This window comes from Poromitra crassiceps (genome assembly GCF_964638095.1).
Source record: "Poromitra crassiceps genome assembly, chromosome: 1".
In the NCBI taxonomy this organism is placed as follows: domain Eukaryota; kingdom Metazoa; phylum Chordata; class Actinopteri; order Beryciformes; family Melamphaidae; genus Poromitra; species Poromitra crassiceps.
Genome location: NC_139623.1, coordinates 51,973,326 through 52,045,414, shown reverse-complemented (window position 1 = coordinate 52,045,414; position 72,089 = coordinate 51,973,326). Strand labels below are relative to the sequence as shown.

Here is a 72,089-nt window from a genome sequence, read left to right as displayed (position 1 = left end):
CTCCGCTCAAACAGTACTTCACGGGGCGGCTGCGTGTCAATTGACGTGCCCTTAATATGCAAAGCGTGCAGCTCTAAGCAGTATAACCTATCGGAGGAATGTTTTTGTTTAGATGGCTGGAGGATTCAACTTGTCTTCTCGTGTTTTTTTCTGCTTGTAGATGTAAAAATAAACGCTTTCTAATGAAGAAAAATCAAGCATTTGTTGTGTTAATGGTTTAATGGGGCACAGACAGTCAAATAGCGCATTTTAATCTTCTCGGTTAACCGACCAATTGTCGGCTAATGAGGGGTCGGTTGTCGGTCAAGAAAAATTCAGATTTTCGACATCCCTAGTTAGAATGCTCCAGAGACAGTCTGTACTTCAGACCGTTAACATTTAGACAGAGGACGTTGTCATCTTCCAAAGCAAAAAAATGCTTCAAACTGGAAGGACATTCGATGGTCTTTGACCAATCACAAATGGGGAAATGAGTAGATACCCGCCTTCGATGGTATCCAACCAATCACTAGTGGGTAAATGAGTGTTTATCCCACCTTATTTTGACTGGATATCCTGCCTTATTTTTTGACCAACTTTGAGACCGCCGATCTACAGATGGGTTGGCGGGAGCATTTGTAAATTGCGGGAGCTAACGCGTCTAGGTCTTTTCAGGAGCGAATTAATGCTAAAGGGCGGGACATACTCCACGCGTGCTTCCAACCTCGAGGGCCGTGCGGCCAATATGACGTAATCGCGGTGGGGGCGAGGCCACCGCAGCCGTAAACGCGTGTCGCCAGATTTTTCTAGCAGCGTGACGCTTTGCAGGGAGACAATAGATCCATGGAGAGACAGGAAGAGAAATGAAATGAAGAAGTAGGCAGGCTACACTGAGCCATGTTTTGACCACATTTCTTGACCCATGTGGTAAACGTTGATTTCTAACTGTTCGTTTTTAGTCATTTCAAGTAATGTGCTGTGTTGAGAGAGAGATCTAGGCCTGTTTACATTCAATAAAACAAGATTGGTGATTCTATTCATGTGCGGATTGAGAGTGAAACAGCAGTCTATTGAACATAATGGCATTCCATTGACTTTTAATTGAGTTTCATTGACTTTATCATGGGCCGTTCACTGTACTATATAAACAGCGGTGCTCTGAGCAGTGCTCTGAGTATGAACACCTCGACCCGAGCGCGGAGTGTGCTCCCGGTTTGCAGAGCTCCGCCTCGCGCTGCCTTCCTGGAGTATGTCCTAAGCCTTCATAAATCGCACGGCAATAAAAAAATAAATATATATATATATATTTTTTTAAATCTTTATGGGATTATTCACGGCAAATCAAAATTTGCGGTGCAGATTTTTTCCTGATTTGGTGTGAATAGTCCCATAGAGATAAATGGATGTTTTTTTAATTGCCGTGCGATTTATTCACACAGATTATTCGCTTTTGGTCTGAAAAGACCTTAAGAAGGACCTGGCGCAGACTTTTGTAATGGTTAAAAAAAATGTGATTTGACGCCACCCCTCAAAGAATCGGAATTGAGAATTGTTAAGAACCGGAATCGATAAGCAGAATTGGAAACAGAATCAGAATCGTTCAAATTCAAACGATACCCAACCCTACAGTAGCTCTCGTGCTGTAAAACGTAAACGCAGATTTAAAAAATATGAATGTCTGGAAACAAACAAAGGTAGCTGGTGGAGCTGGATGTTGAAAGCAGAGACTGTAGAAAAAGATGGGCATAGTGACGTCACCCACAGCTTTCTGAAGGGACGTTTTTAATAATTGACTAAATGAACATCAGGCTGTATTGAAGAAGACTTGAAAGTAGCGATTGAGACCATAAACTCATTAGGAAACCTGTTATTGAGGTCATAAATCAAGTGAGAAGTAGGGCTATTTTCCTATTGACTTCTGTCCAATCAGACTTCTTTTTGCAGCCAGTGGCCATTAAAAAAGAAAGAATGCAGGTTTAAGGCATTTCTGCATTGGCTTCACTTTTCAGAACCAGAGCTACCCGCATGGTTGAAATGGTTGGATTTGGTGGAAACAAAATGGCGTCCAGCTCAGACCAGATGTGTAAACTAGACTTCAGTCCGCGAACTCTGGGCTTCACAACTCGAGACTCGACCACTTGTGCAATTAGTACAATCAATTCTCAGTGATGAGCACTTTATTGGTAAAACTTTTATTTTTTTAATTGAAAATGATTACGTGAATTTGTAATCTTTTTTTGTGAAGCTCCTGAGCTGAAGAAACTCAGTTTGTCTGTGGGACAGGAGCACAGAGAGAAGCTGAAATCTGTTGCTCATGTCTGATCATTGACTGTATATGAGAGGGTAGCAGGGATGACAAAGGCTGTCTCTGAAACACAAGGAATTGTCCTATATAGGTAGCATTTCTAGGTAGGAAGTTTTAATTCTTAAGTTTTAGGCTGTCTGAAAAAGGTATATACATTATTTGCAACCTTACTAGGTACCTATTTTTGTCAAATTTTCGAGGAAGCATGCAATGGTTCCTTAGGTGGGGTAGGATATCCCATAATACCTTGCTAACCGATGAACAAGATTTTTTTCTCTGTCACCTACATTCAAACCAGGTACCTGATTAAGCAGGTGGATAGCTAGGCATTTCATACATGACTCATTCCTGCAGTAGTCTATTGGCACCATGTCAGCTCCCAGAAAGTGAAGCCAAAACATCTCATTGCCCCCTGGTGGCTGGCTGCTGTATAGGTCACAAGTCCCACCCCATCCGTGTTACTGGATGGGACATGAGCCAATCTAAAACATCAAAGTACATGTCAAATAAATGTTTCCCAAAGATGGTTTCTGTTAGGTAGTTCTTATCACAATGATGTATGTTCAAGTGCTAATTTTACTGCAATTTTTTTTAAATTAAGTTATTTGATGATATAAAAAGGGGGTACGAGATCATGATTGACAGCTGTGACAGCCACTCGTAAAACCTCCGTCAGACAGCGGCACGGCTGAGGGGGCTCTGCCTACTGCACAGACTCCGCCTCCAAATTATGTCACACAAGCAAGATAGCCGCTCGCTGAAACCAAATATTTTGGCTTCACTTTTGCATAGCATTAGGAAGTGGATACACTTCCTATGTCTATATAATCGTCTATATAATATATGTCAATGTGTCTGATCTGTTGGTCGTGTCTGATCTCTACTTGGTTTTAGTGATTCAACCCTTCAGAATCTTCATCAAAATCAAAATCTCAAAAATACACAAACTTCAAGGGAAGGGACTATGCAGCATTAAAAAAAATCCCTCTCAATCATCCCTTATGAAGCACTTGAAGTGTGTGGCATTGGGTTTATGTGCAGAGACCTGCCCTCTGTCTGGATGCTCTTCTTTTTGTCTCAGATGTTTCCGGGAAGTTTCTGGAACGTTGAGCAGACGTATGTTTGTAGGCCGGCCAACCCAGAAGTCATGCACTTCATAGTCATAAAAGTGGTCCTTGCTTGTGAAGATGATCTTGCTGAACACAAAGGTCTATGTTGCATAAACCGCTGTTAACCACAGACCTTATTTCAGGCCAAAATCCCATTGACTTCGAGATGAGGGAACCAGGAAGTGCTAACATCCAGGTCTTAAGACTCAATAGAGAGCCAATGTCAGCCAGGGTGAGGCATATGCACAAAGAGATTTCATATGCCATTTATTTTCCCATAGACATTTTGTAAAATACTTATAAACGTAGTTTTACTTGGTCAAGCCAAATGATTCAGCTATTTAGAAACAGGAGAAACTATAGAACAGTTCCCTCGGACCAAAACTAAAACTAAAACGGATTAATTTTTTTATTTTGGTCCAAGTGAAATATTCTATGGTCTCTCCTGATTCTAATTATAGCTGAATCGCTTGGTTTGACCAAGTAAAACTATTTTTATAAGCATTTATGAAACGTTTATGGGAAAGTAAATGGCGTATGAAATCTATTGCATGCTGATGCAGGAAGTGACATCTCAGTGGTTCTCAAATGGGGGTCCGCGGACCCCCAGGGGTCCGTGGCACTTTGCCAGGGGGTCCGCGAAAAGTTTTCAAGTAATTTTTTTTTTTTTTTTTTTTTATTAAAAAATAAAATGCTACATGTTAATTACTCCTTCTCAAACTACTTCCTACATGGTGCTAGTCTATCAAAATATCTTGGCTGTCATTAATTGTGTTGCATAGTGGTTTTCTGTACAAATTGTGATATTGTAAGTCACTTTGGACAAAACAAAAGTGTCTGCTAAATGACGTAATGTAAATGTAATGTAATAAAAAAAAATATATATATATATATTTTTTGCAAAATCTTCATAGTTCAACGAAAATAGTTCATGCTTTAAATCTAAAATGGTTCATGGATTACATTCTAATAACAAACCTATCAAATTAAAAGTCAAGCACGTTACCGTGGAAACAATTAAGCTTAGCCCAAAATCACAAATCAGAATGAGGGGGTCCCCGGTATATTTTCTATCTTGTAAGGGGTCCTTGGCTGAAAAACATTTGAGAACCTCTGATCTATAGCATCTGTCTGTCAGAGCCACAGCTGACATTCAAACAATGCAGCCCCCCAACGTAGCCAACTTTGAATGCTGTGTTTACAAACAGCAGTGTAGTATGCCTTTAAAGTTTAAAGGAATGTACCAACATTTTGTCAAGTAGATTCTGTTCAATAAAATCCAATTCTTACGTTTTGAGATGATGCTAGCAAGCGGCTTCCACTTGGACATGCTAACTGTTAGCATTCACACTGAAGGAAACCTGATGCTGGAGGCTTAAGCGACAAGTCTGATCAACTGAGCACGTTCATCAAATAGCCTAAACGATTTGGTCAAAAGGGTGAATTGCTGAATTGTTCATGTTGAATCTGTCACTGCTCTTTCACACAGCTAACACAATAGCGGCATTGCGCAGAGCAAGGCCATCGTTTTCAAAGCGCTCTCCTAAACAGCGGCGCATCCGTGGCCAAAGATCGACTGTATTGAACGTTGACCCAAATACGCCTGACATCTTCGAGGTGCTTCGTGGCATTCCAGACTTTACAGAAGCTAGGCTGTGTTGCTAGCCTCCGTCCCTGTCTGTCTGCTAGTAGCTAGCTGGCTATGCTAACTTTGTAAGCTACCGGGGGAAGAGTTTAGGCTCTACCTCGCACAAGACATGCATTGCCGCCAGCTGTGTGAAAGGGCAGTTAGGCGGAAGAGGAATCTCTACTTTTTGGTTTCTGTGATTGTCTTAGGCGTAGTTTTAGCAACTTCAACATCTCCATCAAAAGTACATTTGACCAAATTAGAAGAATTTGTCCCGACATTTTGTCAGGTAGTCTTTTGAATAAAGTATCTTCCTGACATAGATGATGCATGCTAAAATGTTAGCATTCACAGCAGATGATCTTCTGACCAGCAGACTGTAAACTGAAGAAGCTATTTGGACAAAATGGGGGTTTGTTCCTTTAATGTGTTGTGAAACCCAGAGGAATCTGATTGGTTGTCCTTCCTCTTCTTCACGTCTTTCCTTCCCTGTTGACTGTTTCAGATAGTGTGTATGTGGGTGTTCAGGTAGTGTGTATGTCGGTCTTTGTGGCATCAAACAGCCACCGTAGCCTTAAACCCAGAGGGATGGTGGGAGTCGTAGCCTTAAACCCAGAGGGATGGTGGGAGTCGTAGTCCTGATCTCAGGTTTCTGTTGAATTCAATGTGCTAAAATAAAGAGACACGCCTCCAAACCTGGGTCAGTCTTTTTTTAATTAAAGTGTGTGTGTGTGTGTGTGTGTGTGTGTGTGTGTGTGTGTGTGTGTCTCACTCAGCTCATTAAACACTTAACAGAAATCCCCGCCAGCATAATTACTTAGACCTTGAGTGTGTATGTTGCTAGGAGACCTGCTCTCCAATAAGACTGAACTGAGTTAACTACACCTCAATTAACACCTTCAGACAGACACACAGTTCTCAACCTGTCTTTCTTTCTCTCTGAGGTCTGAATTGGTTAACAGAGATGGGAGAAGTAGGCAAATTGTTTACTTAAGTAGAAGTACAGTTACTTGTGTAAGAAAAGACGGATAAAAGTAGAAGTACTCATTCAATTTGTTTACTCAAGTAAAAGTTAAAAAAAAGTACAGGCTCTGAAATGTAATAAAGTATCAAAGTAAAAGGAGGGGTCTGTAGTAGTGTGAAAGCTGGAGTGCGAGCTGAGAGAGACAACGTTAATATTGTTTTTGTCTGCCAGGTAAAACTAAAGCAACAAGCCTGTTTGTAAGTAAGGAGTAGAATGCACAGATATTTGTTGTTAAAATGTAGGGAGTAAAAGTAAAAAGTTGTAAAGTACAGATACCTGAAAATCCTACTAGGACAGTACTTACAGTAAGTACAAATAATAATAAATAATAATAATAATGGCTTTAATTTATATAGCACACTTTAAAATCTAAAACAAATCTCAAGGTGCTTTACAGTAGCTAAAAGACAAGATAAAAACAGCTAAAAACTCAGAGCTAGTAAAAAGCAGAGCGGAACAGGTGGGTTTTAAGGTTTGTTTTAAAAACAGCGAGGGATTCAGAGGCCCGAACAGTTCCTGGGAGCTGGTTCCACAGGCGTGGCCCCAGAGTGGAGAAGGCTCGGTCACCCATCGTTGCCAGCTTGGTGCGGGGGACAACAAGTAGGTTGAGGGTCTCGGATCTGAGTGGCCGGGAGGGGGTTTGGGGGGGGAGGAGTTCCTGAAGGCTTTTTTTAGTTCCATCTCTGACCATACAGTAGCAGGCCTGGTCCGTCCTGCTGTTTTGCCCAGTCCTTCCCTCTCTCTCTCTCTGTCTCTCTCAACATACATCTCAATAAAGAGCACTGAAGCCACTGAATGAGCAATTTGATATAACTGTTAACCAGTTGAAGTCACGCTCTTTCCATAAAGATATCTGTTGGCCGGTTGTTGATAGAACAATATTGTGGCTTCTAAACTAACGTTTTAGGGAGATGTGGGGAGACAGTAATGGCGGCATACTGCTTCCGGTATTTCCGCTGTGATCGCGCACACTCGTGCGCTACGCGCGCTCGATTCCTAGGCTCGCCTGCTACACAGGCTCGCCCGTCCTGCAGCTTGCCGAGCTGGCCCTGTAGCTCGCCAAACTGGCCCTGCAGCTTGCATTCGGAGCTCGCCTTACCTGCAGCTCGGCTGCTGTGTGGCCAATGAGACCAGCATCACTGATGATGTCAGATTTATGACATCACTGATGATGTCACAGTGGGATTTATGACATCAGTGGGATTTATGACATCACTGATGATGTCACAGTGGGATTTATGACATCACGGATGATGTCCCACAGTGGGATTTATGACATCACATTGGGACAGAGAAACAGACAGCCCCAGCTCCCATTTATACTGATGATGATGATTTTTTCAGATTTTCCCCCATTTTCTCCCCAATTGACCAATTTCCCCCCCTGCTGCCCCGGTCGCTGCACCCCCTTTGCCGATCTGGGGAGAGCCGTAGACTAGCACCATAATTCTGAGTTTTTGGGGGTCGTTTTGTTTTTCTTTGAGTCCGGCCCTGGGGCCGCATTTTGCCCCAGGCCCCAGGGCTGCAAGAAATGACTGTAGAACAGTCATTGAGATTACTTTTAGTCATAAAGATTATTGAAATATAGCCTATTCCATATATATGTATATGTTTCTGGTGTCTCCTCAAATGTCGGATCAATCTCTTGCGGCGTACCCCAAGGTTCAATAGTTGGTCCATTGCTCTTCCTAATTTACATAAACGACATGGAAATGGCAGTAAATTGTAATCTATTGTTATATGCAGATGACTTGGCTCTGATGGTGTCCGGGAAGGACACGGCACAAATTGAACAACAATTAAGCCAACAACTTCAGTCGGTCAGTGAATGGCTGATCGAAAATAAGCTTTCACTGCACTTAGGAAAACAACAGAGTCAATTTTATTTGGCTCTAAGCATAAGCTTATATCAAATTCCGAACTGAATATAACCTGTAACAAAACTCCAATCTGCCCTAACAAATCGGTGAAATATCTTGGCGCTGACCTGGATCAATCTCTGAAAGGAGAGGAAATGGCCAAAAAAGTACTGGGGAAGGTTTACTCCCGAGTCCCGGCTAAAGTTCCTTTTCCGGAAGTCCCAGTTTCTAGATACAAAAACTAGGAAGCTGCTGGGCTCAGCATTGATCCAATGTCACTACGATTATGCGTGTTCGTTTTGGTACACCAGCCTAACCAAAAATACAAAATACAAATTGCAGGTCTCACAAAACAAACTGGTTAGATTTGTACTCAAACTACAGCCGAGAACCCATCTTGATTCGGGACACTTTAAGGTCCTGGGCTGAATGCCCATCGAACAACGTGTCCACCAGCTATGTATATACAGTAGAGCGCTCAATAACCAGGCCCCAATGTATCTGACAGACCTATTTCAAATAAAGAACCGGAAGTACGACACTCGAGCAAGCCAACTTTCGCTGGACATCCCACGATACGGTACCTACGGTCAAAACACAATCAAGATCTCTGGTGCCCTTTTCTGGAATGCCCTGCCAGCGAGCATTCACTCGAGCCCGACGCTGTCAACTTTTAGAATAAAAGTTAAAAGAATTCTGCTCAACCAGACTGTCCTATAAGACAGGACTTTTGCCTTCCAGCTGCTATAAATTATCATTTGTGTTTGTGTATTGTTATTAATATTTGTAACGGCTGCCATGCAGCTTCCTATCTTTAAAGGTCCCATTCCGTGCAAAAGCTGTTTTTACTTGTAAATGCATATATACTGCTGTCATCCCTCCCTGTAATGAGTGGTCACAACCTCAGAACTGCCAAAGTTGGATTTGTCCCTATCCAGCTTCCCCCTGCAGTCTCCTTCAAGCCACGCCCCTTACACTCTGTTCCCCCAGACGGGTTAATGTGATGTCACTCGGGTCCTAAAACATACTGCGCGCGGTCTCTCTCACACAAGCTACCTGCACTATTTTGTCTATAGCCACAAAATTAACACTTCTAGCTGGAGCGATGCCAACTGTACGTGATCCAGCAACTGCAGAGGTGCATTCGGTAAGTCTAGGCATTTTGAGATGTCCTCTTTAGCGTAGCAACCGTTAAGTTAGCGATAGCTCGTTGCTAACGTTAGTTGTGGACACAACCTAGCGTGCTGGTCCACGGACGCTAATCTGATTGGCCAATGTGAACTGTTAGTTCTGAATATATTATAGAAACAGACCATTCTTGGGAAGCGACGAGATGAGGAAGTGACAACTCCGTCAGAATGAACGGGGTTGCTATAGTTTCGACAAATTAATCCAGAATCATGTTTTATGGACCAGAGACACACGTTTTTAAGAGGTTACAGCTGCACGAATTGGGACCTTTAAATGTATTTGTTAAAGATTACTTGTTTTTATGTTTACACTGTGCTCCCCTTCCCCCTCCCCTCAACACACACCCAACTGCCCACGGCACATGCACACACGCACTTACGCGGCACGCACACACGCACCTTACCACACACCAGCACACTTTTAAGGACCACAATGGAAATAAGCCCTTGGGCTTTTTTGTGTTTTTATCCTTTTGATTCTATTGCTGAATCTTGTACTAATGTACCTGTACTTGTACTGTGTACAAAACATGAAAGAAACCTGGGTGTGGGGGGGGGGAGGTGAGGCTTCACATGCAAACTCATTTCTGCTTTACATGTCTGTCTCCATGGCAACGAGCCTGTCGCTCTGACATCACACAACAAACCTAGCCACGCCCACGCCAGCTCTGTCTGCGTGTTCACCTGGAGGTTCCTCATAATAGGCCCTTTTCACAGTGGCCATTTTATATGGAAAAGGCAGGGTGAACACAGGTACAAGCAAAACATTAAAGATATGCTTGCACCTGTGTTTACCCTGCCTTTTAGACACAAAATGGAGTGGTGAGGGTGTCTGCGCCTACCCCCCCCCCCCACCCCCCTTCATCTGGGGCCTCCACAGCTGAGAGTGCAGCTTCAGTTGGACTGACACTTGGTGCTGAAGGTGTGTGTGTGTGTGTGTGTGTGTGTGTGTGGGGAGGGGGGGGGGGGGGTGGTCACAGGTCAAAGGTCAGGCAGGTGCAGTGGTGTCTCGGTCGGTCAAGGGGCACGTGTTCTCATCACTTGCTGGTTGGAGCCATACACACACACACACACACACACACACACACACACACACACACACACACACACACACACACAGTGCATTGGCAGTGAAAACAGGCTATTTGAAATGGACTACTACATACCCAAGATCATCACTTCACTATAATAAATAAATACAATAAAAAGGCAAAGTGACAGAGACAAAGAGGCCTGGCCTGCATGGGGCCTGCACAATGACTCCTTTGAGGGGGGGGATGGCTCATCTGTGACCCCGCGTGACGCCCACCCCAGACGGCCTGATGCTGATTCAACATGTCAAATCGGCCAAAAAAGCTGCCGACAAGCTGACTAGAGCCGACAGTGCGACAGTGAAAGACTAGGACCACACAGACGCTCACCGACGGCCCAGACATAGGCTAGTGCCCTGTTCAAAACCGCTCTATGACAGAAATAGTGGACTATATAGTGTGTTGGCCATTTTGTACTCGTGTCCGAATTCTCAACAGTTAATTTGATTCACTATAGTCCACTATAAAATACCCACAATGCACTGCAATTTCTAGCGAAGCGATTTCTACATTTTCTCTCATCTACCACAATGCAATGCAGTCGTGTTTACCAAAGGAGAAGAAGCGTGAGGTAATGTCCGAAACTCATTTGATCGTTCCTTATATGAAACGAAAACCAAACCAAACTAAACGAAACCCCCCAGTTCACTATTATGATAAACACACCGGGGTGGGCAACTGGCGGCCCGCGCGGGCTGTATGCGGCCCCCGACCTCACTCAGTGTGGTCCCTGGGCCAATTCCCCCCCCCCTTTTTTTTTTACAAGGCAGACAGTTTTGGTCAGGTCAGGTTAGGTTAGACCACCCAAATCGTTTTTTATTTTACTGTACATCCCAGAACATGGTGCTAATGGCGTTAGCATTGTCCATCCACATACTGTTTAACGTTAGCATTTGAGCTAACGAAAAAAAAAAAAAAAACTTTACCACTCTATTCCTTCAAAAGTTGTAGCTGTCATAGATTGTGTTGCATAGTTGATTTATCTATTGTTGACAAAATGTGTTATTGTAAGTCGCTTTGGATAAAAGCATCTGCCAAATGACGTAATGTAATTTAATGTAATGTAACACTATTGTAACAAACTATATCCAGGATGCACATTGCACATGCAACATTACTAATCTGATTAATATGACATATTTGGGTGATGTACCAAATCAAATTGCTGTAGCGGGCTGTTTTAAAGATAGAGCAAAGTTTCTGGTGTCATCTGAATGAAAGAATGACTACATTTTAATATGAAAATATAAATGTTGGTATAATAAACTTTGATTACCAGTCCTTTTACATCAAATTAGTAGCTATAATTGGGAGTGAGGATGTTACAGTAGGCTACAGGTGGAAGTGCACGGTCACAATCTGGCCCTCTGGTAGCGAGATTGTTTTGTGTGGCCCTCTCTTATCATCAAAGTTGCCCATCCCTGCACTAGAGCGAGTGAATGAATGAACCTTTCTGAAGACAGCTTATGTGTCTGTGGGTTAGCATTAGCACTGGCAGCTAACATTTGGTGTAATATAGAGTACCACAGGGATGACATATTTTTGTAGGCTTAACCAGAAATTGCTGCCATTTTGGTTAGTCTATGGGGTTTTAGAATGGGGATTTCGCTTAAATGCATCAAATAAGGTCTGTGGTAACAAAAGTTTATGGGAGCGCGAATTTGGGTTCAGCAGGATAATCTTCACAAAAGTGAATAACTTTTAAGCCTTTTGAAGCGTTTTCTAAAAACCGCCTAAAAAAAACGCATTTACGTTCCAAAAGTCATCACTTGAAGTGCCCCTCCCCCCTACACATGAAAAGTGAAATTTACTATGGTAATACAAACCACAGATTTACATGACTGTATTGCTGAAGTCAACACACACATACCAGACACAAGACACAATGTAGATGATGGGGACTAACATCATCACACATGAATGTGTGTGGGCTAATTTAATTTACAAGAGTCTCAGCTTTCCAGTCACATTCAATTTCTGCAATTCTAATATTGTTTAGGGTCCTATATGCAGACATAGAAATAGGCAAAAATAACACATTTATAATGCATGCATTATAAATGCCCGCCCCCAATTATTATTATAAAACCTTCTTTTGAACACTTGCACTACTTGGAAAGTAAAAAAAAGTTTTAAAGAGCTGTCTTAAAGTGTGTTTTTGTTGTTCCCTGCTGTTTGTTGTTTGCTGTTCCCTGCTAAAACATTGTAATTTGTATTCACATTATATCAACCTTGACCACTAGTGCTCCTTCCCACTAGGGGAGCTGTGAAAACCATAGTTAACTGTTAATAAGTGCCTAAAGCCCCAATCAGTAAGATTTTTTACATTTTTTCACAGGACATGGTAGATTGACTTGTAACAGGGAGACCCTCGTCTTTATTTATCCCACACCGCCCTCCATTGGCCAGCAATGGGACTAAGCAGTTTGTCTGCCACGTCCCGTAGCAAGAAAAAAGAAAAAAGAAAAGCATGCGCGCATGCGCTGTACAGCGGAAGCGCTGTGTTCATGAAAACAAGGAAGTAACTCGATTCGGATTTGCTACGAAAATGATGTTTCACGGAACTATGGATTATTATTTCATCACGTGGTGAGTACCCGATGTCACAACATGTACATAGAGCTTTCTGGCGCTGTGTTTTGTTGACTTTGAACGGCGATATCGTTATCGATACTAATGCACGCAGAGGGCGCTTGGAAAAGTTACTGAATGGGGCTTTAATAAAGGATTAATTAACTGTTCTCGCTTTAGATCCGGTACCTACAAAAAGCATAATATCATGGACGGTTTCGTTCGAAAGCCCTTCCTGGATAAGCGATGAAAATTTCAGAAAGATCCGAGCGTCGTTTCCAGAGATATTCAAGAAAAACCTCTTATTGGCTGTTTAGAAGGCTCTGGGAGGCTTAATTTGCATTTTTGTCCCATCATGCAATTCTGACCCTCGAGACACAAAACCCTGAGTGAAACACACATCTCTCAGAATCATCCCCCTGGCCTTTTGGGCATTCAGACATCTGCCTCCATTGAGGCAGCATAATAAGTGCATAATAAAGGATTTATTAACCTTAATAAGGTACTGTTGTCGCTTTAGATCCGGTACCTGCAAAAAGCATAATAAGTGCATAATAAAGGATTTATTAACCTTAGTAAGGCACTGTTCTCGCTTTAGATCCGGTACCTGCAAAAAGCATAATAAGTGCATAATAAAGGATTTATTAACCTTAACACGTTGAGTGCCAGAGCCGAGATATCTCGTCTTACATAATCCAACGCTTGAGTGCCAGAGCCGAGATATCTCGTCTTACATAAACATTTTTTTTTTTTGACGGTGGGACATCAATCAACCCCTTTTACATCTTCGAGATCACTATTGGAGCAAGGGAATGTGTATAATCTATTTTACCGACCACTAAGTGGCGACAGTGCTCTCCTGACTAGAGGAAGGCAAGCATTTTTTTAACTTGTCACGCCATTCTCACCCCAGCCATTCTCATGAAAATGGATGGGGGAAAACGCTTTCGTTTTCGCGCTGATTGCTGGCGATGCGGGATTGCAAATTTACATAATAGATTACAGGTGGAACACACTTTGAAACACGCAGCATAAATATGACCAGAATCGCAAAAGCTTCTCTCAACCAAAACTCCAAGAAGCGAGCGAGTCCATCCCGACTTCCTCAAACAGCGGCCGCGCAGCCACAGGCACAGGACAGCAGCAAAGCACTGAGACTGGTGACAAGCTTGTGACGGCCGCTGCAGCCAAGAAGAACGCCCACGGAGGGAGGAGTTGAAGCAACTCTCCCTCTCGCTCTCTCCCTCTCTCTCTCTCCTCTCAGAGAGAGAGAGAGAGAGAGCGCACAGAGTGGGAGACAAGGGCACCCATAATCACAGGCACGTGAGGTGGTTCTAAAAATCCATTTATCTCCAAACTCTCTGAAAATCTCTGAAACCATGCTGTACTCAACGGCTAATATCTATATAACTACTAACTCTGCAAACTAACTCTTTTAGACAGAGAAAGCACACATTCTATTAGTTATTTTTAGATGATTGGTGTTCACGAATTCTTAACAGAAAATAATCCTCGGCTCTTGTAAAATGAGCCAGAATCCTCAAAAAAAAAACTGGCACAACTTACCTACAGGATTGAAAAAATGGCTGGCACTCAATGTGTTAATAAGGCACTGTTCTCGCTTTAGATCCGGTACGTGCAAAAAGCATAGTTAACTGTTAATAAGTGCATAGTTAACTGCTAATAAGGTAATAACAAACTATTTATTAAAGTCCCTGGAAACCAGAAATATTTCTTTATTATTTAGCATTTTGAGTTCATCACATCACATGACCCTATGTTAATAAGCCACCAGCCAAATTTGAACGATGATGAACGTTGCAAAGTATATAAATTTAGGTTTGACAGTCGTGGCAAAACTCATGAGAAAATCATTCTTTTTTAGAGTGTATTTCTCCCGCGGACTGTGTGGGCGTGTCCCATCTGCAGCAGGTTTTCCGTGTGTGTGTGTGTGTGTGTGTGTGTGTGAGAGAGAGAGAGTAACCTGCGTCACCAGCCTGTGTGTCTCTCGCTCTCTCTCACTAGTCCCGAGAGAGAGAGAGAGAGAGAGAGAGAGAGAGAGAGAGAGAGAGAGAGAGAGGCACACAGAGTGGGAGGGAGACGGACAGCGAGGGAGCGCTGTCACTGGGGGCAAAGAACGGACAAAAGGAGGGTGGGTGCGGATTGCGCGCGTGTACAAAGGTTATATAGAGCTTATGACGTCATAAGCTCCTGCGTTTTAGCACCTCGCGCACTGCTGTCTTCAATGAGGAAGTACTTTGTAGAATCTTGTAGAAAAGTGGCGATTTTAAGGCTTTGGGTTGAAAGTAATGTATAATAATTTCTGGGACACATAATTACTAACATAAGACCCTAAATAACATAGTTAGAACGTTTTTGTGGATTTTGGTTTCCAGGGACTTTAACTCATTGAGTGCCAATGACGACAGCTGTCGACGTAGAGTGCCAAAGACAACGATTGTCGTCAATTGCGTTTTTTGACGGTGGGACGTGGATCAATCCCTGATACATCTCTGGTACAACTATTGTAGCTATTGGAGGTCTATAACCTATTTTACAGAACCCTTAGGTGGCGACAGTGCTCTCCAGGTTAACAGAAAGGCAGAGAAAAACAGAGAATAAGTCGTTGGGGAAACGGAAATCGCATCGCATCCGTATGCATCGATATGCATGAAGCGTTTTAACGTTAGATGTGCCTGCAGCAGCCAATCTGCTCCCACAATTGAGCTCCTCCATGTCCGCTGCGACAGCCCATTCGCATGATCAGCCGTGGAGTTGTTATTATTCTCAACTGGAAGCATAGGAGCCGGTGACAAACACACGCGGAACGCTGTAAAAAAGCTGGATGTCGCGCACCCTTCACAGTGCAGAGCAAACTCAGCAGAGAGCCACCTCCCATACAGGAGGAGTGTGCAGTTGAGGCGGGGCGGGGCGGGGGGGGGGGGGGGGGGGCACGCAGAGCAGCACACAACACCCAGACAGACCCAGGCAGCAGGACAGGGTTGGCAAACGCAAGCCAGAATATCCGATGCCCACCAGCAGCAAATCAAGACCAGCAAGAAGCTGCAACCAGCAGCGCACGCAGGGGCCAGCGCTGCTGGTTGCAGCTAAAAATATTATTCTGCCAAACAAAATTCCCTGGCCTTCACTGTTTTATTGAAGGAAATTATTTTTGAGGTGTGACTACATCAGAAAATTAGCTTCAGAGTCAGTGATGTGTTTGAAATGTTTAATTTCACAAAAGGGCCATTATCTCAGCTTCTAGAAAAAAACTGCTCTTTTTTGTTAAATCAAGCTATCTTCTCCGGCTGATAACTAAAGAACGGAAAATGATATCAATAAACCTGTTTTTGCTGATGATAGAAAAGAGTCTCATCGTTCTTTTTGCGTGTTCATTGTTTACATAGTAATATCACACAATATTCTGTGGGCCTCGAGAAATCACTGAAAAAAGCTCTGAAACTCTGGCACTGGGAGCGTCCGTTCTCCAAAAGTGGCTGGCACTCAATGAGTTAAGCTTAATTAACAAAACCAGCTAGTAAAGGTGGTTATAAAGTGCTTATAAATGTCTTATAAGCTATCAATAAATATGTTTATAATACGATTATTAACACTTATATAGTATATTAACACGTTCACTGCCATTGACGAGTTATCTCGGCTTACAGAATCCGACGGTTCACTGCCAAAGACGAGTTATCTCGGCTTAAAAAAAAAAAAAAAAATTTGACGGTGGGACGTGGATCAACGCTCCCCACGTCTCCTATAAAAATATTGGAGTCAGCGAACGTGTACAACCCATTCCACGGACCCACTAAGTGGCGACAGTGCTCTCCACACTAGGAAAAGCAGATCCAAAACTGTAGGGTAACGCGCGAGGAAACCATTCTCTACTGTAAAATGGATTGGCGAAAACGCTTTCACTTTCGTGCATTATCGCGCTGGGAGCTGGCGGTGGGGGATTCCAAAAATAGACTGGGTGGAAAACACTTTGAAACACGCAGCATAAAGCCTAGAATCGCACAAAGCTTCATCAAAGCTCTCAAACCCAAGAAACAAGTGAGCCCTATCCACACTCGCTGCCAGGGAGGGAGGCTGCTCAAACTCGCAGCAGCAGCAGCAGCAGCAGAACACTCGCTTGTGACTGACAAACGCTGCGGAGGAGAACGCCCACGGAGGGAGGAGTTGGAAGCAGAGGGGGGTTCCTGCTGTTATGGAGGAAATTACTGTTCAAAACTATTGTTTAGATGTCTGACGTCTTACTGATGCCAAAAATGAATGGTTAAAGTGACTGTTCTATCGAATTTCACAAAAAGCCATTTATCTCAGAATAAATTTCCAGACGCTGAAACCATGCTGTATTCAACTGCTAATACTTACATAACTACTAACTCTACAAACTAACTCTTTTAGACAGAGAAAGCACACATTCTATTAGTTCTTTTGAGATATTGTGTGTTCACAAAATCTTAGCAGAAAAGAATCCTCGGGTCTTGAAAGATGAGCCAGAATCCTCAAAAAAAAACTCTGGCAGAACCTACCTACAGTAAAAAAAAAAAAGGCTGGCAGTGAATGTGTTAACATATAATAGTGTTAATAATCACCTTATAAGAGCCTTATTACCTATTAATTAATGCTTAATTAACCCTAATATAAAGCATTACCGACTTGGCTCATAAAAGGATAGTGATTGTGATACTGTAAAGAGCAGTGCAGTGTGCCGCCGGCCGGTCTGCAGTGCCCGCGTGTGGCCGAGCGAGGAGCTGCAGCCCCTCTCCATATGAACAGGTGTCGTGTCAAACTCTGCCCCCCCCTCCCTCTGGCCCCACAGCAGAAGAGCGCCTCCTGTCAGGTACCCTGTGACCCCCTCCCCCACCATTTCCCCTGCTCCCTGGGCTGCTGTTTGTGTTTAAACCAGCGGTTCCCAAATAGTGTGCCTATAGGCACACTGGTGTGCCTTGGAACTTTGTGACAACTGTACATTATACATTGTTATTGCAAATATAGCCTAAAATTATACAAAAAGTGTGTGTTGCTGCTTTGATATAGCCTAGTAATTTTACAGTTTCAAATTAATTCCTGCATTATTTTGTTAATACATATTCACGAGTAATATAGTTGTCAAATTTTATTTGGCATTACTAAATAAAAAACGTTTAGAGTGATAGGACGTGTTATAGATGCTATTTTTCACGAAAATATAGGTGTGCCTTGAGCATTGAGACTTTGTCTTGGATTGGGGTACTAAAGTACAATTCATTTTTCCTTTCTAATTGAGACATGGAAAATGGTCAAAAATTTAAATTGAAGAATGAAAAATGAAAAAATTAAAATGAGAAAACATTTTTTTTTAAAGCTGAAAATCAATATCAAACAGAATCGAAAAACACAAAAACAATCAAAGTCTGACCTTATTTTTGGCTATTCCCTTTTTATCATTATTCATTTTGGATTGGAAACATTTTCAGCTTCAATTTTCCATTTTTTGGACTGTTTAATTCTTTAATTTTGATTTTCCATTTTTTGGACTGTTTTTCATTCTTCAATTTCGATTTTTGATGATTTTCCATGTCTCAATTAGAAAGGAAAAATGAATTATACTTTAGTACCCCGATCGATCGTCTTGGTCTTTGGTGTGCTTCAAAAAGTTTGAAAACCACTGGTTTAAACAAACTAGTAGTCTTGCTTGCTAGACTATATCCACACTCCGTTTCAGGAGAGTCTGGCTCCTCTTACTCTCACTCTGGTATAGAATGAGAGTGGTGGGGGAAAAGGCTCTGTTATCTTTACAACCATCCACCGAAAGTACCAAGCAGGCCTGCTTTATTGCATAATCCAAATCTTCAGCAAAACTTGCCATTTTCAGCATGTAGGTTGCTAGCTTGCTAGCTAGCATTGTTGTTGTTTCACAGCGGCGGAGGCATTTCCCTTGGCTCCGACTGAAATGGTCAGAGCCAATGGCAGAGCTTATCCCCGCAGCCTGCTTCCAGTGAGTCAGACTAGGCAGAGCTTATCCAGGCAGCCTGCTTCCAGTGAGTCAGACTAGGCAGAGCTTATCCCCGCAGCCTGCCAGTGATTCAGATGTTTCAACTAATTCAAAATTCAACATGTCACTCCAGCTCTACAAGTGCACTTGTGTGAAATTCTGAGGTCAGAAGGTTCCACAGGACAGAAGACAAAGAGAAAAAAAAAAGAACAGAAAAAAGCAACATGTAATTTGTGTGGTAGTCTCTGGGAGAACCCTTCACGTTGCTGCTACACATTGTTGGCAATGAGCCAAACTAGGTCAAAAATGTGTTTAGCAGGTATCTTGAGTGATTTTGTTACTTTCATCTCTGTAGCACATCATGGTGAATAATTATTTTCATAAATCAAAGGGGAAAGTATTAATTGTTATGGTTTTGGTGGAATACCCCTGTAGAACACATTACAGTATGTTGCGGAATGCCATTTTTCGCACGTTTTGCTTTTACACACAAGAGTCATGACTTTTGATTTGAGAGAGCTATCTCAGTCATTCAAAAAGTTATATAGAGGAGAGATTCTAATTTATGAAAATATCAGTAACATCACATGACAATGCCAAATCTTCACAAATAAATGAAAAGATGGGGACCGCACTCAAGGAATATCGTTTTTAATTTTCTTTTTCTTTAGCAACAAAACGTTTTCGGCCGTCCGGCCTTCATCAGTGTGCAAATGCAGAATGGTTGAAACAGACAGGTCTTAACTAGGCTGTGACTGACAACATGACAGGTGGGCACAATCAGCAATTACCACAGTTAATAGGTAGACTATGTCACACATGATCATGAATGCGTAATGGCTATGGTGTTGATACGATTATATCCTGGATAAATACATTATGCGAACATATATACATATTTCAAAACATTTAAACATTTAAAAATCTGTATGGAAATCAACTGTAGCACATTGGGAGTATCAGGTTGTGTAGAACCGTTCATAAATCATTGTACTAGTCATTATTGATAGACGAGTGTTTACAGATATAGGCTATGTCTCCAGCTACAGGAATGGAGTCAAATTAAGCTCTTCGTTCATACCAGCAGGAAACATGGATTGGAGCCGATGAATCCATATACATTCACGCTGCAAAAGGATTTGTTCATGGTTACCACCCCTTCTATTAAGATATACCATCTCCAAACCTATACACTTGAGGTCACTGATTTTATGATCCATTTCGTTAAAGTGCCGTGCCACGGGAGAATTGATGTCGGCCCGCTTTATATTACTTCTGTGTTCGTTTAACCTAACTTTTAATTTGCGGGATGTCTGTCCAACATAATATTTTTTACACTGGCAGAATAATAAGTATACTATATGTGTAGAATTGCACGTTATTAAAGATCTGATCTTGTAACTCTTTCCAGTATGGGAATCGTGGAATGCATTTGTTTTAATCATGTGGCTACAAGATACACAGGTTCTACATGGAAAGCTTCCATAAATAAAAGGCTCTGGCCTTGAATATGAGTCCGCTTTAACGAAGCGGTCTCTCAAATTTTTCGCTCTCTTATGCGTAAAGCGAGGAGGGTGTTGGAAGCGGTCATTTAGGGTTCTATCGGATGACAGAATGTGCCAGTGTTTCAAGACTGTGGACTTAATAATGGAACTAAATGGATCATAAGTCAGGACGTAGTTGATGGTGCCTGGTGTTCTGTCCCTTTCTTTCTTTTGGAACAGTTCTTTTCTTTCGACTTGATTTACAGTGACCATGGCTGAGTTAAGGCACTGTTTTGGGTAGCCCTTTTCTCTAAATCTTCCCAGCATGTTCTCACTTTCGGAGTGAAACTCCTCCTCAGAGCTGCAGATACGTTTGAGTCTATATAATTGACTTACAGGCAGGCTTTTCTTCAAGGGCATTGGATGGTGACTAGAAAATTGTAGGAGGTTGTTTTTATCTGTCGGTTTTCTATAGATGGTTGTGGCAATTACATTATCAATTTTAGTTAGTTTTACATCTAGAAAATGGATGGATTCTCGGCTCTTTTCCATGCTAAAAGTGATTGATTCCAAACAGGAGTTCAAATAGGACAAAAATGATGACAAATCTACCTCACTCCCTGACCAGACCATGAAAATATCATCAATAAATCGAGCGAAATATTTGATATGGGGTCTAAATACATTATTATTGTAAATAAAGTCTTCTTCAAATTTGCCCATAAATAAGCATGCATATGCGCACGCAGACGGGGAGCCCATAGCAGAACCATATTCCTGTTGGTAGTAGACATTTTCAAACATAAACACATTTCTGTTGAGTGTAAATCTCATCAGTTCCATGATAAATTCATGTGGAGGTGTTTGATCTGGGAGTTTACCTATGAAATAGTTCAAAGCTTCTAGACCAAGGTTATGGTTAATATTTGAATATAACGAGGTAATGTCTAGGGTTACAAGAATATCACTGTCAACAATATTTCTAACTAAATCTAGTTTAGAAAGAAAGTCAGAGGTATCTTTGACATAAGAGGGAAGTTTCCAAACCAGTGGTTGAATGTGGTAGTCTACATACTTAGAGATATTCTCAGTGAGGGACCCTTTCCCTGAGATTATCGGTCGAAGTGGTGGGTCATTTTGACATTTGTGCACCTTGGCTAGACCATAGATGACAGGTGTAACAGGGAAATCATTCACCAGAAACTTTGCTTCTTTTGCAGTGACCCATTTATTTTCTTCTGCTCTTTTAATAATCTGTTTCAAGTTAAGTTAAGTTAAGTTATCCTTTATTTATCCCCTTGGGGAAATTCATCCTCTGCATTTGACCCATCCTCTACTAGGAACCTTCCTAGAACTAGGAGCAGTGGGCAGCCACTGTGCAGCGCCCGGGGACCAACTCCAGTTCTTTTGCCAGTACCTTGGCCAGGGGCACTGACAGGAGTATTAACCCTAACATACATGTCTTTCTTGATGGTGGGAGGAAACCGGAGCACCCGGAGAAAACCCACACGGACACGGGGAGAACATGCAAACTCCACACAGAAAGGACCTGGGACGGACCGGGGTTCGAACCCGGGACCTTCTTGCTGTGAGGCAACAGTGTTAACCACTGAGCCAACGTGCCGTCCAATTCAAGGTCGTAATTATTCCTGGGATTCAACAGTATTTTTTTATAGTATTTGGTGTCAGTCAACATTTCTTTAATCTTTTCACTGTATCTGGATGTATCCATTATAGAGATCCCACCACCTTTATCACAAGCCTTGATGGTGATGTTTTTATTCTTAGCTAATTGGTCTGCAGCCTTTCTTTCGGCTTGGGAAACATTTTTTCTCTTGCTATTGATAGGTTGTTCCCTTACCACAAACTGATTCTCAACCTCATCCTCTACCAGTCAACAAAATGCATTAATAGAGTGATTGTTGATCACGGGGTTGAAGGTACTTTTGGGCCTGAACACTTTAACATTGGGATCAGGTAAGACATTGGATTCAGAATTAGCAAAAAAACCTTTCAGCTTAACATTTCTGAAAAAACGGAACATTTATTTTTTTACTGTAAAGGAATCAATTAGAGGTGTTGGAACAAACGACAGTCCCTTGGTCAGTACCTGTTTTTCAGTGTCAGTGAGAATATGGGAAGAGAGGTTAAAGATGAGGTTGTCTGCGGGTGGTGTCACCACCTGCGTTGGCCCCACCTGCTCACTCTCCCTCCTCTTCCCCTTCCCCCTCTTGCCTCGTCGGGTGTGGGCCACTGGTCGTTTGGGTCATCCTGTTCTCTGTCGCGTATCCTCTGCGAGGATCTTATCGGGGGTGTAGGCTGTCTCCTCCCGAAAAAACGGCGTTGTTGTGGGGCTTGTCCCTGGGATCGCTCGCTGCCAGAGGTGTCTGACCAGTCGCTGGGTGGATGGTTTGTTGTGGGGCGGGGGCGTGGTCCGCGTGTTAGCCACGGGTAGACGCGGTCATTTTTGTAGTCGGAGGTATCTCTTCTGAATTTGGAGAGTTTAATCTCGAATAGATCCTGCTTGTATTTGGTGATCTGGGTACTGATGTCTTGGACGAGGGCGTCGTGTTCAGCTGCGCTGCAGGCGGCCTTGGTCTCCTCAAGCTGCTGCTCAATTGAGGATTTCACTGCGGGTAGCTCATCTTTGGTGTGACTGATAATGAGTAACATCAAGTCCTTTGAGCAGTGATTGAGGATCTCACACCATCTTTGACGAAAAGCTTGGTTTTCTCTCCCGATGGTTGGTTCCAGGTGTACCCTCAGGCCTCTGGGGATCTTAGCTATGGAGAGCCGGGACTGCCGTAACAACAAATAAATGAATAAATGTATAAATGAGCAGATAAATACATATATATGTATCATAAATATATGTAGAAATAAATGTAGATGACATAAATGTATATATATGTGTATTTTCCTATTTTTGTACGTTTTATATATTTATTTAATGATTTATTTGTGTATTTATACATTTATACATTTATTTATACATTTATACATTTATTTATACATTTATTTATACATTTATACATTTATTTATACATTTATACATTTATTTATACATTTATACATTTATTTATACATTTATACATTTATACATTTATTTATGGCATTTATTTATGTGTGTTTTATTTTATTTATGTCTGTTTTATTTACCTCCCATTTATTTATGTGCCTTGTATTTAGTGATGTCTCCTTTGTATTTAGTGATGCGTCCTTGCTTCCTTTCCTTTTCTGTGCAACTGCAAATGCAAATTAGGGGGGCGGCCCGTGCATTTATGCCTGCTCAATGCAGATTAGGGGGCTGGCCGTCATGGGCTCAAGTCTTTGCCTATTGGCTCGAATGCACATTGTCCTATCTGCTCCAAACTTGTCATGCATGATAAGTGTCCATGCCTGAAGATATCTGCACATCAATATCCATGGTATTTACACTCATAGCGCCACCTACTGGCAACAGGAAATGACATGTTTTACACTTACATGAACTGCTCAGAGTGGGTTGAACACATCCACCTCGGATGTGGTCAGAAAATCCTTTACCACCCAATGCAGCTTCATTGTGATGATTATGAGTGCTCATTGACTGGCGTGGGCGTGGCGCCATGGCGAAGGTTGATGTTTCGCCGTCACACAGGAAGTTGGAGTAACTTCATTGTAGATTGTCCAATCTGCTCCAAACTTGTCATGCATGATAACTGTACATGCCTGAACACATCTAGATGTCAATATCCATTTATAGTCATAGCGCCCCCTACTGGCAACACAGAAAGTGCTTTGTAACTTGGCCCTACATGCTCACACGTGCACCAAACTTCACATGTTTGATGAGCATCCCAGCCTGAAGACATCTAGATGACCATTTGGAGTTAGAGGCAGAGCGCCCCCTACTGGCCACACAGAAAGCGGTTTGTAACTCGGCCGTACATGGTCACACCCGCAACGAACTTCACATGTTTGATGAGCATTCCAGACTTCACACATGTACATGCCAATATAGCATTATAGGCAGAGCGCCCCCTACTGGCAACACATAAAGTTGATTGTAACTAAACTGAACGTTGTCCTATCTGCTCCAAACTTGTCGTGCATGATAAGTGTCCATGCCTGAAGATATCTGCAGATCAATATTCAGTGATAGTTACAGCGCCACCTACTGGCAAAAGGAAATGACAAGTTTTACACGTACATGAACTGCTCATAGTGGGTTGACCACATCCACCTCAGATGTGGTCAGAAAAGCCTCAAGCTCTCGATTAACCTTCATTGTGAGGATTATGAGTAAGACATTGATATGTCAATATCCATTTATAGTCATAGCGCCCCCTACTGCCAACACATAGATCGTTTTGTAACTCGGCAGTACATGGTCCCCCGTGCACCAACATACACATGTTTGATGACCATCCCAGCCTGAAGACATCTGGATGACCATTTGGAGTGATAGGCAGAGCGCCCCCTTCTGGCCACACAGGGAGTTGGAGTAACTCCATTGTAGATTGTCCAATCTGCTCCAAACTTGTCATGCATGATGAGTGTACATACCTGAAGACATCTAGATGTCAACATCCATTTATAGTCATAGCGCCCCCTACTGCCAACACAGACAGTGGTTTGTAACTCGGCCCTATATGCTCACACGCGCACCAAACGTCACATGTTTGATGAGCATCCCAGCCTGAAGACATCTATAGGACCATTTGGAGTTAGAGGCAGCGCGCCCCCTACTGGCCACACAGGAAGTTGGAGTAACTCCATTGTAGATTGTCCAATCTGCTCCAAACTTGTCATGCATGATCAGTGTACATACCTGAAGACATCTAGATGTCAACATCCATTTATAGTCATAGCGCCCCCTACTGCCAACACAGACAGTGGTTTTTGTAACTCGGTCCTATATGCTCACACGCGCACCAAACGTCACGTTTGATGAGCATCCCAGCCTGAAGACATCTATAGGACCATTTGGAGTTAGAGGCAGAGCGCCCCCTACTCGCCGCACAGGAAGTTAGAGTAACTCCATTGTAGATTGTCCAATCTGCTCCAAACTTGTCATGCATGATCAGTGTCCATGCCTCAAGCCATCTATATGTCAATATCCATTTATAGTCATAGCGCCCCCTACTGGCAACAAAGAAAGTGGTTTGTAACTTGGCCCTACATGCTCACACGTGCACCAAACATCACATGTTTTATGAGCATCCCAGCCTGAAGACATCTAGATGACCATTTGGAGTTATAGGCAGAGTGCCCACTACTGGCCACAAAGGAAGTTGGAGTAACTTTATTGTAGATTGTCCAATCTGCTCCAAACGTGTCATGCATGATAAGTGTCCATGCCTGTACACATCTATATGTCAATATCCATTCATAGTCATAGCGCCCCCTACTGGCAACACAGAAAGTGGTTTGTAACTCGCTCCTACATGCTCACATGCGCACCAAACTTCACATGTTTGATGACCATCCCAGCCTGAATACATCTAGATGACAATTTGGAGTGATAGGCACAGCGCCCCCTACTGGCCACACAGAAAGCGGTTTGTAACTCGGCCGTATGTGGTCACACCCGCAACAAACTTCACATGTTTGATGACCATCCCAGACTTCACACATGTACATGCCAATATAGCATTATAGGCAGAGCGCCCCCTATTGGCAACAGGAAATTACATATTTTACACTTACATGAACTGCTCATTGTCCCAGCCTGAAGACATCTATATGTCAATATCCATTTATAGTCATAGCGCCCCCTACTGCCAACACAGAAAGTGGTTTGTAACTCGGCCCTACACAGTCCCACGCGCAACAAAATTCACATGTTTGATGACCATCCCAGCCTGAAAACATCTACATGACAATTTGGAGTGATAGGCAGAGCGCCCCCTAGTTGCCAGTAGGGGGCGCTATGACTCTAAATGGATATTGACATATAGATGTCTTCAGGCTGGGACACGTATGAAGCACGTGCAGTTTGGCAGAGATTGGACAATCTCCAATGGAGTTAATCCAACTTCCTGTGTGACGGCAAAACATCAACGTTCGCCATGCCCAAGCTGCATTGGGTGGTAAAGGATTTTCTGACCACATCCGAGGTGGATGTGTTCAACCCACTCTGAGCAGTTCATGTAAGTGTAAAACATGTAATTTCCTGTTGCCAGTAGGTGGCGCTATGACTGTAAATGGTTATTGACATATAGATGTCTTCAGGCATGGACAGTTATGCATGACAAGTTTGGAGCAGATAGGACAATGTGCATTCGAGTGACAGCGACTTCGTGTGTCATGGCGAGACATCGATCTTCGCCGCGTAGCTACACCCACGCCGTCCATGGTAAATGCAAACTTTTGATAACTATTCATCATTGGGGTCTCTTCTATCTGCTGTGCAAGTTTGAGGGTGATCTGATGAACCCCGTAGGAGGAGTTCGTTAAAGTCTGACCCCTGGAAATGGGTGAAATGTCTGAAATATTGCACAGTAAATTCAAAATGGCTGACTTCCGGTTGGGTGTGGATCCTGGCACCAAGAGACTTTTCCATCAGTCTGGCCATGATACATGTGCCCTGCAATTTTCATAGCTGTAGGTGAAACTTAGTGCGAGGGCTATTCCGTTTATAGGAGGCACTATGGAGGCATTTAGCCACGCCCCTGGCCAAAAACCTTGAAATCTGAAAATTTTCGCCACTTGTGACGGATGTGCAAAGTTTGGCCACTTTTTGTGCATGTTTAGACCCTCAAAAATGCACACAAAGTGTAAGTATAATAACAATAAATATAGCCGCAAGCGGCGATGCGGGGTCCAAGCATCCGGTGACATGGGGGATATATGAGACATAATAAACACAAAATAAGGCACATTTATTCAGAGTTGGTATGTGCACAAGTAAACAAAATTTGGTTGAGATCCGGTGACCTGACAGTTTCCAAGCAGTAGTAGTAGTAGCCTAGTAGTAGCAGTAGTAGGAATAGTAGTAATAGTAGGAAAAATAGGAAAAATAGGAAAATACACATTGTAACTGACCGCTTATCTCCTATTGTGGCTTGAGTTTCTTTCTTTTTTGTAATTTATATGTTCCCCTTTTTATGAGGAATTATTATAGTTATTTGTGCCATTTATTGACTTTGAACAGCTCAACTGTATTTACCTGTGTGGATCCCACAAGATGGCAGACATTACTGGTCATCTGCCCATGTATATAATGTCATGTGACTAGGAAACCCTGTTTTCTAAGCCCAATATCACCACCTGTCTCAGGTAGCCTCATTAGGGTGCTAGAAGCAAACATGTAAGCAGAGCTTGAGAAACTCCTTACATACTGCAAGGAAGAAGAGATAAACCACTTGTAAATCCATGGAGGTATGTAGCAAATTACCTTTAGGAGCTGTGTATTAGTTTTTGTTTTCATTTAAGTTGATGGTGACGTTTCTCTCGCCTCATTTGTTCGGCAGCATGCCAAATTATGTCCGAGATGCATCGATAAATCCTCTGGTTAACAGCCTTGGTGAGCGGATTGAGGTACGCTGAATTTGTGATTTATTGGGGCTGATTTATTGACATGTATCGATGTACTTGTTTTAATCCTCATGGTATGCATGCATTTGAATGTATGGTGTAGTTGAGTAGCTACACTTTGTATTGAGCTGCCAGAATATAAACCTGTTTCCCACAAGCGTACTTTATCTACTTGCACTTTGACCTGGTGGATAAGTATTTTTAGAGTTAATTTGTTTAATAAATTCTGTATTTTAAGTTATTAGCTTAATAAATGGTGTGTTTTTGGTATTTTATCTTTGTTAGTAAATTGTATTATTCTGATTCAAGGTGGAAACTGTATATTTGTATTTTTGTATGTTTTATAGTTTTCACGGTGTCTACCACACGGTGCCTGATACGATCACCAATAAACCACTGTGGAGCATCAGTCGAGACTCCCTGCCTCCTGTTTACCCCAATCCAAGTGCTGTTACAGTGAAAACTCACCCTAGGAGAGTGTCTTCATCGTCATCCCTATCAACGAAGCCAACCTACCTACACTCAAATGTCAGGCAAGAACTGAATATCATGCCCCACAGATGCAATGAGAGATGCAACAAAGGATCACAAAGAGAGCACGCACATGCAATTTATGGTTTTAAATGTTTTCTTTTGTTTCAGCGCTTTGATCCTTTAAGTTTCATGCCAATTGCTAAAATGAAAGTTTAAAGTGACTATTGGCGACAAGATCCTATGGTATGGTCGGTGGTGAAATTTGTCAAATGTTAATGTTTTATAAATGTTGAATCCTGGGACCTGTCTTTAATGAAAGGTGTTAAGGGTGAAACGGTTGAGCTTTGGAAGTACTTCTGCTTGTGACATTTATATCGTGCCGGGTTTGTGCTAAAACTTTGGGTCTAAATGTGTTTTGTCAGTGCCTGGATAGAGTAGTATCGTTATCGTATTAAGGTTAAAGTATTGAGGTTAAGGTCACTACTCATAGATGTTTGTTTATTCCAGACATACTACACATCATACTCAAAGGTCAAAGTCGAATAGTCAAACCAGCCAACAAAACATGTCACTCCATGCAGAAGGAAAAGACAAAAAACCCTTAACACACAACAGGACAGGTCAAGGCCATATCCAACAACATCAATAGAGAAGGCCAGAGAGATGCAGGATCAGATGGCCAAAAGGCACAAAGTAGCATTCCATAAGGCTTATGACTCCTGGAAACAGGCAGCAAGAGAAAGCAGAACAAAGTTGAGAGCCTACTGCTCTCCAGACGATCTTGGTCAAATCAAACATGACATTAACACGACACATGACATAGTACACCTTCGTTATGAGTCCATTTTACGGAACCAGGCCGGCACTCCGGATATTGGTACAATTGCTGTAAAAATGGAGGCCTGTACAGCCCTGACCGAGGAGGTGGTAGCCCTTGTGACTAAACAAATGGAAATTATCAACAAGGACTTCAATGATCAAGTTGAGGAAAGAGAGGCTGAGGAAGTAGAAGAGCCCCCTAGTGTTGAGGCGGAGACTGGCATCGCTCAGTCCATGCCGAGTCTGGTATGTGAAGCAGTAGGACCTCCAGAGTCTGAGGTTGATCAAGAGTTAGGCTGCAATCCAGTCAAGGTTGTGAAGCTGGAGGCTGTAGGTGAGCCAGGAAGGGTCTCGTCGGTCGTCTGTTTTCAACCCTTACCTGTGGTGACAGAGGCTGCAGATTTCAGTTTGTTTGAGTTTGTAGTTGGACACGAGGAGTGTGGTCCACCTAAACTAGTAGATGAACAGGCTCTAGAGCTTCAGCTAGAGACTCATCATTCTGACAGTTTTAAGGTAAGAGGAAAGTCTAGCACCACATCAGACAAGGTAGAGCATCAGCAGTCTGAACATGCAGTGGGGGCTGTGGAGCTCAACCTAGAGAAGGAGCAGAAAGCAGTGAAGTGTGTTTTCGACTCAGGTGTTCTAGGGTTAGTCTCCAGGTCTGAGGCGGTGGTTTGTGCAGCAGTGAGTGTGTTTCCTCAGGAAAGAAAAGAGCTAGAAGTTGACCATTCTGCTCCGGAGACAGAAAGCGCTAGACTGCCCAACAAGGCCTTGGAGAACCTGTACTGTTCCCTTCCATGTAAGAAACTTTTAAGACAAGAAGTGCTGGACTGCATCTGGCTTATCGGAGTCAGTAAACTGACTCACAATCTGTGGAGGTCTTCTGATTTCAGAAAGGTGAATAGAGTGGCAGAAGGAAAGGCTTTCTCCATCCCTCACCTAGTGGACTGCCAAGGAGAGTGTTGTCGTTGAGGTTTCCGAGAATTAGTTGTCTATTTTCTTCACAGTAGCCTACTGTTGTTCGTTGCTGCTACAGCTAAATTGATGTCAGGAGTATCAAGTTTCCCCCATTGTATTTTAAGCGGTCAGACGTGCGGAAATCCCATATGTTTAATTCACTGAAGTTGTTCATAATGGGATTTGGGGGGAGTGTAACTGACCGCTTATCTCCTATTGTGGCTTGAGTTTCTTTCTTTTTTGTAATTTATATGTTCCCCTTTTTATGAGGAATTATTATAGTTATTTGTGCCATTTATTGACTTTGAACAGCTCAACTGTATTTACCTGTGTGGATCCCACAAGATGGCAGACATTACTGGTCATCTGCCCATGTATATAATGTCATGTGACTAGGAAACCCTGTTTTCTAAGCCCAATATCACCACCTGTCTCAGGTAGCCTCATTAGGGTGCTAGAAGCAAACATGTAAGCAGAGCTTGAGAAACTCCTTACATACTGCAAGGAAGAAGAGATAAACCACTTGTAAATCCATGGAGGTATGTAGCAAATTACCTTTAGGAGCTGTGTATTAGTTTTTGTTTTCATTTAAGTTGATGGTGACGTTTCTCTCGCCTCATTTGTTCGGCAGCATGCCAAATTATGTCCGAGATGCATCGATAAATCCTCTGGTTAACAGCCTTGGTGAGCGGATTGAGGTACGCTGAATTTGTGATTTATTGGGGCTGATTTATTGACATGTATCGATGTACTTGTTTTAATCCTCATGGTATGCATGCATTTGAATGTATGGTGTAGTTGAGTAGCTACACTTTGTATTGAGCTGCCAGAATATAAACCTGTTTCCCACAAGCGTACTTTATCTACTTGCACTTTGACCTGGTGGATAAGTATTTTTAGAGTTAATTTGTTTAATAAATTCTGTATTTTAAGTTATTAGCTTAATAAATGGTGTGTTTTTGGTATTTTATCTTTGTTAGTAAATTGTATTATTCTGATTCAAGGTGGAAACTGTATATTTGTATTTTTGTATGTTTTATAGTTTTCACGGTGTCTACCACACGGTGCCTGATACGATCACCAATAAACCACTGTGGAGCATCAGTCGAGACTCCCTGCCTCCTGTTTACCCCAATCCAAGTGCTGTTACACACATATATATACATTTATGTCATCTACATTTATTTCTACATATATTTATGATACATATATATGTATTTATCTGCTCATTTATACATTTATTCATTTATTTGTTGTTACGGCAGTCCCGGCTCTCCATACTTACCGGCCCGGTAGTATTCGCTTAATGTCCTTGCGTGGGACTCGAGTCGAGCTTCTTTTTTGTGGGTGTGGAGAAGATTGCCAAATCTTCACCATGTGAAGGTTTTTTTCAGGCCACCACACAAATATGAAACAAAATAAACGGACATGTCACACACAAGACCATTAGGAACATAAATATAAAAGTGTCAGAACGACTGTAGGAAGGCAGAAAAAACAATGAACACTAGCAAATGGCAGTAGGTGCTACAACGGCAATGAAAGGTGCAAGAGGTAGCAGTACATTTGTATATATTATCATCAGGTATTGCACTTCATCAAATATTAGTCAGTTGTATTGCACTCCAAACTTGTGCAAGGTATGTGTGTGTGTGTGTGTGTGTGTGTGTGTGTGTGTGTGTGTGTGTGTGTGTGTGTGTGTGTGTGTGAGAGAGAGAAAGCAGAGCTGCTCTGGATGCTGTGATGGCAGAAACGAGGCTTTCTGAAGCTTTAACCAGCTGCAGGGGAAATGAGTCACTGTTTGGAAACACTGCGCGCTGGCGACCCCTGTTGGTCAAATGTGTGAAGAGCCAAAACAACACCTATAATGATTCAACAATTTGGAAGTTGCTGCATATTATTTTGATTCGAGAGTCTAAGGTATCCTGAAATAAACAGACTTGAAGTTATGTAGGATAGGATGCATCAATTTATTTTAATCGTCATATTATTTGTGTGAAGTATGTATAAGTATAGCTTATATACAATATTCAGGTTCTATTTGTAGACTTTATAGACATGGGCATGGCCCAATGTTTTTATTTTTTCATATGCTTATATTAATTTGTGTGTGTGCTGGGCGATAATTCAATCTTATCGTTTATCGTCTTTCAGTGGAATCATTATCGTGATGACATGAAGATAATTTATTTTAATATTATTATATTACTAATATTAGATAATATATCATTAATACTTTTTTATTTTAATATTCTTTTTACTTAACTGATAAAACAAGATATGGTAGGAATATTATTTAAATATTTCTGGTTTGTCTGACATCACACCTATTACCATTCAGTTCAATGAGATGAACATTAATTTATTTCAAGTGATTTTGCATACATTAACCATATTTTGTGTGCGTGTGCACACGCATATATATATATATATATATAGCCTACTGTATCCTGAGTCCTCATGACTACCTTCTTTTTTTTCCAATATTTTATTTTACAATTTTCAGAACAAAACAGAACCGGCTCAAACAAAGACAAAAACATACATATATCAACATTTCAACATACATGGTGATACCAGCCACGTGAAGTGTCAATGTACTTGCAGGAAATGCACATGGGATCCCGCGCAAGGGGTCCATTTAAGGTCCTTACACATCGGGAGCGTTTTTTTCGTGCGATTAATTCGCACGTCAATAATATTTTCCGAACCTATATCAGTCAATGCAACCGTGCATACCAACGGCGAAGTTTCGCCGAGCGTTATTGCGGTGTTAATTTTTTCGAACCACGGTCGATTTTTCAGAAATTCGCTTCCGACGTGTACACATCTGTGGCTGTGATTGACAGGTGGGTCAAAACTCACATCGCAATTTCGTGCTGTATATTCGCATCGCTCTTGATGTGTAAGGACCTTAAGAGTCAACCAGGCGAGTCATCAGTCACCTCTAACCTTGTCCAAATAAGCCAGAAACAGATCCCAGACCTCAGATAATTTCTTAAGTGAATTGATTCTCAGAAACCGTAGTCTCTCCATATGTATAACCGAGATCATGTCCGTCAGCCACAGCTGGAAGGAAGGTGAAGAGGGGGACTTCCACTCCTTAAGAATAAGTCTCTTGGCGACAGTCGTCCCCTGTGTCAGAGACTGCTGCACAGCCATAGGGAGAAACAGCGAGGATTCTAAGCAGCCGAAGATGGCGAGTTCTGCCTCTGGTTGAAGGGCTACTTTGTAGGCCTTAGAGTACCAGTCAAATATCCTGGCCCAGAATCCGCAAAGTGAAGGGCAAAACCAAAAAGCATGGGATAGTGTAGCCTCTAACACCTGACACCCAGGTGCATAACATTAGGATTATACTGTTGTGATGTAATTATTCAGTATTTTCTCCTTCTCACTCATTCAGAGCAAAGAGGGAGATATATAGCATGATGATAATGCTCTATATCTCCCTATTTGCTCTGAATACACCAGTTAACATGACACAGACTTAACATGATATAAATATTATCAGCAAACTTAATGACTAGACTAATTATTCTGATCTGAATGGCAATGATTATATCAAGAAACATTGACTCCTCTCTTTGCTGTATAGTGGGAGGTGCATTTTTGAGTAGGCTATTAAAATAGCATGTCAAGTTCACGTTTCTTTATTGCCAGATTAAACAATTCGTATTGGTTGTTGGTTGGTTCAACACAACATGTGCGCGCATGCACGCTTCTTCTTCTTCTCTAGCCTACAAGCATGCAACGTCCTTGATTGTTATTGTTGATAATTCTATTTAAATAGGCTACATTTTCAGTATATCAATAATGCAATGATTTCCCGAAACATTCCCAAACAAGAAAGGAACATAGTGCACTGCAAAATATTTTTAATTAAATTTGTAAAAATAAATAAAAATACAACAGCACCCGTACTTCCCGCGGCCCTGCTGACACCTATCACATAGCGGCGAGACGGAAGGATAGATCTTGTGCAGCCTAGCCTTGGAATAATGAAGACGATGAGTGACTTTAAACTGGATCAGCTGGTGTCTGCTGTTAACCGAGCAGAGTTGGACCAAAGACGGCCTGTCCCATATAATTTCAGACAAGTCAACACCAAGCTCCTCCTGCCACGCCTCTCTAATCCTCTCAGTGGGGACCCTGATGTGATCATCAAACAGACACAAAAATCTGGAAATAAGATGCCTAGAGTGAGGGGGGGCTTAACAAAACGTAAAAAACATGTTCACTTGGGAGAGCCTCAAAATCCAGAATCTTGGATCTAACGTAATGTCTGACTTGTAGGTATCTAAGCCAGTGTGTATTGGGCAACTCAAATTTCCTTCTCAGAAGACCAAAGGATGCAAAATGACCATCTATGTACAGGTCCCTAATGGAAACCAGCCCCTTCTCACTCCAGGATGGTAGATTTTGTCTGACCATGGTGGTGAAAAAGAATGATTAAAACAAATGAGGACAGAAACATCAGATAGACTCAGAACACCTCTAATTTGGTTTAGAATTCTGACTGAATTTTTCACAACAAAACTTAAATGTTGTAAAGTCCCGCGCTACTCTAGCTTAGAAAATAACATAACTGGCAGAGAGGAGTTCACAATAGAGCTCGCCTCCATTTTCAGCCACAGGGGAGCCCCGGGAATTAGATTGCCGGGAGTCCCCTGCCGCCAGAACATCAAAGCCCTAAGATTAGCAGCCCAATAGTAGTGTCTGAACACTGGCAGGGCCAGCCCGCCTTCGGATTTGGGTTTTTGCAAATTAGTTTTTGAAATTCTATGGTTCTTATAGTTCCAGATGTAGGACATAATTATGGAGTCCAGCTCTTTAAAGAAAGCAGATGTGAGGAGAATGGGAAGGTTTTGACACAAATAGAGGAACTTGGGAAGTGAAACCATCTTAACTGAATTTATACGACCAATCATGGACAAAGGGAGGATTTTCCAGTTTTCTATCCATTGCTTGAGTGTCAAAACAAATTCACCAAAGTCGTTTCCAAACCCTCCAAACTCTGAACGGAGCGACTTTAGCTCAGCTAGCACTGCTGCCAAGTCCGCCATGTTAGCTTCTTCACCGTGCACTGTAGATGCAGTTTTGTCTGTCGGTCTTTGTGAGGCACGATTTCGGGGGAATATTTCGTAGTCAGCGATTGTTGGGTTGTTTGGATTGTTTCTTTGCCATTCCAGGTCACTAATTCAGGGTTTTAAAGTAGTTTTTAGTGCGGAGTTGTGCCGAGCTTCAAGGCTAAGCCGCCATCTTGGTTCTACGGAAGCCCCACATGTCTACCTTCTTAAACATCAAATTCAAGGTTTTTACAGACCCAAATCCCTCACATTCAAGGTATTCACCAGCGTTGAAGGCTTTTTGCTGAAACGTTCGTTGTGTGCTTATTAAACTTTTGAAAGGACATTTTGGAGTGCTGGCCTGCTTCTTCTATTGCTCTAAACAAGAATTGACCAAATTTGATTTCAAATGGCTAGCTTGATATGTGTTGTAGAATACTTTGATTTGTTTCAAATATGGGTTTACTTTTGGGGCTTCAACACAGCTTTTGTTGCACAGAAATTAAACGCACTTTTAAATGAAAATTAAGCTACTTTGCAATGTAGTGAAATAAAAGTTTTGAAAATATGGTGGCGTGTTGTGTCAAGTGTACATATAATGGGATTAATAGCTCGGGAACGGTCCGGCCACCGGCCCCTTAGGTTTCTGACAATGTTTCCCCTGAACAATTTAGTTTAATAGCCCTGATTTAAATATTTCTCTAGAATTTCCAAACTCATTGGACATTGGAAAGACCTATTAAACTATGGAATGGTATTAAGGTTTGAATGGGCAATACACACACTGAAAAACGTATTCGCTCCTGATTGGATCTCTTCCCAATTCATCCCTCCCTAACATTTTCGTCTAGTTTGTATTTGTTGACAGAAAGGTCAGTACATTTCCTCAGTTTTTGTCATCACAACTTGTTTTTTTTATTGAGTTAACCTCTAGTTTTTGTCTGTGAAAAGGGTCGTTTTAGTTTTGGTCAACAAAATTAACACTATTGGGAAGCATGCAGAAGAGTGGGGTCACACTGAAGACAAACCTTGACACAGAGTGGACGGAGTCCAGTTGTCTTTTTATTCCAAAACATCAGAAGAGTCCAGCACAAACAGCTGATCAGAAAGACACTAATAAAAAAATAAAATGAAGCCCAGGCTTCAACACAGACTGACTGACCTACAGCCAGTCTACACTACAGACCACTCCACTGCTATTTACAACTCCACAGGCTTTAGGACCCAGGAAGCAGGAGGGCTCTCCGCTGATTATTCTCATGAACACAATATGAAGGGAAGAGTGGAAACCACATAATCAGACGCAACATTTCTCAAACTATAAAATGTGCAACTTCAAAAAACCGAACAAGAACCGGACTGCTACCCTGGTAAACCATCCTGATCATGTGACTTCACATTCCATTTTGCTCTACGTATAGAGACACTGCGGAGCGCGTCATCATTCAGAAACCACGCCCAAGACGGGGGAAAACACGAACTCCCGTCCAATCCTGGCGCAAAAAGATCGTATATGCGGAAGATGAACACTCCAATTTACTTCATTGACGGCAACATCCACATTTTTCTTCTCGCCAATTCTCAATGGCTTCCTTGTTTTCCTCGGGAGTACAAAAAAACTTGAACTGACGATTTTTTACATTTGTTGTCTGCGCAGCCCACCACACAACAGCTTTTAGCTATGTTTAATTCAAGGAAAATGACGCTGGTGTGTGGAAGTGAACAGAGCTTTTCCCCCGTGATGGGCGTGGCCTATTTCATGCAGTGTCTCTATTAGTCTGGACTTCCAGTCGCCCAGAGATTTCATGAAATAAAGTAACTGGGCCAATCAGGGACGGCATCGCAATTGATGCTGCAACCGGGCCAATCAGGGATTGCGTACTGGCAAAACAGTAATGTCGTCTCCTGAAGCAACGAGCGGTAACGTTAACATTAGTAGAGTAAACAGCCATAAGTGCAGTTATTGCAAAAATAGACTCAATAACATTTAAACAACAAGAGTATGCACCAGCCCAGAGCCATGTATATAATGTAGAAGAGTCGCGACATCTCCGTTCACTCCAATGGACCAGTTTTTTACTCTCAAAAAGTTCCCGGAAGTAAGGTTCTGGATTAAGCAGTGCTGTCGAGTTGCAGCAAAATGGACAGTTTGTGATGTACTTTGAAAGGGGCCGACGTTTAAAGAATCAAATTGTACACTAACAGCTTTATTTTAGCATTCAAAAGTAGCGCGAGCCTCCTTCCTGGCTGTTCATTGGCTACCGAGTCATGCATTTTGGACCTCCACTGATGCCACTCTCTTACTAGATTGCTCTGCACCAGCCCAGTTTCTCAGCGGAAAAGACAGACTGTGAGGTCATGTGATCAGGATGTTTTTTACCAGGCTAGTGAACAAGAACCAGGCTGAACATTTCATTGTTTTGCTTTTGCAAGAAGAACAGCAGTCACCTTCACTGACATTGCTCTGGACATGGGCGGGCCAAAAGCCTACGCCTACGGGCTTTTAGCTTAGCATGTCAATAGCATGTTCTATCGCTGTACATGCATCAGGTGGATTCATAATGTTCCGTGTACCAGCCCATGCGTTTTTAATTAATTTGGTTCGCAGTTGTTTCCTGTTGAATGTCAGAACTTCCACTTTGATGATAAAATATCTAACCAGAGCTTGAGTAGAGCCTAGTAAACTACCATAAAACTTCAAATAAACGTCAGGCATTTTATTTACTAGTTTCCTGACCCGGCGTCTATAAGGGGCCGGCGTTTAATTCATTTTGCACATTCTTGCTCAGCAAAGATTGTAAAGTATCAAATTGCTTAAACCAGTATGACAGTACTTAGTACACACAAGAAGGTAGGTACAGGCGGTTTTGAACATGCCAAGTACTGTAGAGTATGGATTGGAACAAACAAAAACAAATATGGCAACAAAACTGAGATGTCCTTCATCATCGTCAACTACCGGTACGCTACCAGTTCATTGCTCTCCTCTTCTCCGTCTGGGAAACAGCCATACCATATTTCAAACTAAATTAGCCTACCGCTCACATCCAGTTGTTTGTGTTTCATTGGAAAGAAGTTATAGTAACGTTAGCAATAGCAGCAGGCAGCAGCTAACGTTAGCTAACTAAGCTCTATCAGATAATACAGTGTTGTGCAACAAGCAGAGTTACCAATACATGTCCAGTATAATCCATACTGCATTTATGATCACTGTTCCGCTGACAGAAATGCACTTTAACAACACTAACTAACATTACCGGTCCTTAATATGGAAACCAGACATCGTCTCCAGTCTAACACGTTGACTCCGTCCGTGCAGTCCGTAGCATCAAACAATGCGGTATGCATACTGAAACATGTCGGTTACCGTATGTAGAAACAAAGCATGAAACTGTCTGACGGGGTAGAAAGTACAATCTCTCTACTCTTACCAAACCATACTGACTGACACACGTCATTACCGTAAGTGACTGTGATTTCAGTTTGAGTGCAACACAAAAACATACCGTAATGAAAACATACCCGGGGTCTATTTACCAAAACAAAGACCTGGTATCTATTGGGCGCTCGGCGTTTATTTGAAGTTTTACGATATTTTTACAACATAAAGTTGTCATAACGATGAGATACTTTTACAATGCACTAACACTTTTCAGCTCCTCTGCATCAAACCTTTCAGTGTCACAATGATCATCGCCACTCGGAAAACTGGCCTGAATGTTACGACGGTTCTGAAAAACGTCAAAAGTTTGAACTATTTGTTTGAACGAGCACATTCCTAAACACTAACGGAAATAAGTTTATGGCGTTTATCAAAATATTCAATGATGGAGGAGCGACTGTCACTCAGTCAGTACGCAGACGGGAGAGAACGGGCTGCTAACGGACACTGCAGTGCACACTGGGCTGTCTCCAGGTGGACTCACTGCTTCACTGACCGGCTCCGAACCTGCTAAGCTGTTTGCTGAGCGCGTAGTGACGGCTCATGGAATCTGTCAACAAATATGATCTTTGATGTTGTCGAATACGGGCCTGTGGTGATGAGGGGGAGGGGCTTCCTGCTTCCTGTCCTACGGCTCTGATGGGAACCCGGGGTCAGAGGTCATTATGGCTAATGGCAGGATCAAGGTATGTGTGTGTGTGTGTGGGGGGGGGGGGTCAGAAGCTATTCGTCATCATCGTCATCATCGTCTCCTTCATCCTCTGGGTCTCTCTTCCTCTTCTCCCCCTGCACAGCTGCTCCTTCCTCATCTGACACACACACACACACACACACACACGTCAGTCTGAAGTAGCATTAGAGCTGCAGTCAGATGCTCCAGTGAACAGAGGCTCTGTAGTGTCTCTACTGACACAGAGGCTCTGTGTCAGTAGAGACACTACTGACACAGAGGCTCTGTGTCAGTAGGGCTGGAGGCCCCAAAAAAAACATAATGTGAGGTCACGTGATCAGGATCATGTTTTGTGCATTGAAGCATCAAACAAACATTCAGACATGTGAGCTAGTCAGCTGATCTCTCTGAACATCAAACACAAACTTACCTCCCTCTTCCTCCTCCTCGTCGTCTTCCTCCTCCTCCACATAGTCATCATCGTCCTCTTCATCCTGAGAGGAAGCAGTGAGGAGTCTCATTAAAACACAAGATGGGTTTCCAGCCACCTCAGTGTTTCCCATACATTGATCCTTTCGTGGCGGTATGCCACATCAACACTATGTCCACCACAGCAGATGTTGACGGACACAGGACAGGACAAATGACTCGTAGCCCCGCCTCTCTGCAACCAAGTTTCACCATGTGCAGCACGCCTGCACGGAGTGAGGAGGCGTGAATATCTTGCTTTGGAGACAACTTGCAGAAAACTGAATGCTCAGTTGCCTACGGGCTGCCGTAGAAATACATGTAGAAAGAAAACATGGAGGCAGACGCGATTCTCAGCCCACCAGAAATGTTAAAATATGTGCAAATACGTATGCAAACATTACAAAGTGCCAATATAGTTGGTTAATGTAGATACATACAGTAGGCTATGAAATTTGCTCGTCGTAACTCGCATTCCAGGAATATGGTTATTATTTACGATGCCGCGGCCTCGGGTCATGGCTCTCTCCTGGCCAGCAGCAGCTCGTCTTCCCCGGCCGAGAAGCGTCTGTCTGTTCGGGGGGAAGTGCGAGCTGGTTCCCTGCTCTGGGGCTGGGCGTAGTGAGCCAGCTAGGTGCTGTAGCCTGGATTAACATTATATTGTGTTTGCCTGGTAATGTATAAATATATACAGACATTATATTGTTTGCCTGATAATGTATAAATATATACAGACATCATATTGTTTGCCTGATAATGTATAAATATATACAGACATTATATTGTGTTTGCCTGATAATGTATACAGACATATTGTGTTGGTCTGATAATGTATAAATATATACAGACTAGGGATGTTCATCAATTATCGAAAATCGATAATTGATCGTTAAGGATTGGAATCGATCATGTGGCATTTGGATCGATTTTTTAATTATTAAAAAAAAAAAAAAGGTTTGGACTAGGTTTGGGTGGAATTCGTTCCTCCTCGCCCCACTCCATTGCACAGCCGACTAACATGAGGTGAAGCTTCATATAGTCTCTAGTTTTCTGGCTGGGCATGGGCCTTTGTGCCAACAAAACTGTTTTAAACATGGGAAATTCACACCGGCATGCGCCGGGGACAGCAGTGTTGGAGAGGAGACACATTGAAATAAAGAGTTCATTGAGTAGAACACGTTGTCTTTCGTATTTTCTGCCATAGGCATTCATTTTGCGTTTTTGTTATTGCTCCACGACGGAGCGCCATGGCGACGAAGGCTCCCCTTCACAGCGTTCTGACAGATGAATCGGAGGAGGAGAAATGGGTGCCACTTGGAGAGAGCGATGACGATGGTAAAAAGTAGCCTATTTTTTGTATCGCGTTTGAGATGAAATGATCACACACACAACATTCGAGTAAAATTGTCACGCATTGTTTATAACTTATGCCGCCGGCATGACTCGCTTCACGTTTCCTCTTGCAAGCTCTCCCTCTCAAGGGAGAGCTCTATCACACTCAAGGGAGGGGGAATCACATGGATACGTCAAACGCGTCAAACCGTGTCACACACCCGTCCCCAGCAACCAAGGCGAAACATGTGTCACATAAACATTTCAAAGTTTACAGCACTAACGTAGCTATTGTGTGATCTTCTGTGGTAACGTTAGTTATGAGAGGTAACGTGACAGCAGGTAACGTTACAGCACTCGTTATTCCTGTGTGTGTGTGTGTGTGCGTGCGTGCGTGTGTGTGTGTGTGTGTGTGTGTGTGAGAGAGAGAGAGTGTGTGAGTGTGACCACATAAGGGTTCGTTCCATTTGTTTATGCTTTTATCAAGCTAAGCTAAAAATCCACATGGCAACTGTAAAATACATTCTCTTATTTTTTATTTGGGAAAACAAATACTGTATATGTCTGATGTGTCACTGAGGCAAAAAATAAAAGGCTCAAAAGAGAGTTCTGCTTGAAACGGTGTCCTTCACTAAAAACCTCTTTTTCTCATATTTCTGTCCAAAGGAGGGCATTTTTAGTGAAAACAAGCTAACTTCCACTGCTTGTAACTAAACAAGGAAACATGGGAGAGTTTCAGTTTTTTACAAGGGGTAAGAAGAGAGTCTCTGCTTTATTGTGAGATATGTTGTGTAATTTTATTCCTAGCACAGAATATTCTGTGGGTCCTGGAAGATCAGGAAATATGCTCAAAATCCTGGCACTGGGAGCACACAGACCGAAATGACCCTGGCAGAGAATGAGTTAATATGACCGATAATCGATAATTGATCGTTAATTTTCACCGATTATCGATTTTGGAAAATTTTCGAAATGAACATCCCTAATACAGACATATTGTGTTTGCCTGATAATGTATAAATATATACAGACATATTGTGTTTGCCTGATAATGTATACAGACATTATAATGTGTTTGCCTGATAATGTATATACAGAAGATACTATGTAGCCTGGATTAGCATTATATTGTGTTTGCCTGGTAATGTATATACAGACATTATATTGTGTTTGCCTGATAATGTATATACAGAAGATACTCTGTAATCTGGATTAGCATTATATTGTGTTTGCCTGGTAATGCATATATACAGACATTATATTGTGTTTGCCTGGTAATTTATATATACAGACATTATATTGTGTTTGCTTGGTAATGTATATACAGAAGATACTCTGTAACCTGGATTAACATATTGTGTTTGCCTGGTAATGTATATATACATACATTATATTATGTTTGCCTGATAATGTATATACAGAATATACTCTGTAACCTGGATTAGCATTATATTGTGTTTGAGTGGTAATGTATATATACAGACATTATATTGTGTTTGCCTGGTAATGTATATATACAGACATTATATTGTGTTTGCCTGGTAATGTATATATACAGACATTATATTGTGTTTGCCTGGTAATGTATATATACAGACATTATATTGTGTTTGCCTGGTAATGTATATATAGACATATTGTGTTTGCCTGGTAATGTAAATATATAGACATTATATTGTGTTTGCCTGGTCATGTATAAATATATACAGAGTCAGACATTATATTGTGTTTGCCTGATAATGTATACAGACATTATAATGTGTTTGCCTGATAATGTATATACAGAAGATACTATGTAGCCTGGATTAGCATTATATTGTGTTTGCCTGATAATGTATATACAGAAGATACTCTGTAACCTGGATTAGCATTATATTGTGTTTGCCTGGTAATGCATATATACAGACATTATATTGTGTTTGCCTGGTAATTTATATATACAGACATTATATTGTGTTTGCTTGGTAATGTATATACAGAAGATACTCTGTAACCTGGATTAACATATTGTGTTTGCCTGGTAATGTAAATATACATACATTATATTATGTTTGCCTGATAATGTATATACAGAATATACTCTGTAACCTGGATTAGCATTATATTGTGTTTGCCTGATAATGTATATATACAGACATTATATTGTGTTTGAGTGGTAATGTATATATACAGACATTATATTGTGTTTGCCTGGTAATGTATATATACAGACATATTGTGTTTGCCTGGTAATGTATATATACAGACATTATATTGTGTTTGCCTGGTAATGTATATATACAGACATTATATTGTGTTTGCCTGGTAATGTATATATAGACATATTGTGTTTGCCTGGTAATGTAAATATATAGACATTATATTGTGTTTGCCTGGTAATGTATAAATATATACAGAGTCAGACATTATATTGTGTTTGCCTGATAATGTAAATATACAGACATATGCGCGAGCATGCTGCGTGAAGTAGGTTGGCACTTGTATTGCACATTGTCTTAAAACTTGCATGGAATAGCCTAATATTACAGCACAATGGCTCTAAATAAATCTTGGTTAGCATAATTGTAACTAACAAACACAAACTGTAGGCCTATTAGCTATCATGCTTTATTCGATCCATCACAAACAGCCGGTTTGGAAAGAAAACATTCCCACTGAATCCCACACATCATGCATTAGCACTGAAAGGGAGAAAACGGTAGGCTAAACACATGGCTATTCACTTTTCCACTTTTCTCCTTTAATTACAGTAGCGGACATTTCAAACTGTCATTTTATAGAAAACCACACAGTTAAGTTCACATTTAGAACGCATTTGAAGAGAGAAGAGAACCCCGACAGTTGATATGAACCACAAACTATAGATTCAAAGTATTCCCCTCTTTTATTTCACTCAGTCTCTTCAGTCAGCGGATTTACATTCTGAGTGTATCTTACTCCTGTTTCAAGTCTCTCTCTCTATCTCTCACACACTCTCTCTCTCACTCACACACACACACACACACACACACACACACACACACACACACACACACACACACACACACACTCTCTCTCATACATTCGATTCAAAGCTTTGTTGCGCTTTGTTGCGAAAATGCAGGGCTGGGGGCGGCTGCTCAGGAAGGTGCAGGGGCTGAGGCCGCCACCAGGGGGGCTGCAGCCCCGGCAGCTCCCCACTTCCCGCGCCATTGTTAACAACGGATTCTCCGTCAAGTCGGTAGCTTTTTTTCCCTCCCGAGTTTACAAGTAGGACCTCCGACTTTGAGTTGGTGTTCCAGTGTACTCTTTCTAGTAGGTCGGAAAATCCCGAGTTCCTAGTTGTCTGGAACACCAAATATTCTTCTTATCTATATAGTGTGTTTCTTGATTGTTTGAATAAAGTTTCCTCTGTTCTCGACACTCAGTCTGACTGTTATCCGTTTAAGCCCTGCCTCTTCCTCAAGCCCCCAGGAGGCCTTGTCTGCTCACCTGGATGCCCTCCTTCATCAAGTAGGACAGGCCCACCTCCTCCTCCTCAGAGCCTTCGTCCTCCTCGTCTTCCTCGTCTTCGTCTGCAAACACACCACAGCTGATTGGGATGTTTGTTTGTTTTTTCCAGATCATGCGTTTGATCTGAAATCGTATGTGTGAGTGTCTAATAGGGGTGGGGGGGAAAATCGATTCACCTAAGTATCGCGATTTTTTGAATCAATCTTTTATTCCAGAATCGATAATCGCAAAAAAAAAAAAAATTGGGTGCTTGCAGTCACTCACTGAACAGCAGGCCAGACGCCGCCTACTGGTTTACTAGTGGTTTTATTACTTTATTAGTTAGTCTGAAGTAATAATTACACTTCAGGGTTAAAGTGGGTGCATCTCATTGTAAAATTGGACTTCAAACGGCCCAAATCTGGCTTCAAACGGCCCAAATTGGGCTTCAAACGGCCCAAATTTCACGCGCGTGGGCCCATATCGGCCTGGCCTGCTTGGTATCTAATGCCCGGCCTGAATTATGATCCCAGTCCGCCCTTGTTTTTAACTATATCGCCCAGCCCTACTCATGATATATAATATACAGTCTCTAGTGTATGATTCAACTTTTCCCATGTTCTAATCTAGTGTAAAAAAGCAAACAAACTGAAAAAATAAAAGAAAAAAATAAACAGAAATCGCAATAAATCGTAATATCGAATCGCAATAATCGTAGAATCGCAATACTTAAGAATCGCAATATAAATCGAATCGGCACCCAAGAATCGTGATAGTATCGAATCGGGAGATAAGTGAATCGCCACAGCCCTAGTGTCTAATCTAATCTCACATTCTACTGCACCAATCAGCCTATCTTCTGTGCATTTTACAAAGAACAGGAAATTATATTGTGTTTGCCTGGTAATGTATATATACAGACATATTGTGTTTGCCTGGTAATGTATAAATATATACAGACATTATATTGTGTTTGCCTGGTAATGTATATATACAGACATATTGTGTTTGCCTGATAATGTATAAATATATACAGACATTATATTGTGTTTGCCTGGTAACGTTATATACAGACATATTGTGTTTGCCTGGTAATGTATAAATATATACAGACATTATATTGTGTTTGCCTGGTAACGTATATATACAGACATATTGTGTTTGCCTGATAATGTATAAATATATACAGACATTATATTGTGTTTGCCTGGTAACGTATATATACAGACATATTGTGTTTGCCTGGTAATGTATACAGTATATACAGACATTATATTGTGCTTGCGTGGTAATGTATATACAGACATTATATTGTGTTTGCCTGGTAATGTATATATAGACATTATATTGTGTTTGCCTGATCATGTATATACAGAAGATACTCTGTAACCTGGATTAGCATTAAATTTTTGCCTGGTAATGTATGTATAAAGACATTATATTGTGTTTGCCTGATGATAATGTATATATACAGACATTATATTGTGTTTGCCTGGGAATATATATATACAGACATTATATTGTGTTTGCCTGGCAATGTATATATACCAGGGCTCCAGACTAACTTTTTACACTAGGTGCACCGGTGCACCTTACTTTTTAATTTAGGTGCACCAGCACATAATTTAGGTGCACCCAAATTTTTCACCATGCCTTTTGGCATCGCAATAATACATTTTAAGTAGGGCTGTCAGCGCAATTAACGCATGCACTTTCTTTGAAGTTTGAGCCTTGGTCCGACCCGTAGTTTGGGAAATCAGGAAGCAGTAACGTTAGCAAGCAGAAATAAACCCCCGTAGGCAGAAAAGGAGGAAGAAAATGGGTATAATGTTGGCAAGTTCAGCTTAAAATTGAGAAAATGTCCCACATTTTGGGTGAGAGAGAGAAAGAGAGGGCGCATCAGCGCGATCAGACTGTTGCAGAGAGAGAGAGAGAGACAGACAGACGGAGCGCAGGGGGGAGAGAGGCACAGAAAGCAAGCGAGACAGAGACAGGGAGGGAGTCTGATCGCCGAGAGAGAGTCTGAACAGTGCTGAGTCTATCTCAGAGAGAGACCGAGGGGGAGAGAGCTGGCGTAGCTCCTGTGCTCTTTTCTTCAGATAGGCTAATTATGCAGCTTACAGTAGCCTATATGCTTCTACTTCACTATACAGTATGGTTCAGCTTTAGCATGCACACCCTTGAGGTTATTCTGAAGAATATTCTGGACAGTATTTGTCATTGTTCCAATAATAATAAACATATCCGCATAAAGCAAGCATATTCGTCTACTCCCATGTTGATAAGAGTATTGAAAACTTGAAAAATATCGGTTTAAGGTAGATTTAGAACAGATAAAAAATTGTGCGATTAATTTGCGATGAATCACAGTTAACTATGGACAATCATGCGATTAATCGCGATTAAATATTTTTATCGATTGGCAGCCCTAATTTTAAGCATTACCTTCTTTGTCATGTTGTATACATATTGGCAAATTATTAAATGATACGCTCAAAGATTTTCATGTCAATAAATGTCTGTTAAAGTCAATATCACCAACTTAGTTAACACAGTGAGGATTGAGCCTATGGCCCACTGATGGAAGACTTTGCATTTCAAGTATTGCAGCATTTATGAACTGGGTGTCTGTGATGTGATTATCACCTTACATTATGCTCCTAAGTTGAAAAAGTTAGGAGCACATTTAAGGACACAATGATTAATCTACCGTTCTCATGATGCACTATGAATTTCTTACCAGAATGACTCAATACAGCTCATTGGCTATTGTCATTGAATTATCACTAACCATTTATTTAGTCATCTGTAGTTTGTGTCACAGTTGGTTAATATGATGGTTATATGATTTATGACGTCGCGTGAGGCTGTCATCATGAGGAACTGGGAGTTGACTTGAAGGGGTGTAATCTATATGATGTGGCAATAGGCTGTGGGGCTCTCTCTCTGCCACTCCAAACAAGGAGGACATGTTGTCTCTCCCAGGTTCTTGTTCTTTACTCTCTTTATTCCCTTTTGCACATATGGGAGTGTGTGTGTGAGATACTTTTCTGTTAGCGTCTAAACTAATGAGCGGAAGCTAAGTTCTAGCTAGCCTCCACACTCCAGCTTGGGCTATCCAGTAAAGCACGAGCCGTCTGCCTCGGCCGGCCTGCTGCCTGCGCCCTACGCCTGTGCCGGGTAAGGCAAACTTGTGACAACCTTGTGGTTATTTTGTTCTGCCGTGGTGCTTATCTCTTTTTAGAACCGAACCCGTGACATGTGCCTAACATTGTGTAATGGTGGTCATGATTGTAAACGTTCAAGTTACTGTGTGATAGTGACATATCCCACAGTGTGCTGTGAAATGAGTCTCACTGTGCACTGCAGACAGTGAAAAACCGTAGCAGATAGCTGCTCTTAGATGGTCTAACATTAACAGACAGCATAGTCATATTGTCAACAACACATTTTAGCGATCTTGAATTACATGTTGGGTAACGTTAGTAATCCCAGAATTTGCTTGATCATTAGCTAGCATCCCGCTAGCGATGCTAACATTAGACGCTAAGATGTCATTGTCATGCCAGCCAACCTAACGTTAGTCAGAACTCGTCTGCTGAAGCCGTAGCTTTGTCTCCCGCGTACAAAACCACCATCTGACACATTTTAATTCCATCGGTTTGTGACTCCGATTCCGGTACGAGTGAGTCTGGCCGGCTGGTCACACCAGTAATGGATGGCTGGCTGCAGACTGTCCTGTGTTGTACTACCGATAAGGACGATAGGATTTTCAAAGTAAAACGATTGTGCCCAAGTCTAAAGCACTCAGAAGCAATTGAAAATGTTTTATTTTTGTATTTCCCCTGTCTGTGAGAGATTTAGATTGACAGCGCTGCACGCTGTCGTGGCACAAGAGCAGGGAGAGAGAGAGAGAGAGAGAGAGAGAGAGAGAGAGAAATACGCTACAAATTCCAAGGTGCACGAGTGCGTGTTATGAAAACATTTATACCCACTGGGAGATTTTAAGGTGGGGAAAATGCGTGTAAATACACGCACTCTGGAGGCCTGTATACAGACATTATATTGTGTTTGCCTGGTAATGTATATATACCGGTACTCTCTTTCTTCTTCAGGCTGTTTCCAAAATACCTTCTTGTCTTCATTCAGCCTACCTCTGTATTTTCTACACAGTGGGCTAAATGTTCAGTTGCAAGTCAAATATGGTAAAAGTCAAGACTGTGGTCGTATTTTGGGTTATTTTTTAACTAATTTGTCTTTACTTCACTAATTTGTTTCAATTTCCCTCCTGGTTGGCTGTGTGTGGTAGGGCTGTCAAAATTGCCCCAAAATCATATTAGAATATTCCCTCTAAACAAAACAAATTTGTTCGAATATATTCGAATACTAAAAAAAAAAAAAAAAAAAGTTTTTTGCGTGCATGGCAAGGCAAACCAATACAACCAGAGAGCTTAATATAACTACTTGAAATATTTATTTGAACATGATTTTTTTCCCAACATAAACATTGTTTCCCCCCCCCCCAATTTATTCAGTCAGTACTAATACAGTAGTAGCCTACACTTTTGTAATGTTTTTAAATAACCAGGCAAACAATGTATGTTTTTATGTTGCCCTCTTGGCCAGGTTCTTTACCTGGTTAAATGTAAAACAAAAACAAACTAAAAATAATAATAATACCGGTAATAATAATAATAATAATTAATTTGAATATACATTTTCATATTCGAATATTCTTTCAATTTTTATATTCAAATATATAATATTCTTTGACAGCCCTAGTGTGTGGCTGAGTGGGTTCCAGGTGTGTGTGACTGCTTGATAGATGTGTCAGGAGCCAGTGGGTGATTGGCTGGTTTTGGGGAGGCCCAGACCTTAAAGGAGAATTTCGGTTTTTTACACCACGATCCTCATTTCCAGCTTAAAATATTATGTTTTACTCACCGAAATAGTTTGGCTTCATTCGGATGCCCACGGAAGATTTTAGCTCCGAGTACGGTAGTCTCCTCAAACAGGCTATAACGAGAGCCTGCGGCGAGTGCGGGGCATGCTGCACACGCTCTCTAAATGACACTTTTTCTGTCAGATCACGGTTCATTATGGTTGTAAATATAATTATTTAGCTAATAGCTAGAAGCTAAGCTAACATCAACACAGCAGTCGGCGTTGATCTGCCCCGGATGGGGTTACAGTGCGTATCTTCCCCCTTCTGTGGTTCCTCTGAAGAAGTGTGGTTTCACAGGGGGAAGATGGGCACTGTAACCCCATCCGGGGCAGATCAACGCCGACTGCTGTGTTGATGTTAGCTTAGCTTCTAGCTATTAGCTAAATAATTATATTTACAACCATAATGAACCGTGATCTGACAGAAAAAGTGTCATTTAGAGAGCGTGTGCAGCATGACCCGCACTCGCCGCAGGCTCTCGTTATAGCCTGTTTGAGGAGACTACTCGGAGCTAAAATCTTCCGTGGGCATCCGAATGAAGCCAAACTATTTCGGTGAGTAAAACATAATATTTTAAGCTGGAAATGAGGACCGTGGTGTAAAAAACCGAAATTCTCCTTTAAAAGGGAGCTGAGAGCAGAGGTGCACAGGTGCACATTCCCATCCTCCTCGGCCACACTTCAGATGTGTTGTTGCTTTGTAGTTTGTCCTTTATGTTGGAACAGTAGGAATAGGCTGCCATTTATGTTTAACCCCCTTTTTCTCCTGTTTTTCTTAGACAGGAAGGTGAGATGATGTATTTTGGTTCCCTTTGTTTTGGTAGGTAAGATTTTAAAACCTTTAGTTAGTATTTTTTGACACAGGCCTACTCTGAATCTAACCCTCCAACTCTAGCAGCTCTTACATTTTATATTTGTTATTTAGAAGTCAGAACCCTTGGTAAAATCATCTGTCCATTTAAAACTCATGTTACCATTTATTCATTTGTAAATAAATACCTTATTTTTCTTCGCATCAAAACCATTCGTTCTTGTGGCAGCTTTGGGGAAGATGGGCTCATTTCATGTTGCATCAAGGGACCCTAGGCCGGAACGTAACAGCGGGGCTCGGCCGTGGGGTGGTGTGGTCTTACCGTGGTCCTCCTCTGAGTCGGGCAGCTCGTTGTCGTCTTGGTCCAGCCCGTCCAGGTAGGTGATCTGAGGCAGCAGCTCCAGAACGCTCTCCCTGTAGGACTCCAGAGACGTCACCTCACAGCTGTACAGGTCCAGGCTGCGTAGGCTCTTTAGGCTCTGCTGCAGAGGGGGGAGGATATATAATGGGAGGATATACATATCCTTTCAAAAAAATTTGAATATCATGGAAATACCATGGATGACCATGGGCTTCAGCGGATTGTCAATAGAGCTGTCACTTTTTCCAAAAATAAAGTTTGAACGAACATTAATTGACCCGCAATTTGTTCAAATATATCCGAAGTTATTGGTTAATTTCGCTAACGTTGTGAGTGGCGTTGAGGCTCTAGTGTTGTGATTGTCCGCTCCTGGCTTTGTTGTTGTCTGCATCAGCATCGGCCGCCTCCATTTTGTCTTGTGTCTCTCATCAAACAACAACTTGTGTGAAGACATGCCAGGTGGTCAGGATAGGTCAAGCTGTTAGAGCGGAGCACCCTCTGCTGGATCATCAAGGAATTACATTTTAAAAAATCCCCTCACCGGAAACCCCCCCCCCGATATTATTATTATTATTTTAATTCGGATGGGTCAATTACATATCGAACATCCCCCCCTCCCCCACATTGGAAGTTACATTCGAATTTTGATTAAAAAGTGACAGCTCTGATTGTCAAGCAAAGACGATTAAAACATTTGGCGGAGATTCAGAGGGAGTGGACTGAGGCTGGACTCAGTCATAACTGAGAAGTAACTGCTGATTTTCTTCACACTATTGTAATTTCTTGAAATACTGTTTTGGGCGTTTTCTGGATCTGTAGGCCAAAATGATGAAAAATGAAACAAATAAAGGCTAGAAATATTTCACTTTGTGTGTAATGAATCTATAATCTATGAAAGTTTAACTTTTTGAAAGGAATTATGGAAAAAAACTAACTTTTCCATGATATTTTTTTTAAAGGATCTGTGTGTGTATATGTATATATATATATATATTAGGGGTGTCACGGTACATGTATTCGTCCCGTGAATTTACGGTATGACCCTCACGGTACCTCGTTTCACGGTACATGAAACGACACGACGAATACGTCAAATCCAGAAGCACCTAAACGCTGTTTGAACGGCATTGAATTGAATTGAATTAAACGCCACAGAAGAAGACACACCAAAACAACACAAGGGCCATAGAAATCCGCGTTCACAGAATGGGACGTTTTGTGGCGATAAGCTGTTTTGCAAATTCTGTCAACATCAAGCCAACGAGGTAAGCTTGCCAATGACGTTACGTAGCCGCGACAAATTCCTTTATAGTTGCGCGTTGCGGCTAAACGTTACATAACACTGACAAGGCTGTTAACTTGTAAACAAGCAACATACATCGCGTGGGATGAGTGATGCGGTCAAGCAGACATCTGCGGATGCAGACAGGCAAGCTGCAGTGAGGAAGAGGCGATGACTCCTTGTCATGTTCCAATAATCCATTAGATGACCGAACGTAATCATATTATGCTAAACAAAACTCACATCCAATAACGTTAAGGCGCTGACAGGGTTCTTTCCCGTACTTACTGGGAAAGTGAAACCCACCCCGTTGTCTGTCAGACAGTGGGGGTATCTTTCAACAGGGGTAAAGAAGTTTTTCTTCTTCTGCCGTTTTATTCTTCTTCTGAACATGTAGGTATTTTGACGTTGACTAAAGAAACACTGCCGCCTAGTGGCCGCTTTTAGATAGGATTCCAAATTAGTGCTTACATCAAACGCAAATGCTACATAAAACAAATACAACAGGGGGAGGGGTTGGTGGGAGTATTAGGCTACTCCACACATGCGCTCTGTTTACAAACTTGTGTACAATAAAGATTTAAAGTGGGGGGAAATGTCTTTGCCCTGTCAAACAGCTGGAATACAGACATCTGAGAGGGAGGCGCACCCCACACTTTGAAAATCACTGCTCTAGAGTAAAACCTTTTTGTGTGGATTGCCTAGATCTTATTAAATAGTGGACATTTATTCATTCCCACATATTAGACACTATTTCTGATGGTAAAAATAGCGTAAAAAGCAGAATTCAGACATATTCAAAGGGAAAAAAACAGAATTTGGGATTTGTTGCTTTTTTCCCCCATTTTCGTACCGTGCCGTATTCGTACCGAACCGTGACCCCAAAACCGAGGTACGTACCGAACCGTGACTTTTGTGTACCGTGACACCCCTAATATATATATATATATATATATATATATATATATATATATATATATATATGACTTGGCTATATATATATATATATATATAATGACTTGGCTCTCTCAGACAACCTCTTCAACATATTTCTCAAAGTGAAAACCAAGTTGTGAGGTGACATAAGGGTCCCACGCAAGACCCACCCCCTCTCAAAACATTTGAAAACTGAAAACAAAATTGAAAACTGAATAATTTCTCTAGGCCGATTTTACAATTATGAAATAATTTAGGTTACTACAATAATTAGGGATACTTTTGATTTAGATAATTAAGCCTACTTTCATCAATTGCAGCCAAATTATGGAAAATTCTGCAATGTTCCGTTTTCATGTTCTATTCAGTTTTACAGTTGATTCAAATTGATTACCAAATTCCATAATTCTGTTTTGCAGAAATCATATGGCCCTAAACGCAACATCATGAGTCTGAACTAGGGCTGCCACTTACAGGAACATCATGAGTCTGAACTAGGGCTGCCACTTACAGGAACATCATGAGTCTGAACTAGGGCTACCACTTACAGGAACATCATGAGTCTGAACAGGGGCTGCCACTTACAGGAACAGTTCACTCAAAAATGAGAATTCACTCATTATCTCCTCTGCCCCATGCCGATGGAAGGACGGGTGAGGTTTTTAGTTCACTAAACATTTATGGAGTTTCACAGCAAAACACTGTTGCAGAATTTTCCTAAACAATTGAAGGGGGATTTTTCTTCTTCTTAAAAAATGATTCAAAACGATTAATGGCTGATCAAAATAGTTGTGGATTAATTTTCGGTGATGATTGAATGGCTGCTGCAGGCAGCTCTAGGTCTTACCAGAGGGTCAATTGCGCTCAGCTCTTTGATCTTGTTGCCGCTCAGGTTGAGGTAGGTGAGGTTTGGACATTTCTCCACCAGAGCCTCCAGACCTCCACTGATGCAGTTATCACTCAGCTCCAGCTGCAACCAATCACAGTCAAGCTCTGAGATGAGATGTATATACCCACCTGTCTCTCTTCCTGCACCGTGTAGGTCATACTTCCATCAAAATTCTGACTAGGGCTGTCCCCATCCTCAATAGCATATTTAGAGCTGTGATGCTTCAGGGAGATCAAATTGATCATAGGAGCTTCTTCTTATTCAGGTTGGCTCAACGTAACATTAACAAAAGTAAACCAAACAGAAGAAGAAGAAGAAAATAAGTACATCCGGGTCACCTCCAGGGTTCACTCACTGGTTAGCTGTATGTAGCTTAGCCCGTATGGAATACCGTCATATATGGATTACATGCAGCAGCCGGGTAATACCTATGTGATGGACAGCAAACAGAGCCGGATGTGCCACACCGGCAGCACTGAGATACGTCAGATCGTTCTCATCTCGTTCTCTCTCTCATATAATAAACATATGACCCACTGTGCGTCGGAAAATAAGCTATTTACAAGACATAAATACAAGCATTTCACATGCCCTGTTTTCCTCGTTTTCAAGTTGCAGTTCAAGCCGATTATCGTTTCTGCTGATGCTAATCAAACCGGAGTTGTCAGGGTGACTTAAACATCATATTTAAAGCTGGAAATAAGGTCCAGGGTCTAACAAACCGGAATTTTCCTTTAACGTCTCATCCGAAGGACGGTGCTCACTCACAGGACAGAGTCCGTGTCTCTGCTCTAGGGGCATTGGGGAGATTATTCATTAGATCAGATTATTCATCAGACCATTCGGACCAGAGCACCTCCTACCGCTCCTCCAACACCACTTCCAGCACCAGTCTCCCATCCAAGGAGTATCCTAGGCCAGACCTGCTTAGCTTCCCAACTTAGGAAAGCCAGTAATGTAATGCAGGAGCCACTGGTGCTGACTCATGTATAGAAACAATGATCACTCATGTCTAGAAGGGTAAAACCGCGAAATAACCTGCCCTGATATACGATGGTCATGGTCATGGTCCAGACTTCATGTTAAGAAATGGCTATAGGTGACTGGGCCTGGCTTTGTGACTCACCTTGCGTAGTTTGAGCAGTTTGGGCAGCTTGTTGAGCGAGGTGAGGCCTACGTTCACCATGCTGAGCAGCTCCAGAGACACATACTCATCTGTTAACCCCTCCACCTCCCCTCCACTCTGACAGTCATCTATCACCAGCTCCACCACCTGCGCACACACACAGACACACACGCACAGAGACACACGCACACGCGCACACACAAGTGTGTCCATCAGAAAAACAATTATGCCGGTCACCGTACCCTACCTTGAAGATTTCAATTCGCCTTTTTCACTTCGCACCTGACCCAATTCACCCATTGTGTCTAAAAGGCAGGAAGTAACACAGGTGCAAGCAGAACATTAACGAGGGTTTCCAACTTCCAATCCGTTTAGGGGATCCAGTCCCGGGGCCCTCTTAAATGTTTTGCTTGCACCTGTGTTACTTCCTGATTTTTAGACACAAATTGGGTGGGAAGTGGGGGGAAAAAGGCTTATGTGCTGGACAAATGGGAGAAATTCTGGTCAAATATTTTCTGTGTTTACTGAACTTAGTTACAAACGATGCAGCTGTCAACTTGTCATCTAACTTAGCGACAGTCCAGGTTACAGCAGCGCTAATAGAAAGCTAGCAGGCGTTAGCGTTGTCTATTTGCGTTTCTATTGGTTCGGATCTATTCCGAAATAGCGATGGTGGGCTGTGTTATACACGGCTGCTGTAGTCACGATGACAGCACTACAACCCCCCCGGGGTTATCCACCTTAACTCATTGAGTGCCAGCGACTTTTGGAAAACGGATGCTCCCAGTGCCAGCCCTTTCAGAGCGTTTTCAGTGATTTCTCGAGGCCCACAGAATATTGTGTGATATTACTATGTAAACACCGAACATGCACAAAGAACGATGAGACTCTATTGTATCATCAGCAAAAAAAAGTTTATTGATATCATTTTCCGTTCTTTAGTTATCAGCCGGAGAAGATAGGTTGATTTCACCAAAAACAGACGTTTCAGACTAGAAGCTGAGATAATGAGCCTTTTGTGAAATGAAGAATTTCAAGCAAATCACTGACTCTGAAGCTAATATTTTCTGACCTGAAACATCTGAACAGTAATTTCCTTCAATAAAACAGCACCCCCACCCCCCTCAACTGCAAACTCCTCCTCCTGGGAGTGTCTCTGGTGGCTCTGCTCGCTCTGCTGCGTGTGTCAGGCGACGAATCTCTGCATGGAGCTGGGATAAACTCATCCCCACCAACACACAGCTTGCATGCCAGAGCTGGGAGAAACTCACCCCCACACCAACACACAGCCTGCATGCCGGTGGAGCTTGGAGAAACTCATCCCCACACTAACACACAGCCTAACACGCACCCAGCGTCTATTTTCGGAGCGCTCCGTTTTGGTGCGCCGGCTCCCAGCGCGACACCGAAAAGCCAAACCGGACTGCTGAGAATGGTTTGGCCCTTCGGCGTCGGGTGCTGCTTTTCTGGCGGCTAATCGTGTGGAGAAACTATGCAGCAGAGACAGAGGGGCTCAGTTGTGGGAGCGGATTGACTGCTGTTCGCAGCTAACGTTAGCTCCAGCCAGAGCAATCTATACGGCTCTGGCTCCAGCATCGGTTTCCGTTTCATCACGGGGCTTCTTCTGCTGTTTTTCCTCACCTTTCTCTAATCTGGAGAGCACTGTCGCCACCTAATGGGTCCGTAAAATAGCTTCTACACATTCGACATCCCCCATACTTTCACAGGAGATGCATTAGGGATGGGCGGGAGTACTCGGGTACTCGAGTACTCGTTCATAACGTCAGTACTCGAGTAATGTTTCTGCTGTTCGGGTACTCGCCCCACCCCTCACCCCTTTAAAAATGGTACGCACACATCGTCATGTGGATCAGGCAGCATGGCTGTGTTTCAGACAGGCATAACTGCACGGGCGTCAAGTCAGCCAGAATGTAAAAGTATGTCATCTGCTTTAGGGCTTTCAAAATAAAACCCTTATTGTAACATTGGCATTAATATTAATTTTGAGTAATGCCTTACAGCCACAGTTTCACTCGTAATCTTAACATCACAAGTATTTTGATACAAGGTTTGCTGCTTTGTTTGTTGAAATACCTTTTTCTCATCCAACGTGCATCAATAAGCTATTTACTTTTGTTTAAGTACTATTATTTTGAAAGTTTTAACAGGAAGTTTCCCAGCTCATCATGAAGATTGACTGGTGGAGATGCGCTCCCATTAACGACACGAGACAGACGCACTTCTCCACAACGCACCCCCGATAAAACTCATTGAAAACGTGGCGCTAGTTTACTGACTACACTGTCGTCGTCCCATAACGTTAGCCACAAGAAATGTGGAGAACGAATCACTTTATTGCTTCATGTCGATCACTATTTAGCTGCAGCTAACGTTATGGTCACTGGTCAGTTTTCACTTTTTGGCAGAACACCGGACCTTGTAATCCGTGGATTTACGTTACTGTACTGATCATAAAGCAGAATGGATTGTACCGGGCATGTAGGCCTATTGGAAATGAGCCTTCTTCGCTTGTTTCACAAGTCTGCTCCGACGACGCAGCGCTAACCAATGCTGCCATCCAACCACCAGAGATCTGAGGTAGGGACAACAGCTGCAGCTAATGTCACCTAATTGTCCCTTTCCTCACAAAAAGTGCTACAGGTTGTGTTTTTTCCATGCAAAAATGCAAACGCTATGTGTGAACAGCCCCATACACAGCAGATTACCCCTGCTCCTGCCCCTGTCATTACCATAGTAATAGATATTCGAAATAACCTGCTTAACATAGCCAAACTTGGGTTAAGCGTGTGTTTCCACACGGACCCCCAAAGCCCCCCAAACCCCCCCCCCCACAGCGAGTACCCGATTACTCGTTCATAATAGAAGGAGAGTACTCGAGTATTTAAATTGGTTAAAATGCCCATCCCTAAGATGCATCAGGCTTTGATCCACGTCCCACCGTCAAAAAACGCAATTGACGACAATCGTCGTCATTGGCACTCTACGTTACTATTTGAATTGACGACGATTGTCGTCATTGGCACTCAATGAGTTAATTGTAAAATAATTATGGGTACAAGGTCCGGTTTAACGTGACTTGATTGTTGCAGCTTGCCATTTCCTTTGTTATACTCGGCTGTATTCAGACCCGGAAACGAGAGTACTTTATAAACGTTATAAATATAGTCACGTTATAAACAACTAACCAACGCTGGGGGTCTGTATGGAAACAGTGTTACTCGAAATGGTTAAAAGTGAAATCAATTTGGTCATTCAGTGGCGTTTTACTGCCATGTAAAGTAACTAACGTTAGCCGCTAGCATTAGCCACAGTAGCCGACTACCCATAATGCATTACATTATCCCAGCACCCGAACGACATTTAAAACCAGATTTCTAAATAGCTTTTATTTCGGGGGGGGGGGGGGGGGGGGGGGGGGGTTCGGTTCGTTAAGCAGACTCGAAAATGGTATCAATCAATACAAATTAACAAGTCCCATCCCTATTCGAGAGGTCAGTGACCTTGACCTTTGACCACCAAAATCTAATCAGATCATCGTTGAGTCGAGGTTTGAGGCAAATTTGATGAAATTCCGCCAAGGCGTTACTCAGATATCGCATTAACGAACATCGGACGGACAGACAACCCGGATCCATAGAGACAGTATGTCTGGGAACGCCCACAAAATGTTAAACGGCTGGCGCGCGAGTGGGGTAAAACCACCTATATATCTCATGGGCTGACTCACCAAAAGACGGTGCTGCGGCTCTAAACTACAGGTTTGGGGGTTCTAGAGCAGAACACAAGACTGCTCAGATGTGCGTTTACTGCGGTGGTTAAATCCCCAATCGTGTCTGCCTGGGCTGGGCTATCAGCTACATTCGAACTTTGCTGAATGGATAGAACAGGGTTTTTACCCCACCCTGACCACACCCCCAGCCAGGCTGAGCCAGCTAACCCAGCGTCTATGACGAGACGTGGCCTCAACCTATAATGCCTCCGACCTGGCTATCGCCGGCGGAGGCATAAAAATTAACTTTTGATGTGAAAAATTGTACCAAAGTACTAAAGAAATTTGATTTTTGTGAAAATGTTTGCATACATTATTAAATTGGTGCACTGTATACCCAGGTATGTGAACTAAAATAAAATAAAAAGTCATTTTGGGGTTCAGCTTATCTGTATGCATTTGTATTTATTGTGTTGTCTATATCTCATGTAACACGTGTCTACACCAAGTCGCTGTCCTTGTATGTGCAAACATGCTATGGGCCAATAACGGAATTCTGATTATTTTGGTCCACAGGAGAACAGGCTGTACTTCAACACAGCTCCATCCTTCAGAAGCCGCCCCCCGCACACACCAGTTGAAAACTTTCAATGGAACTGGCATGATGACGTCACGTGTTGTTTACTGGGTCCACTGGAACGTTAGGCCGAACTCACCCGAACCAAACCAACATTAGCAGTGTAGTTTACAAACATGTTAGCAGTAAGTTAGCCACAGCTAGCTAATCCTGAAGAATGATGCGGGCTGGGCAGACGGCAGGTTAGCTTGTTAGCTCGTGGCTAGTGACAACAGGCTCGCCTCGCGCGAACACGCACCCGGCGAGAAGTCAGCGCACAGACAGTCGAGCGAGCCTCCGCCGCCATGGAGGATGATAACACCGTGAGGATGGGCTTTCTGGGTCAACATGGCGAATAAACCCCCCCACACACACACAACACAGGGAGGCTACAGGAGAGTGCCTTTGATCTACCGAGCATTTGGTGAAGGAAGCAGACTCGAAATGACGATGCTCGACTCTGCATCCGTCACGACATCCCGCGTAAAGAAATAATGAAATAAATAAACGTGTAGTGAGATGACGTTACCTCCGCTGGCTTCCTGTTCCTCAGCTCCACACTCACTCTCTTCGCCATGTCCATGTCTGCAGATCAGATCAGATCAAACTAAACACTGTGGCCTTCCTCTGTCAGTATCACACACACAACTAAACCTCCATGTTAGCTCGCAGCCCAGGCCACGCCCCCTTACTCATAAATATTCAAACTTTTTTACATTCTGCGGTCTCAATGGTCCGGCGTTACGCCAATCTAACCTCGCGTCATCACCAGGCTCTTCTCGGCGAGAAAGAGCCTACAAGTAATTTTGTCACCCTGCCTGTTTCCGGCCTAGAGCCCGCCCTCGACAGGAAACAACAGCGGAAATAGCTCGTTAACTTGACAATCAGACACAACGAATCAGAAAATAAAACGGCAAACAACAAAACAAAAGATGGACGTACCGAACAAAGTTTTTGAAGAAGTTCTTGTAGAAACATTGCGGATTCACAATTTCACATATTTTAAGCCAATACAGAAGCTTTACTTTTCAAACAAATGGCCAGTTGATGGAATAGTTATAACGCTAGTTGTCCATCCGCTGACAACAATTGAAGCATCTCTGCTGCCTGTGCTGGGAAAGACATGGACATTGATCATAAGATTTCACATGGCGAGTACTCCATTGTCTTTGGCTCTCCAGAAACCTTCCTCAGCAGTGACTAGAAATGTGCTAATGCTACTATACAACTTGTGTTGTTGTTCTTTTCAGGCTCTAGGCTCTAGCACATAACCTCACCGCGTCAAGCTAACGGCAACAAAGACGTTTTTGGCGCACTTATTTCCGGTGTTGTTTCCTGTTTCCTTGGTTTACGCCCCCATGACACAAAGCGGAGTAAAAGGTGCCCAGACTACGCCAATCAGCTATTATGCAATAAGCTACGTTTCTATTGGGCAGAACAGCAAGGTCGTTGATCTGGTCACAGCCAATCAGAAGCGTATTATGACACTTTTAAACTTTACATGAGCGCCCTCTTTGTCCTTATTGGCGCCATAACTTAATGTTGTCTTCAGCTGTTACTAGCAGCGGCAGAATTAGACATGATATCATAGTATTCCCATGCCATGATGTTACATGCATTCAGTAGCCTACCAATATGGCGCTTTACAATACCGTCTGTGTGTCACATCACCTCCACCAAGATTTTTCGACAAATAAAAACGACACTGAAGGGAACTGTTCATTTTGTCAACTGGTACCAGAATATTTGTATATTTCATATTTGTTTTCTTACACTTCTTCCAAAACAAATATCAATATCATCAATTTGATTATATTACTTGCCAAAACACATACCGGTATAAATCAAAATTGTATTTTTATTTTTTTAAGAAAAGCAATACATGTCAACAATCATATATTCTAAAATAGTAAAGCAATTAAACCCACAAAGAAGAAGAAGCAAGAAGAAGAAGAAGAAGAAGAAGAAGAAGAAGAAGAAGAAGAAGAAGAAGAAGAAGAAGAAGAAGAAGAAGAAGAAGAAGAAGAAGAAGAAGAAGAAGAAGAAGAATTAAACCCACAAAGTTATGCACCCTGTATAAAAATGTTATGAACTGATTTAGCAATGTTTTATGATTTCTGTCTGTGATCTGATCCCCCGGCTGTATGTTTATTGCATTCGTACATTTACTTGTTTACCAACGGTAGCCTACTACATCTAGGCTATGTGTATGCTGTTTGTTAATAAAGAAGAAAAAAATACAATCACCTGTTATTTTCCTACCAGATGGCCGTGTGATTGGCGCTTGTGTGTGTGTGTGTGTGTGTGTGTGTGTGTGTGTGTGTGTGTGTGTGTGTGTGAGAGAGAGAGAGAGAGAGTGAAGGTGACTCACAGTGAGAGAGCGCAGTAAGCAGGTTAGAACTACGGTATATCCCAGATAGCACACACACATCGATCAGATGTCAGTTTGACATTGTACATCGGCCATGGAATTGATAACATCGGACAAATATCAGCCCATGGGCAGATTTCTTCACAGACTCTTTTGCCATTTCCCCCCGCCCTCATAAATCGCACTCTGTCGGACCTAAATCGGCCCTCTGCTGCTATTTTGCCGCCAATGCAGCAGGCTCACACTACCTCGCTCATAATCCAGTGTCCAGTCCAGTTCTAGTCTAGTGCTTTTGTGATGCTAATTTAGACCAGAAGCAGAAGAGTAAACCAGGAAAGATCACTTTAAAGGAGGACTTACCCCCTAGATATGTATCAGAACAGTGATTTGAAAATACCTATGGAAAAAACCAAGAAATGACATATACTCTTGTCTATACTAAACTCTTTGGCTGTGTTCAAGTCAAGATTTTTTTTCGGAAATCGACGCCATTACAGTTTGCCTACCGCCTCAAAAATAATTTATTTGAGAGGGGCAATATCTTTATAAATATCAACAACTAGCCAACGCTGGTGGTCTGTATGGAAACAGCGTTTCTTAAAATGGTTGAAAGTTATATAAATTTGGTAATTCAGTGGCGAAATAGAAATTTAATTATTTTTCTCATGTGTGTGTGTATTGGCGTCTGTACCTATCGATAAGAGCAAAGTGACGTGAGGCTCGTTACAGCAGCACACCGCACAATAGGACAAACCTCTCGCTCTGGGGTAACACAATGCGAGATTTCTCCACGTAATTCCCTCGTCTAACTAGAGATAAACCGCGCAATGAAATCCGTTTTTAATTTGCGTTTTGGGGCTTTTCGTGATTCTTGTTAAAAGTTACACACCTCTGATTTTTCCTCTCAGGGCGCAGGCAGTGCAGGGCAGAGCTCTTCTCCTCCTCACAGACTGTTCCCATGCAAATCCCCCCGAGGAGCACACACACACAGAGAGAGCCAGTCGCTCTGCTCTGCTGACTTCATTTCCTGAAAAGTTGGCGTTGCTTGTACACAGTGACGATATTATATTAGCCGATATGTTTAGAGAAGCTTTGTCACGTTGTCATGTCGTAGTATAGCGTTATATTTTACATGTGCGCTAAACTGCCATGAGATTTGTTTGCGGAAATGTCAGACTGTGCTCTCTCTGCTCTGGCCGAGAGAGCCCAGCTGCTGCTGCTGCGCGCTCCCCCGGAGCTTGGGGCTCGTGCATGAGGTTTACAGTACGACTCTCTCCCGCCTGCCTGGGCTGGAGACAGTGCTTCCAACTCGGACTGATAATATAAACATCATCATTCGAGCTTATCCAGGTAAGATATTGTAGCGAACCAGTGTTACACATAATGTGGTGAGCAATAGAAGTGTCTCGATTGCAGATAGGACCTGATGTGGGGGAGTGTTACTGGGGGGGAACACTATGCTTGTGGGAGACTTCCGGGGAGACAGAGCATGCGCGGAGTCATTCTCCAGATACCGCCAAAGAGAGAAGCAGCTAGCTAGCTATGTGCGTGACAACCGCCAAGAGTTGAAATATGACTAACTGTGAATAAAGAACCCTGTACCAGCAAGAAGCCTCTGATTCCCTAAATACCAGGAACGCTACATTGGCGTCAGAAGTTAAGCGGTGAATATGGCCTCCGTAATCGGCGAGATGGTGAACAAGTTCCTGAGGAGAGAGCGGAGAAGAATCAAACGAGAGGCGGGAAGAGAAGGAGCCGGGGCAGACAGCCAGGCGTCCGAAGAGGAGGAAGACTGGGCAGACGCAGCCGCTACTGCAGAGATCCAAGCGGAGCAGACAGTAGGAAGCCGAGTGCTAGTGGGAGTGAAGGCCGAGCCAGACGACATTGTCGCCGCAGCCATGGAGGCTATTCCGCGGCCCAGCGAGGCTAGCCTGCGGGTCAGTGATGGGGAAGTGGCGCGGATCGAGGCGGCGAGGGACGGCGCCCGCCGAAGCAAGAAGGAAGTGACTCCGCCGAAATACAACGGTAAAGGCGAGTGGGAGCCATATTGCACAATGTTTAACGTGGCAGCGGACATGAATGGCTGGTCAAGGGAAGAGAGAGCCAGCCATCTGGTGATGTCCCTCGAAGGCGAAGCTATAACGTGCGTGGCGGCGATGGCCGACACAAAAGACTTAGATGTGGTGATGGCGGCCCTGCGGAGGCGGTTTGGCCAATGCAAAGAAGAAGGCATCGTGGTTGCGGAGCTGTGTAACAGGCGTAGATGACCGGGGGAGTCGCTGCGGGCACTGGCAACAGACATTGAGATCCCCAGCCGGCGCGTATACAGCCGGCTGCCGCCAGAGTCGCTGGGCGAGTTAGCCAGAAATTACTTTATCCAGGCAATCGTGCCGCGAAGTCTAAGCGATCAGGTAATGCTGAAACGGCCAAAGACACTGGAGGAGGCGCTGGAGTTGGCGCTTGAAAGAGAGACAGTGGAAGGCTGGGCCGCGAGCGGCGACACGGGGAGAGCCGCCCCCGTAGTGAGAATGGTGGCGGAGAGCCCGTTACAAGAAGAGCCAGCGTGGAAGATGGCGTTGGCGGAGCAAGGCAACATGGTGAAAGAACTGTCCGAGTCGGTGCAGCAGCTAAAAGAACAACTGCTCCGAAGCGCGACTCTGCAGCCCGCCCCCGGAACTGTCAGCATGCAGAACGGGCTGCGCACGATAAACGGCTGCCATGTTCCAGTCTACCTACAGGGGAGATACTGTGTCGCCCTGGTGGACACGGGGTGTACGGCAACGCTGGTGAACGTCAACATGATGCCCGAGGGAACGCTTCTGGAGCAGCCAGCGGCACAGCTGCTGAGGACAGTATCCGGTGAGTTGATGCCGATGAGGGGAAGGGGGTCCGTGATGATAACAGTGGGGGGACAGACAGTGAACTTTCCCGTATGGGTGGTAGAGATGGCGGGGCCCTGTATCTTGGGATAGGACTACTTGACGCTAAACCAATGCACAGTAGACCTAGGGAAGAGCACACTGACGTTCGCAGGGGGGCCAGTAGTCCAGATGGGTCACCCTCCCACCGCTCTAGGGGAGCGACCTAACGTCAATAACATCACTGTATACCGCGTCACAGTTGAGCACGAGCCCCACCCAGCAAACCAAGCCCCTCCCCCAACCCAGACCCCTGCCCCGCACCAAACCCCTCCCCCAACCCAGACCCCTGCCCCGCACCAAACCCCTCCCCAAAACCACGCCCCTGGCCCACCTCCGACCACTTGCCCTCAGCCACCGCTACAGGCGGAGGGGGAGACCGAGAGGTTAGAGATGCTGAGGGGATTGCACCAACGCCAGAGTGAGGGTTTAGAACCCCAACAGAGCGATGAACTGTGGCGAGTACTAGAGGAATATAAGGACATTTTCGCGATGTTGTGATGATGAGCTAGGCTGTATACCACCTGGTGCAACACCAAATAGACACTGAGGGGGCGCGGCCCATCAGGTCGTATCCCCGTCGAGTCCCAGCAGCGAGGAGAGACATAGCGAACGAAGCTGTAGAGAACATGCTGCGGGCGGGGATCATTGAGCCGTCAGAGAGCCCGTGGGCGTCGGGGGTAGTGTTGGTGAAGAAGAAAAATAGCTCGAAGATGTGATTTTGCGTAGACTATAGGGGGCTGAACAAAGTGACTAAAAAAGACGCGTACCCGCTGCCCATCATCGAGGAGCTGTTAGATGCGGTGGGAGAGTCATCATGGTTCTCATCCCTAGACCTCCGCAGCGGGTACTGGCAGGTGCCCCTCTGCGATGATGCCAAGCCAAAGACCGCCTTCCGCACCGAGAGGGGGCTGTGGCAGTTTCGAGTACTCAGTTTCGGTCTGTGCAACGCACCAGCAACGTTCAAGGGGTTAATGGAGAAACTGCTGGGAGACATTCCCCAAACCGAATGCGTCGTGTACTTAGATGACATCTTGACACACAGGGGCTCGTTTCAGGCAGCCGTGGGGGCGTTACGAAAGGTCCTGCAGAAGATAGCAGAGGCGGGTCTGAAGTTACACCCAGATAAGTGCCACTTCCTGAAGAGGAGGGTGGAGTTCTTAGGGCATGGCATCGGCGCGGGGGGCATTCGCACCCTGGAAGAGAAGACACGGGTGCTCGTAGAGTGGCCCACCCCCAGAGACAAAGGAGAACTCGAGAGCTTCGTAGGGTTAGCCTCATACTATAGGAAATTCGTAAAAGGGTTTTCTAAAATCGCAGAGCCACTGTTCCGGCTAAAAGAAAAGAACACAGACTTCCACTGGACGACAGAATGCCACCTAGCCTTTGAATCCCTCAAGAAAGCGCTGACCGAGTCTCCGGTGCTTAGAGCACCAGACCCCACACTGCCGTTCCTACTAGACACTGATGCCAGCAATGGGGGTATGGGGGCCGTGCTGTCCCAGACGGGGCCGGACGGGGAGCGGGTGGTGGCGTACTTCAGCAAAACGTTTGATAAAACAGAACGAAACTACTGCGTCACCTGCCGGGAGCTCCTCGCCGTCGTAGAAGCACTACGGCACTTTAGATACTACCTCCTGGGACAGCCTCGGTTCACCATACGGACCGATCACTCGGCGCTGCAGTGGCTGTGGTCCTTCCGGAGCCGGAGGGACAGGTGTGCCGCTGGTTAGAAAGGATGGCGGACTACAACTTCACCATAGAACACAGGGCAGGGGCGCACCACGTCAACGCAGACGCCCTGTCACGACGACCCTGCGCAGAGAGAGGGTGTGTGTACTGCGAGAAGAGAGAGGGAAGGGAGAGGGAGCTCCAAGAGGAAGCGAGGATATGCCCTAACCATACGGGGGACGGACCAGTGTGCAAGGCGCTGCGGATGGCAGAAGCGGCAGATTGGAGGGCCCATCAAGAAAACGACATGGAGCTGTTGCCAGTACTGCAATGGGTAGAAGAGGGCCAGAAGCCGCCGTGGGAAGAGGTGGCAGGAGTCACCGACGCAACCAAGGGACTGTGGTCAGAATTCGAAACCCTGAGATTGAGCAGCGGGGTGCTGATGAAGTCCTGGAAGGAGCCAGCGACGGGAGAGAGCAAGTGGCGGAAAGTAGTGCCGACGACGTTGAGAGAGGAGGTGTGCAGGAGCTGCCATGGAACTGCAGGGGCCGGGCACTTTGGGGTAAGCAAAACCCTCCGTCGCCTTAGGCAGGGTTTTTATTGGGGGAGGATGAGGAGAGACGTGCAGGACTTTTGTCGACGTTGCGACCTCTGCACAGCGTACAAGGGTCCGTTAGACCAGTCTCGCGCCCCGCTCCAGCAGCTAGCAGCAGGAGCTCCCATGGAGAGGGTGGCGGTGGACGTGATGGGACCGTTTCCGCGCACAGTGGAAATCGATACGTCCTGGCCGCCATGGACTATTTCACAAAATGGCCAGAAGCATACGCGCTGCCTGACCAGGAGGCGGGAACGGTGGTCGACGCACTGGTGACGGGCATGTTCAGTAGGTTCGGAGCACCGGAGACCCTCCACAGTGACCAAGGGAGGAACTTTGAGTCACGAGTGTTCGCCACCATGTGCGAGAAACTAAACATAAAAAAGACACGGACCACAGCACTGCACCCCCAGAGCGATGGCCTGGTGGAGAGATTCAATCGGACACTGAAAAAGCAGTTGGCCATCCTCACCGAGGAGCACCAGAAAGACTGGGACACGCACCTGCCTCTCATCCTCATGGCCTACCGATCTGCCGCCCAAGAGTCCACCTCCTGCACACCCGCTCTGCTCATGTTAGGCCGAGAACTGCGGACACCAGCGGAAATGGCGTTCGGCAAACCACCGGACGCACTGGATGCGCCCCCGGGGCGAGAGTACGCCAGGAGGCTGCAAGATCGATTAGAGTCCGCTCACAACTTCGCTCGAGGCCAGCTGGAGAAAGCGGGCATGAGACAAAAAAGGAACTATGACGTGAGGGCGAAGGGAAACCATTTCCAGGGGGGGGAGTTGGTCTGGGTGTACGCGCCCCGGAGGAAGAAAGGGCAAAGCCCTAAACTGGACTGTCACTGGACAGGCCCATGCAGGGTCCTGGAGAGAATGGGGGAGGTGGTGTACCGAGTGCAGATGCCACTTGGTGGCAGGAAGGTACTCCACCGAGACAGGTTGGCCCCATACCGGGGGGGGGGGGGTGCACCCTTCCCCCAGATCTCGGCCGCCCAGCGGTCTCACCTAGACGTGCTGGGAGAAGGAATCTGTTTCCACAGAGAGGGGCGTCCGGTTATGACCGGACGGCCACCACCCAGGGACTTGAAGTCTCAGAGACAGAATCACAGGGAGTAACACGGCCGCGTAGAGAGCCACGGGCTCCGGGACGATACCGGGACTTTGAGAGTTATTAAAAAAAAAAAAAAAAAAAGACAAAAAAAGGAGGATGGTGGTGGTTGGAAATGGATGTAAAAAAAAGAAAAATAATGTACATGGCATGAGATATTGTGGGGGATGGAAGATGTGGGAGAAAAGCTGGAGAATGAAGTATAAAATGTGTTTAAGTGATCATAATAACGATTGGATTAACCTGTAATACCACAGGTATTAACAAAATATAACATCACAATTCAAATAAATGTGGCCAATGTCACATAAAAACAAAACAAATGGCAGACTGGCCAGTTTACAGCACAGTCAATAACAATCTAACACCACAGGTCCCATGGTAATTCAAATGTAGCTACTGCCATCTTGTGGCACCGGTACGTTAATACAAACATTATATAACAGGCACCAGGAGTTTATCGTATTCACAGTGAAACAGAAGGCAGTATAGAACTTGACGTAGCTCAATTAAACATGGGTCCAACAGTACCATTGTGTGTGTGCGTGTGTGTGTGTGTGTGTGTGTGTGTGTGTGTGTGTGTGTGTGTTGAATGCATTTGCAATTCATCAAATGTGATGTCACTCGAGCAACTGTGATCTTATCTAATAAGTAAGTGGTCTGTCTGTCAGTCACGATTTGGAAGAGATGTCACTCGGGTAGGTGTGTGTGTGTGTGTGTGTGTGTGTGTGTGTGTGTGTGTGTGTGTGTGTGTGTGTGTGTGTGTGTGTGTGTGTGTGTGTGTGTGTTGAATGCATTTGCAATTGTCTAAGTGTGATGTCACTCGAGCAAACTGTGATCTTAGTCACAATTTGTGATGGAAGTGATGTCACCCTGGCAGTTGTCTGTGTGTGTGTGTGTTGAATGCATTTGCAATTGTCCAACTGTGATGTCACTCGAGCAACTGTGATCTTATCTATGACAGTTGTGATGTCATGTGATGTCACTCGAGCATCTTCTTCTTAGTTAAAATTGGCTAAGTGGGTTCCAGGTGCATGGTGTCAGTCACGATTTGTGATGGAAGTGATGTCACTCAACTGGAAGTGATGTCATCAGTGATGTCGCTGGAGCAATTGTGATGTCATCAGTGATGTCACTCAAGCAATTGTGATGTGATTAGTGATGTCACTCGAGCAATTGTGATGTCATCAGTGATGTAATAAATCCTTCCTGGCTGAGGCTATTCGTGCATTCGTTTATAACTGGGAACTGGTAATCTTACGACTTCAAAGGTCATGATGAGCTGGGACGGTGACGTCACCAGAGCTGGTATTTCCCATTCCAAACTCGTAGGAGCCTCAGCAGCCCTGAAAAATCCAAGATGGCTGCGCCCGCGCAACTACAGTAGTTATAATCGTAGTAATGTTGTTTAGCACTTCAGTTTTGTTTGTGTCTCATTAAATCAGCTGTACACACAGCACTGCCTAACATCTATCTATCTGTGTGGACATGAGGCTGCAGCGTTTGTATGCGAAAAATGCAGCGAAATGCCATGTTATCAACTGTTATTGCTAACAATGGCTAGCCTGGCTAGCGACTGGATCTGACCAATGAACAGTGAACTTCCCAGCTCAAGTTTTCTGCAAATGGAATGCTAACAAAACGGATGTGACGTAATTTAGCCTCCACATTCCAGTTATTTTGCGATAAAGGAACGCACGATAAATAAGTGGTGGGAGTATAAGTAGTGAGAAGATGACAAGAATGAGTTAAGGCGAGAAGCAAGTTTCTCCAGAGTCTCCTCCCTAGAAATCGAGTACGTGTATCATGCAAGATTTAGCCTGGTACACGAGATTCCAAGTCAGTTCAAATTGGCTAAGTGGGCGGTGTCTGTCTTGTCAGTCACGAAAGTGACAGAAGTGACATCATCAGTGAGGTGGGTAGCGGTGTATGGGCGGTGTCTGTCAGTCACGAAAGTGACGGAAGTGACATCATCAGTTGTGATGTCATCAGTGATGTCACTCCAGCAACTGTGATTTCAGTTACACCATGGCACCTATGGGTGGGCAGTGTCTGTCTGCCTGTGTGTCGGTCTGTCTGTCAGTCACTCCAGAGTCTCCACCCGACCCCATGTGTGATATTCCTAGTATCTTAAAAATGACAAAATACACTGAATAGGGGATCTTGCATGTTACTTAATTAATATTTTAGCTTATTTAACAATCTAAAAAAATAGAAACAGAGGATGCAGTCATGGAAAGCACAAAGACAATGATGTAAAAACATGTTGCCTTTCTCCTCCAGAGCCTCCAGAGGAGAGCCAGCTGCCTTACCTCCCAGCCACCAGGCGGGATGTCCCACGAACAAATGACCCCACTCCACCATTCAAACACAATGGAGCGCTGTAATTCCACACAGAGAGGAAACTCTGTCTGACAGCATCAATGAGAGCTCCACTCACACAGAGTGGAGCACGCACACACACACACACACACACACACATGCGCGTGCGCACACACACACATGGCATAACGTTTTACTGGTGTCACCATAGTCTCCAGGGGCGGTTTTAGGATTAGACCTTTGGGGGGGCTCAGCCCCCAATCAGAATATGCCAGACCGCAGGCATGCCCCCCCCAGGAGAAAATGTTGTACATTTTAAAGTAGAAGGAAAAAAGCTTTTGCACACCTAGGCTCAACAGGTGCATCGGAGAAGGGCAAAACCCGACACAGTACAAGAATAAACCACACTCTCCACATGCAATCAAAAGTTTAATAAGAATAACGTTTCAGTCGTGAGATCTTCATCAGATTCTCTACAGAATCTAATGAAGGTCTCACGACCGAAACATTATTCTTATTAAACTTTTGATTGCATGTGGAGACAGTGTGCGGGAGTTTATTCTTGTACATTTTAAAGTAAAAATTAATCAATCTGGTGCACTTTGAGAGCAAAATGAAGAGGCTAGACGATGACAAGTACTATTTTCTGAAGATGGCTCAGAAAAACACTTCAATGTACCTGGACATCCCATACATTTTTATGTATCTACATTATGGATCTAGACTAGAGAGTTTAGGTCATACAGTATAAGTTAAGTTAAGTTAAGTTAACAATAGGTCATACAGTATAAGGTCAAGTAAAAAAAAATATATCATCACATTTTACTATGAGGCCATATTCCATCAGACATTAATGTGATTGGGCTCTTTGGATTCACAGGAGTCTCAGCTTTGTACCAAATGTGTACAATTGTGCAATTGATACAAAAAGTTTTCTCAAATAATTTGCCATTAAACCGCTCTTTGCGATGTGATTAAAGTTTCTCAGTGAATTATAGTTGATTGCCTCATTGAATAATCTGCTGGTTATCCAATTTTAGCAGCAGAATTTGATGTCCTGGCGTGGCACGTCCGTGCGTAATGATGTTTCTGCACTGCACAACGTGGAGATTATGGTGCGCTCAAGCGCAGTGGGATATCTTTGCGCTTAAGAGGTGTTTTTCAAAGCTCCTAGCGCAAAGTAATTGTGCGCATGCCGACGATAGGAGAAGGCCATCTGTCCCCACATTTTTGCCCTGAAACACCGCCAAATTACCGCTTTTGCAACGATAGGGCCCAACATCTTTTCACTGCATGCAGGACACTGTCTTTAGGACCCTGGAGCTCATATACCCTATCAGTGCTTAAAATTCGGTGCGGGATTGCGGGAATCCCGCACATTTTTCCGAATTCCCGCATATTTTTAATTTATAAAGGGGGAGTAATCCCGCAATGGTTTGTGTGGACCGATCTGTGTTTGTGCAGAACATTGCTGGATTTAAACGACTGGCCGGACGTGTTACAGGTGGACCAAATTTCACCTCCTTGGCCAGTTGACAACAAACAGCACGCTAGCTCTACAAGGCACTTCTAGTGGTAACGTTAACGTAACACAGAGTAACGTCAGTGTCAGTGATGTTCACGTTATTGACGATGAAGAAATCGATAGTGACAATGACATTAATAACGTTAATTCTCCCGATGCCGAGTGCCAGTGATGTCGACGTTGTTGAGGATCCAGAGAATGACGTTAATGAACCCGAGACACGCAGCACCCATAATGTAAAGACGAAAAAGATCAAACCTAAAGATAAGTTTCAGGAGAAATGGCACATACTATTTCCATGGCTTGATCATAAGGAGGGTGAAATGAGCTGCTCAATTTGTAAAATGCATGGTGCTGTGCCTTTCACCAGCCGATGTTACAAAACGTCAACTTTAAGTCGCCACTCAGATGGCGTTAATCATAAAGCAGCCGTG

At 43.4% G+C, this 72,089-nt stretch overlaps 1 protein-coding gene across 1 annotated transcript; it reads right to left on the bottom strand.

Moving 5' to 3' along the window:
• Positions 1-36,102: 36,102 nt before the first annotated feature.
• Positions 36,103-59,787, bottom strand: LOC310782861 (acidic leucine-rich nuclear phosphoprotein 32 family member D-like). The gene is made up of 7 exons (XM_083643642.1): positions 59,670-59,787; positions 54,795-54,941; positions 53,627-53,749; positions 50,523-50,682; positions 44,446-44,528; positions 39,605-39,668; positions 36,103-39,313 (listed from the first exon to the last, which is right to left on the bottom strand). The coding sequence occupies exons 1-7, from the start codon at positions 59,721-59,723 to the stop codon at positions 39,228-39,230; spliced, it is 717 nt and encodes a 238-aa protein (XP_083499768.1). The 5' UTR covers positions 59,724-59,787; the 3' UTR covers positions 36,103-39,227.
• Positions 59,788-72,089: the final 12,302 nt, after the last annotated feature.

What these genes read in the sequence shown, in the direction of transcription:
- LOC310782861 (XM_083643642.1), bottom strand. Translation starts at nt 59,723, where the DNA reads ATGGACATGGCGAAGAGAGTGAGTGTGGAGCTGAGGAACAGGAAGCCA. An exon ending in TGAGCGCAATTGACCCTCTG is followed by an intron (nt 50,683 to 53,626) that starts GTAAGACCTAGA and finishes CCCCCTCTGCAG; the next exon opens with CAGAGCCTAAAGAGCCTACG. An exon ending in CGACTCAGAGGAGGACCACG is followed by an intron (nt 44,529 to 50,522) that starts GTAAGACCACAC and finishes GTGTGTTTGCAG; the next exon opens with ACGAAGACGAGGAAGACGAG.